This window comes from Theobroma cacao, chromosome 8 (genome assembly GCF_053813885.1).
Source record: "Theobroma cacao isolate CCN51 chromosome 8, ASM5381388v1, whole genome shotgun sequence".
Lineage (NCBI taxonomy): Eukaryota > Viridiplantae > Streptophyta > Magnoliopsida > Malvales > Malvaceae > Theobroma > Theobroma cacao.
This window is the reverse complement of record NC_142646.1, coordinates 8,543,390-8,615,478: the sequence shown is the minus strand read 5'-3', so window position 1 is coordinate 8,615,478 and position 72,089 is coordinate 8,543,390. Positions and strand designations below refer to the sequence as shown.

General features: G+C 34.0%; 1 protein-coding gene and 2 long non-coding RNA genes across 3 annotated transcripts; all 3 read right to left on the bottom strand.

Moving 5' to 3' along the window:
• Positions 1–13,428: 13,428 nt before the first annotated feature.
• LOC18592508 (chalcone synthase-like) lies at positions 13,429–14,981 on the bottom strand. The gene is made up of 2 exons (XM_018125403.2): positions 14,782–14,981; positions 13,429–14,659 (listed from the first exon to the last, which is right to left on the bottom strand). Exons 1-2 carry the CDS (start codon positions 14,954–14,956, stop codon positions 13,653–13,655), a joined length of 1,182 nt encoding a protein of 393 aa, XP_017980892.2. The 5' UTR covers positions 14,957–14,981; the 3' UTR covers positions 13,429–13,652.
• A 27,881-nt stretch (positions 14,982–42,862) lies between these two features.
• LOC148761157 (uncharacterized) lies at positions 42,863–44,699 on the bottom strand. The gene is made up of 3 exons (XR_016028085.1): positions 44,572–44,699; positions 43,839–43,922; positions 42,863–43,002 (listed from the first exon to the last, which is right to left on the bottom strand). It is a non-coding gene; the product is annotated as an uncharacterized LOC148761157 (long non-coding RNA).
• A 5,453-nt stretch (positions 44,700–50,152) lies between these two features.
• Positions 50,153–52,707, bottom strand: LOC148761156 (uncharacterized). Its single transcript, XR_016028015.1, has 4 exons — positions 52,611–52,707; positions 51,878–51,961; positions 50,976–51,041; positions 50,153–50,236 (listed from the first exon to the last, which is right to left on the bottom strand). It is a non-coding gene; the product is annotated as an uncharacterized LOC148761156 (long non-coding RNA).
• Positions 52,708–72,089: the final 19,382 nt, after the last annotated feature.

The following is a 72,089-nucleotide window of genomic DNA, read 5'->3' as shown; positions in this document are numbered from 1 at the left end:
TAGGGGTCTAGGAAAAACTTAGGAACCTGAAACCTAAAATACAAGAGTGGCAGAAGCAAAATTTTGGAAACACTGATAAACGAATCAACCAGATTGAAAAAGAGTTGAGTAGTCTGAACCAGGGTGTTATGGACAATCAGAATGAAGTGAATTTCAGAAAGAACATTGTAGCTAAGAAAGCAGAACTTTGGAACCTTTATAGGGTCCAAGAAAGGGAATGGAAACAGAAGTCTAGAGTGAAATGGGTTAACGAAGGAGACAGGAACACCAAGTTTTTTCATGGTATGTCATTGACCAGGAGGAGGAAAAATTATATTGATAAAGTTAAGGTCGGCAAGGGGTTTATTGAAAATCCAGATGGGGTCAAGACAGCAATTGCTACCCATTTTGAAAAGTTATACAAGTCCGATGGGGTGTTTGAACTTGCTGATTTGAATTGTGGGCTGAGATAAATAAGTCAAAGAGCAGCAGAGGAGATTATAAGACTAGTGACTGAAGATGAGGTCTGGGAAATTGTTAATGGTTGTGAGGGGGGTAAGGCCCTAGGGCCAGATGGGTATAATATGAATTTCTATAAGAAACAATGGAGAGTTATTAAAGGGAAAGTGATGGAGTTTGTCAGCTCCTTCTTTTCAACGTGCAAATTTGATACCAGTGTCAACAATTCCTTCATCACACTTATCCCAAAGGTTAGGAACCCAGTGGAAATGAAGGATTATAGACCTATCAGCCTTGTCGATAGTCTTTATAAAATCGTGGCAAAAATTCTGGCTAATCGAATCAAATGGGTGATTGGAGATGTTGTGGGAAATAATCAGTTTGCCTTTGTCAAAGGGAGGCAGCTGACTGATGCTGTTCTGATTGCCAATGAGTTAATCAACCTGATCAGAAAGGAAAGAACTGGTGGGATGATTATGAAAGTGGATTTCGAGAAGGCATATGACTGCATTGACTAGGGGTTCCTCAACTTCATCATGTCAAAGATGGGGTTTCCTGAAAAATGGCGGAGGTGGATTAATGAGTGTATTTCCACTGCTCAATTATCAATTCTTGTAAATGGATCACCTTCAAATAATTTTTGCATGCAGCGGGGTCTTCCACAATGATGCCCGTTGTCCACTTTTTTGTTTAACTTAGTGGCTGAAGGTTTTAGTTGTTTGCTGAAAATAGCTGAAGGAAAAGGTTTTTGTAGAGGAATTTAAGTGGGCAGAAACGGGCTTTCGATGATGCACCTGCAGTTTGCAGATGACACTATGATTTTCTACTATCCGGACCTTGAAGAAATGAAGAACATTAAAAGGGTTCTAAAAATCTTCCAATCGATGTCGAGTCTCAAGATTAATTTTGCTAAAAGCAGCCTTATGGGGATTAACATGGATCCAAAAATTGTTGAGGAGTGGGCGAATGTGATTGGATGTAGATATGACGCCCTCCCGAACACTTATTTAGGACTTCCTCTTAGGGCTAATCAAAGATCCAAACAAGTGTGGAGACTAGTCATCCAAAGAGTCCAAAATAGACTTGCTGGTTGGCAATCCAAATTACTGTCAATGGGGGGACAAATTACGATGATCAGGTCAGTGCTCTCCAATTTGCCTATTTTCCAAATGTCTATCTTTCTTATGCCTTCTAGAGTGTGTAATGTAATTGAAAAGATTCAACGGAGATTCCTCTGGGGTGGGTGTGAGAGTAGGAAAAAGATTCATTATATAGGGTGGGATAAGGTGTGCAAACTGAAAACAGAAGGTAAGTTGGGTATAGTTGATCTTCATACTAAGAACAAGGCCTTGTTAAGTAAGTGGGTCTGGAGGTATGGAAGAGAAAGATAGAGTTTTTGGAGAAAGGTGGTAAGTGAGAAGAATGAGGAAGATGCCAAGGACCTCCTTCCGCAAGTGCTGATTGGAAGAAGAGTGTCTTCAGTGTGGAAAAATATTACAAAACCCCTTTCCCCCACAAACTCTTTTCATATGCAGGTTCAACCTTTTTTTGGTTTTGTTCTTGGCAATGGAGAGAACATTAGATTTTGGTCGGAGAAGTGGATTGATGATTTCTGCCTTAAAGAACACTTCCCAAGAATCTATGCGTTGGCAAATAATAAATGCGGCACTATCAAAGAGTTTGGCACATGGGAAAATGGGATTTGAGAGTGGAAAGTTAAGCTTAGAAGGCAAGTGTTTGGTTGGGAACATAAGCAATATGATTCCTTCAATGATACTATTAATGAGTTCTTCCTTTGCGAGAATATGAAGGATGAGCTGGTTTGGAAGAAAACAGCCAATGGTGAGTTCACTGTCAAATCCTTTTGTCTGAATTATGTCGAGCTGAGAAGGGAGAATCAAAGAGAATGGAAATGGGTTTGGGGGGGTTATGCCCCTCACAAAACGGAGACGCTTGTTTGGCAACTCATGCACGAGAAGGCAGCTGTCAAAGGTGAACTGGTTAAAAGGGGAATCATAAGCGCAACAGAAGTGCTATGCCCCCTGTGTAAGGACTCCATTGAAACTGTTGACCATCTGTTTGTGGGATGTATAAGTGTCAAGAGTTTATGGTATGCATGGTGTAAAGAATGGGGATTCGCATGGGTTATGCCAACTAGATTTAAGGAGCTGATGACTATGTGGAATGCCATAAATGTGAAAGCCAGTTGTGATAAGATTTGGAGAATGGCAGTTTTTGCTATAACGTGGACTATTTGGATTGGCAGGAATGAGGTTGTTTTCCACAACAAAGTATGGGATAAAGAGCTAATATGGGAGCTTATAAAACTTAGAGTCGCTACTTGGGCTGATGCTCGATGGCAAAGTAACTCAAGATCTATCCTCGATCTCTATAGGTATCCAGTGGAGAGTTACAATCAGCAAAAGGATAGGGGACAAAGACCCCAAACAGTTTGGGAGAGACCAGAGGAGGGGATGATTAAATTCAATGTTGACGGAGCTGCAATTGGATGTCCAGGGGATGCGGGTATTGGTGGGTTACTTAAGAATGAAAAGGGGGAAACTTTGATTAAATTCTCTAAAGCCATTAGTAGGGGAGACTCAAATCTGGCTGAGTATTTGGGCATTAAGGAAGCTTTTATTCTCTTTTCTAATTCCATTTGGGCTAACAACTATTTTCTTGTTATTGAAAGTGACTCAAGGAATGCCATTAAATGGATAAATGATCCCCAGAAAACCCCATGGAGGCTTAGGAAATGGATGCTTCATATCGAAGTTCTCAAGAAAAGAGTGAAGGGATGGAAGGCAAGACATACGTTAAGAGAAGGGAATTGTGAAGCTGATCAGCTTGCAAAGGAGAAAGTAGGTAGAGAAATTGATTTGCTTGAATTTTTTCACCCAATGTAAGTTTTTCTTTCTATCCTCAGGGGGAATGGATCCTTGTGTTTTTATGTTCTTGGATTATGCCCAAGGGGACTGCGTCCCTGTGTTCTCCTGTTTCTTGATTTCTATCCAGTTATAGGATGTTTTGTTCATGATGAGTTTTTTGTTTTGTGCTGGTGATGGGGTTCCTTTTCTGAAGTACAGCGTCTGTTTCCAATATTGCTGTGCCCTAGGACGTTTTCTCTTTCTCTCAAACCTTCTATGAGATTTGTTGGATGGGGACTTCTTTATGTCTGCTATGTTTTAGGGGATTTGGATTTTGGGCTTTGTGTCGTGAACTGATGTGATTTTTTTGGTGCTCCTCTTTAGGGTAGACGATTGTTACAAGTGCTATTTTTTCTGTTTATTTCTTGTGGTTTTTCATGGCTTGAGATTGAAGGGGTGGTTTGGTCCACTTGAGCTGAATTCATAGTAGAAGTCAAGCTTGCTGCAATGTTAGGATGAGGCTTTTCTCATGATTTTTGGATGCTGTCAAGAGCCTATCCTCTTTCTTTTCGTTTTGAACGAGAATATTGGGGTTGTATACTTGTATTGACTAAGCATACATACCAATATACTTGTTTTTTGGCCTGGCATATCACCTGGTTTTTGTAAAGGGGAAATTTTTCCCAACTGCTTAATGAATTTCTTTCTTACCTTTCAAAAAAAAATGCATTAAGAACATGAGAGAGAAAATAACTCAATAGTATCTAAAGAATCTAGATTTGAAGATGTCTAGATACAATCATTGATACACAATAGATTCCAGCTAATCATGTTAAGTCTCACCTTGCTAGAATCTCAATTTTCTCAACTATATTAAGATGACAGATAGTTAGTAGCGTAGCGTTCCACCACCACTGAATATGAAAAGAGTTTGCTTCCCGTATAATTTTATCAGTGCTACACACTATCCTTCTAGCCCCACTAAAATTGGATTAGAGATTTTCAATCCCATCCAAATATATCATTCCACACCAACCTAATCAAATCGAATTGCTCAAAAGTCCTCTTCCGTCGAAATTCTGAATTACAGCCTTTAAGTCAATCAAAACACCATGTTCAAGCATCTATAAGAATTTGCTGCGTATATTTCATCATCACGTCAACCTTCCAGCTAATTTACTTGGTAATTAATCTTACTACTATTTGGCCTATCAAACATAGTTAACCACCACTATCAACATTAAAAACGCCATCTACGATCATGACTTCTCCAGTTCCGCCCACTCATTATCACTATTCAATTAATTACCACAATTGCAATTAAGCAAATTAATTGAACACTTGTAGCAACTCAACAGCACTTTACAACACACCCTCATTTGCAAGCACGTCAACATCAATATTAGTTTCTCATAAAACATGAGTTATTTCCCATTGTCTTACTGTGTGTTGTAAATTTTCCATAAGCACTAACCATTTTCTTAATCTCCAAGGGGCCTCTTCGGGGTTGTTCGTCCATATAACTATATCCTTCGAGTCATTTTCAGTCCACACATTAAACAATTGATACTCATAGAATTTGTAAAAAGTATAAAAGGCCTCTCTAATTGTCAACAGTTCTGCTGAACTAGAATCTCCTAACCTAATTGACTTCGACAACATAACTTTAATTAACCCATTGTTATCATGTAAAATTTCTCCAATTCTAGCCTCCCTTGTACTTATAAACGAAGCTCCGTCCACATTAAATTTCATCTAACCTTTTGGTGGAGCCATCCACTTAGCTTTCGGTTTTATAGTTTTAACTTGTTGTATATGATGCACATTGGTCAGACATCTAAATATTTCCTCTGTCGTATGAACCAGATTAGGTCACTTAGTTTTTGTCTATACATCAATACGTAATTTAATAAGATCATAAACTTGAGACACATCCCAAACTATGCCATTAAACATTATCTCATTATGAAATAGCCAAAACACCCATGAAATTTCATAGCAAGTTAGTAGCCAAACATTTTGTTTTCCATTACTAAACTACGCTAATCTCTAGAATAGGAAAAAGGATTGAGGATTATTTGGTGAAACCCATGAAACATTCCATTATGCACACCATAAATTATAAACCTTCCATGCTTCGCCATAAGTGAAGAATAAATGTCTCATTTTTTTCCAACCCTGTTTGCACAACACACACACTATTTGTTCATCACCAATTAGTCTCATTTATGCAAGCTCATCCTTTACCGCAAACTTTTCCCACATAAATTGTTGCACAAAAACTTCCACTCTTAAGGAGTAAAACCCAACCAAACCTTTCTCCATAGTTCCTTATTATCACTTTGTGAGTTTAGTGCAATTTTACAAAATGAATTTGAGGTATACATACCAGTGGTTGTAATTTTCCAAATCACCCCATCTTGCAAGTCTTCACTGAAGGTATGTTCTTGAAGATAATTCCACAGCCTCATCTATTGTTGAAACTCCCATCCAAATAATTGACGGTGTAGCTTGATCTTCCATTGCCACCTTTTGTTAACCCATTCCCCATAATCACATATTGTACCATTATTGTTTACTAAAAGGGTAAATATTCGTGGAAATTCCCTTTTGAGGTCCATCCAACCAATCATCATGGCAAAAAGAAATTGACTTCCTGTCACCTACAATAACTCTAAAATTAATTGAAACTTACAAAAGAATTTATTAGTAGGCGTAAGTGGAGATATAATTTTTTTCCAAATCTTCGCGCATCTAGCTTTAGGTAATAAGGCACGCAGATCATAACCATTTTTTACAAGCAAGATCTCCCTCCATAGATTATCATGTTCATTCCCCAACCACCACAACCATTTAGTGAGAAAGACTTTATTTTTAATTTCTTGATCAATTAAACCCATATCTTTGTAAGTGAATACACTATCTCATTTAATGTAATGAACACCTCCATTCTAGTTTTTCCCAGTCCAAAAAAACTTTCTTTGAATTTTATCCAATTCATTTTTAATTCCCTAAAACATTATGAATAATGACATAAAGAAAATGGGCAAATTGCTCAACATTGATTTTAACAAAGTAACTCAATCTCCAAGTGACAGCATATTGATTTCCAACTTGTAAACTTGGCAATTCGTGTTTCTGTGTCTTAATCATGTCGACACAATTAAGACAAAAAACACGATAGGACTAAACATGAACATAACATGGACAATTATTCGTGTCAACATCTAAAACATGTACACGGATATATTTATTAATCGTGTAACATTACACGATACGACTAACACATTTATTAAATGTGTCAAGATTTTTTTATGCAACACAACACGATTGCTAAACATAATTAAATGATTAACATAAGTTTTTCCTAAGACGATTAAAACATTTAATACAATTAACTTAAAATATTTACAATTTAGAATAATTTTATCATTCAAATTTAAAATCAATAATGATAAAAATAATTATAATAAAATAACAATAACATCAAATAAAGTAAAATTTAACATAAATAACATATATAAAATTCATTATCATACTAATAAAATCCATCATTAACATTAAATGTGTCACTTGTACACGTTTAAACACGATAAATTAAACATATTTTAAACGTATTAACCATGTCTAACATGGTTAAGACACGAAATTTTTGTGTTTTAACTGTGTCGACACGATCAAGATATGAAATATGATAAGGTTAAATCTAAACCTATTTAACTCCGTGTCTTCTCGTGTCATGTCCAAAACTACCAAGTTTACCAACTTGCCAATTTCACCTCAAAATGCTCCACGATTGGTTTTCAAATTTTCAACGAAGGCTGATTAGCTTTGAGAGGTAATCCTAAATGTGTATATGGTAAAACACCCACTTTACAATTGATTTTAGTAGCCCATTCATCCAAATCAACCAAATTAACCCACTAAGATTGCTTTTTTGAAAATTTATTTTCAATGTCGAAACAATTTGAAAACATCGCAAAACTCTTTTCATATTGAACAAACACTTTACATTTGATTGGTAGAATAATAAAGTATCATCTGCATATTGCAAATAGGATACAAACAAACCTCTTTCACCAATGGGGAACCCACTACAAATATGCTCCTATCTTGCTTTCTCCTTTAAACAACTAAAGATTTCTGCCACCATATTAAACAAGCATGGTGATAAAGGGCACTCTTGCCTTAACCTTCTTGGTAGTTTTATTGGTTTGGTAGGTGACCCATTGACAAGAACTACTATCAAAGCTGTCGGCATACACTCCATAATCCAACTACTCCATCTTTTCTCAAAACCCATTTACTCATCATCAAATCAATAAAACCCCAATTCACACCACCGTATACTTTCTCAAAATCCACATTTAAAAGTAATCCTTTAGAATTGTTTCTACACATCAAATCAATCATTTTATTAGCGATCAAAGCATAATTCAATAGCCATCTTCCTTTCACAAAAGCAACTTGATATTCACCCACTACCTCATCAATTACTTTCTTTAGTTGATTGACTAAGACCTGTTGGAATCTATATTCGAAAAGATAAAAAAGAATAGACAAAAAAAAGCAAATACTTAACAATTAACAATAAAAGAAATAAGAAAGAGTTTTGAATGTGAAAACTGATTCGAGGCACGTTATGGAAGGCACTGACTTCAAAGTAGATTTTTGTCGCTACCCTGGTGCAAATAGCAACCAATGACCTCCTACTCCCAAGATACAAGGAACCATTCAAAGATATTCTAATGTACACTCAAATAGAAAATCTGAAAAACTCGTAAATCTCTCAACTGCTCTTAAAGGAATTTTAGAATGAAGAAGAATAGAGTTTTTGGAAATATGGAATGCTTTGAATGAATTTTTCAGAAAGTAGGGTTGGGTATTTATAGATAGTGAACTATCATCAACATGCCTCTCCTTTCAAACACACCTTTTCAAAGTGAACAAATGTGTTCTTCTATAGGCACATACCTTTCTACAATCAAAAAGTCATACCTTTTCAATAGACACATTAAATTTTGAATCACTAAAAATAAAATAAAAATTTAAATAAAATGCCAACAATCCCCCACATGATTCAAAATTTAAGGAATACAAAAGCAATCTTTTACAATGCATTTAGTGAAGGTGTCTTGTGGACTTGAACCTTATTTATTATGAGAAAATCCATTTGGAAGAACTGTAGTGAACTTGTGTCTTGAACTAGGATCTTTTAGCCCGAACTTAAATTCATCATACACATCAATGAGATTTTATTGAGTTCTAGAGCATCATACACATCGTACAAGATTTGGCTCACTTATTATTGATCTTCAATTCAATTCATCATACAGTGCCACAAATGATTGCCACAACGCCAACGAACCATGGCCATGTAGCCATAATACTTTCTAAAAATAAAAATTTTGATGAAAATAAGGAAATTAGGCTAACTTGAACCTATAAAAAGGACTTTTTTAGAGCATTGAAGAAAGAGGCAGCAAGCAATTTCTCTAGAAAGAAAAAGCCAAAAACAAAACAAGAAAGTAAGACAATTTGAGGGAGAATCAAGGTCACAAAGCTTCAACTATTAATTTTCTCTCTCTACTTTGGTATTTTTCTTATTTTCTTTGACTTCGATTAATGGCTAATTTTCTTTGGATATAGTTTTTATTAGATATTATGAGCTAAACTATATTCTAGAATTGTGGTGGATTTCAATATGCAGTCTAAATATTAGTTTCTCTTTTATTTATTGTGAATAGGTATAGTTTTGCTTATTCAAATATGTTCTTAATGCTTTTAATTATATGGCCAACAATTAACTGATTTGTGAATCTAATTGAGACTCGACAAAGAGAGTTTAGATTGGACTAAGGTTGGAATAATGTATGTTCACGTCACTTAGAATATCTGCTTCGCGATTCTAGTAGACATACGCCAAATGCCATACATAGCCAAATCAGGACACTAGTTTGATGAACTTAATTTAATTGATTCTTATAAACATATAGTAAACTAATTAAGTTAGGTATTTGTGCAAGCATCTCGACAGAGACTTGTACATAGATTTGGATCCTAGGTTAGTAAAACTAACCAAGAAGGTAAATAATTAGAGAAGTTGGTATCAGATGAAGTGTTGAAAAAACCCATAATTCTAGGTCATTAGTTTATTGTCTTTCTCAGGTATATTTAATTTCTGTTAGTTAATTTAATGTTTATTGTAATTTCATTTTAACTCATTTTTATAAATTTCAATTACTTAAATAAGATTAATTTGTTATAGATTTTTAATACTTAGTAAAAATTTAGGAACAAATCCCTGTGGGAACGATACTTTACTTATTTCTATAGTACTTGTTTGTGATAATGTACACTTGCGTGAAAATTCAACAATAATATGGAGTTAAAAATCCCTCTCTATTTGTATATCTAGCATCACGTAAATAGTAAAAACCTATGATACAACAAATTTTTTGGATTAAAAATAAAATATATCAAGCTAGCACTAAAATCTTATAATTATTAATTTAACACACATTATCCCCTTACCTTTGGCGAATTTCAAATCATTTCTTCTAAATATTGCATCTCGAAGAACCCTAGAGTGTACAGTAGAACCTTCCCATCCAGGTAAGATATATATGAATTGCATATCTTGTGAACATATCCCTAAGACATTGTAGCAATCTCATTTTTCCTTGTTCTATATCTAGGCTTATCATTTTCCAATGCATTAACTTTAACATATGTCCCATCTAAAGCACCTAAACAATTCTATTGTTTCAAATAAAATGGTGACACAAATATATATCTTATTAGATTCAAATTAATAAAATTTTATATTTAAATTATAAAGAGAACCCAATTTAAGTTTACCTTAAACCATGTCCATCGTAGGTCAGTTGAATTCTCGGTTATAGGCTCTGAATTATTCAATAATATTGCTTGTAATCTCAACACAGAATTTAAAACAATCCCAAATTGCCTACTTATTATCTCGCCACTTCTAACAAACTCTCTTTTTATTATCCTATTCTTTGCATGATAAGTAATGATATACAAATAGATAGCGACCATTTCTTCAACATTCGTGTGTGTTGTTGGGTTAAGCTTACCATTGGTTTCAAGCATATGGCATAATTTATAGAAGGCATTCCTATCCATTCGAGTATGTTCAATACATGTTATATCATAATTAAACACCATTCTTCTAAAGTTCAATTGCCCAATGATATGCCTCTCATAACTAGTACCATTATCTGACCTCTTACGTTTTTTTTTTCTTCAAGCGAATGAAATAATATTGATTAAGCAAAGTAACAATCATCACTACTATTGTATATAACTGTAATGCCAATGCAATAGTAGATGCAATCATTGCAGTTTGCTATTTAGAATATCTACTCATTATGTGAACTATAATAAATAAAGTAGCATTAATAAGCGTAATGCAACAATTAGTAGTCAAATTGCATAACACATTGTATATCAAAAAAATTTCTCTAAATAGTAAGACAATCCACTTTAAACATGTAGCTCTCTTAGGATTAATACAATAAAGAATGAAACAAGAAGTACAAGTACATGAATGAAACAAGGTTTAATTAACAACCAGCTGAAATACATTGTATATAGCATTTAATCCATATTTGTGAAGACAAGAAAAAAAGAGTGCTCGAATTCAACTTTAATACATTTTTTTTGGTTTAGACACTATATAATGTCTTTTGCTATTGATATTATTATCAACATTATATAAACACTACTATTGAAAAACATAGCGGAAACACTATAAAAACATTGCTACTAATATTATTATCAACATAAAATCCTATTGCCAACCTCACCAACCATCACAATATATATATATATATATATATATATATATATATATATATATATATCTTGGACCAACCATGTAACATAAGGTATTATCCAACCAAAACTATTATTCTAAATCTAACAAGAAAGTGACAATTCTCCCTCTTGTCTTGTCTTTTTCTTTCCTTTTTTTCCTAAACTTGCATCCCCTTCTACTCTCTTTATCTCCCAAATGTTAGTATTTCTACAGTAATTGAGCCCTACTAGAACTCTTTAAGCAAGCTTTAATTGTTTCCTCCAATTGCCTAAACTCAATAAACCTTCCACATTGTAACAAAACTAGGCCTTAGACATCGGAGCTTATGAAACACACTCAAGTTGAAAACCCTTAATTTTAAAAAATATTACACTTGTTCAAATATTTAAAAAATCACTAATTTACTTAAGCTAAAAAGCCCTAATTTCTAAAAAAAAAATGAATGCTTAACATTGTAATATTTTCTAGAAAATACTTAAGTAGAAAAAGAAGCGACGGATTTGGTGTAGGTGACTTGTTAGCCTTCCTATGGGCGGTGAGGAGAAGAAGAAGAAAAAAAAAGCAGGATATGATCGAAATGTGTGGGTGAGTAAGAAGAAGAAAAAGAAGCGTAGAAAATGAAGAGGAGTGTCGGGGTTAATATGGAGAATTTTTTTTTTTTTACTTTCCCTTTGCTAACGGAAAGTAACTTTTCCTCGATAAGCTAAGGGAATGACATTTCCTTAGCTCCTTGTAATAAGCTTCCCTTGCAAACACATTCTTCTCCACTTTCTCTCAACCAAACAGTGTACAATGATTGTAGTGATATAAATTGCAAGAATTGTGTTTCACTTCCCCTGAACCAAACGCACCCCAAAGATGCGACTAACTCATGGATGCATGTAGGCTTTTCTTTATTGAGTATAGTCATATATTTCTTACCCATACCTAAATCACAGTAAGTAAATAATAGAAATTGATTTTTTATTTGAATTTAGTGAATAGTTATGATTTGTTTGGATAATACTTTTTGTTATTTATTTTTTTGCCTTTTCTTTTTTATTGTTTTTTTTTTTGTAAAAACTAAAAATAAAGGTATCAACTAAAAAAACCCTAAAATTATAGTAATTTTAGTCTATATATTTTTATCAAATTCTCAATATTTACATATTTATTTGAATTTATTTTTCAATCAGATCATATGCTCACTTTTAGTAACTTGAAAATTGAAATCATGATAATTTATTTGGTAAAATTAAGCACTTGGGTGGATTTATGTGTTTATATAATTTGAATTAGTATATGATAGTGGTAACTTTTACTCCTTAGCGGGTTATAAAGAATTTAATCCTTTTCTTAATAGGTAAGAAGAAGTTTGCTGAAATTAATATAAAGTGATCCAAATTTAAGACAACTCAAATCTTAATAACGTTAATAGTTCTTCCCATTCAATTCTCACATGTGGATCAGTGCATGTGCTCATGTACTCTTGGTTGGTGCAGGGATTTCGTAGGCCTTTGGTTGTTGGGCTCGCAGCCGTAAATATAACACTCCAGGTTTAGAACTCTTTGGCAAGCTCGCAGGGTTTGGGCTGTCAGCATTGTTGAGCTTGTATCAAGCAGCATACTTTTGCTAGTTCAGCTACTTTGTCTTTCTTTTATGCTTCAACATCAGCTGTTTTGAAGAAATTTGACATTACAATTTTCTGTGAAAAATCTCATCATTGGTGGTTTTCATTTAGTTGGGCAATTAATATTGTAAATGCATGCGGTGATGCAACATAAAATAAAACTAACGAGGAAGCAATTTTGTTAAAAACATTAATCATTCCTTTTTTATTGTTTTCATTAACATCTTTTTTAATGTTTATTTCCATTTTTAAAAATTTATGATTATATGAAATTAATTCATATATTGAAATAAAAAGACATCTCCCAACACTTTGATGAAACCAACTATATATATTATTCCTCAAGTTAGGAAGATTTTTTTAAAAATGTCACTTCAAATCCTAAAAAGATTCTATAATAAGGTACTTTTTCAAATAATCTTTTTTTTTATTAATAACTTTATTTAACTAGATTTTTATTTATATTATTAACCAATTATTACTAGTTTGAATTACACATAATAAATAAATAAATAAATAAGCAAAAACAAAATGGACAAGGGATTACAGTATTTGCAATTTTGCATTTTTCTGTATTTTTTACAATTATATATACTTGTAACTATATCATAATTTCAATGCAAAGACATTATAAAATAATTAAAAATAGTTTATATAATACTTAATTCTTGTAAAGAAGTTAAAACCATAAAGTTTGATTTCAGATGAAAAGAGTACATAACTTATAATAATACTTCTTAATAGAATATCAATCTTTTTATTCAAAAAAAAAAAAAAGGAAACCGTTGAAACACAATGTTGGCTTCCCACCCATATTCAAAAGCTTGCTCCGTCCCTGGTACCAGTCGATATCGAAATTTGAACTGATGATATATGGGCCATGGCTGGCTTGCAACTAGCGACATGAATTTAAAGCAAAGCTACGAAGCACCACGGTTTCCACAGTGAGACCCGGCCCAAAGCCGAAAAGGACGTCCCACTCTAAGCCATCACCGGAGGAGGCTTTGCCTTCCAAGATTGACATTTTCCTCATCTCATCCAGAATGAAGAGCACGCTCGGACTCCACATATTTCCATATTCACTGAGCACATGCCAACTCGCTTTGAGCTTCTCCCTGCCCAAACCAAGTTTTTCTTCAACTCCTCTAAGAACAGCTGGGCCACCAGGATGGACTATGTAAAACAATGTCTTCCAATCGCCAATGCCGAATGGGATCAACGCTTCAATCAAGCATTGCTCGATGTTGTTAGCAATGCACTTAGGCAAATCTCTAGACAGGTAATACTCCATTCCCATTTCACGTATTTTCGCTACGATAATATCAGCAGAGTCGGGGATAATTGTCTGATGCGCTGACACAATTTGAAACGAAGGGCGCTCGTTGATGGTGGCATCAGGATTAGCACCAACAATAGCAGCTGCAGCCCCATCAGAAAAAAGTGCAGAGCCCACCAGTATGTCTAAGTGGGTCTCTGAGGGTGGTTGGAAACACTCAACCATGAGCTCGGAGCAAACAATAAGTACTCGAGCACCAGCATTGTTCTTTGCCAAATCCTTGGAAAGGCGAAGGGCAGTCCCAGCAGCAAAGCAACCTTGTTGATAAATCATGAATTTCTGAACAGAAGGTTCTAGGCCAATGAGCCTAGCAAGTTGGTGGTCCGCACTGGGCATGTTTATCCCTGATGATGTACAAAATATAAGGTGTGTGATCTTTGATATGGGTTGTCCCCATTCTTTGATGGCTTTTAATGCTGCTTCCTGACCAAGCTTGGGTACTTCTGTGACAAGAATATCTTGACGAGCATCAAATGATGGAGCCTTGTAGATTATTAAGTTTGGGTTCTCTTTGATAATATCTTCAGTAAGATGCATGTAGCGTTTCTTTATTGAGGATCTCTCACCTGTCACCAAAATCACAATCAGATAAATCAGAAGTACTGAAAATTTTGACCCACAAAATGAAATCTCTAGCAATTCCATTCCATCTATATATATGTTTGATGAAAACTCTCTTGATATTTACATATTCGTTTGAATTTGTCTTTCAATTCTATCTTGTGCTCGCTTTTGGTAACTCTAAAGTAGAAATCAGGGTAGTCTGCTTGGTAGAAGCAGTGGGGTGGATTTGCTGTGCCAATAGCTAGAATAGTGACTTGCTCCTCAGCTTGCTGAGTCTCCAAGTTTTTTTCTGATGCCATACCTAGAGCTGTTTGCTTTGCTACTTTAGTTAATGTTCTCAAAATTGGGTTTATATAGAATTGATTTGAAAAACTATAGTCTATACATTGCAGGTAGAGGTATTAGGTTTCGATGTTCATGGAGGTTTTTGGTTTGGTAGGTTAATTAGATTTTTAGTATTCATCGAGTGTTTGACAAATAGCATTTTAGGCATGTTTAAGTTCTGAATTGTAAAAGTTATCATAATTGAATTCATGCGTATAAACCTAATTTCAGAATCAGTCGAAGTTTTCCGTCTAAATGCATGAAATATAATGATTAATGTCTTACTTTGAAACGTTTTGCTTTTTGGAATCCTGATTTTTTTATTACAATTTGATTTTTAATACTGATGGTAATCATAATTTAAATTGACTTAACTGTTTTCTAGTTTTTTTTTTTAAATGACTAGTAATTTGCCATGATTTTGTTGATTGAAATTCCTTTTATACTTTACACTTAGTCATCATCAAATTGATTGTATCAATGCATCAAATTCATGGTATCAAATCTTCCTTCTTGATGGAATTTGATCTCCATCTCTCCCACTTTCTCATTCTTAACGACAACTATAATTAGATCCAATAAAAGATGAATAAATAAAGATTCACCTAAAATTTTTAAGATTGTTTTCTCCTTCACATAAAGAAAGTACACTTAAAAAACGAAAATTAAACTTGTTTGAAGGATAATTTCATATGCTAAATCATGGTTAAGTTATACAATTAACCCTTGTATTTTGATAAGTGATGGATTTAGTCTTTATATAATAATTTATAAAAATTAAATCCATATACTTTTTAAAATTGACACTGTTAGTTCAAAGTGTTAAAAAATTTTCTATTTTATGTTGGTATGATATTTTTTTATTGATATGGCATTGAATATGATGATGTGATTTTTTATTACCGACAATGGTGGATCCAGGATTTTGTATGAGGGGTCGCGAGTAATCATACAACGTCATGGATCAGGTTAATGATTCGATTCAAAATAAAAAATTAATCATTTTTAAAATAAAATTAAATTATAATATAAAATTTTCAGATTCACCAATATAAATGGACATAAAATAGAAATAAAAAATTAATATTAGATTTCATATTAGGCATCGTAAACTATGCTCGATGTGCTTTCATACTTTCAAATTCATTTATGACTAAATCCGAGTCAATGATCTTGACAATCTTTTTCTCAAAGTAAAAAATAAGTGAATTAGCAAGAAAATCATCTTTCGTCTTATTATGCAATTTTGTCTTTACAATTTTTGAATGCACCTTATGTAGTTATTATAAAAATTGGAAAAGTTAAGATAAGTCGAATCAATCCATCTAAAAAAGGATATAAAGTTGATTTGTTTTGTTTTTAACATTAATTGGCATAGCTTTGAGAGAGTTGAAACACTTTGCAAATATGAATCTTCCCTAATATTTAGTTCAAAATGCTCCAATTCATATTTCATATGCAATTAAATAATCTAGGAGAAAATATACAACTGATTTTTTTGACCTCTAACATTAATTAACATATAGCCCTGAGAAAGTTGAAACACTTTGCAAACATGAGTCTTGCAGAATATCAAGTTTAATGTCATCAATCTTGAATAATTAAATTCATCTTTAAGATCAAGAAATGAGTTAGGGAAAAAATTAAAAAAAACAAAGAAAAATAATTTCAAATTTTGGGTCTAGATGAGCTAAGGAAAAAACAAAAAAAAAAGAAAAATAATTTCAAATTTTGAACTAAGGAGAGAAAGAAAAAAAATAAACATGGATATCGTATAATATCAAATTCAATGTCATCAATTTTGAATAATTAAATCCATCTTTAAGATCAAAAGATGAGTTAAGGAAATAAAGAAAAATAACTTCAAAATTTGAGCTAAGCAAAAAAAGAAAAAAAATAGTTTCAAATTTTGAACTTGAAAGAGATTGAACTTAAGCATTCAAATTTTAAATTAAATTTCTTACTATTATTCCAAATCAAACTGTTTTAATTTATTTAGAGGTGACAAAATTATATTTTTTTAGCTTTATATATATAAAATAAAAAAATTAAACCTTCCATCACCCGTCTTTCTCCGCCTCTGATTACCAACAAATGTATTTGTATAGATTATATTTATACTACTAGAAGTCTGCGAAGAGTATTAAAAGCTGACTCAGTAAGTCATAACAGTAAATTAAAAAACTAATTAACTAATAACCAGTTTAGTTATTAGTTTCTACAATAGTAAAACAGTAAAAATAACTTTTACAATAAATAATGCAAACATCAGGCTTCAGCCTTCACTTCACTTCATTATTGATTTTCAGTCTAATAAAGTAAGATTTAGGTCCCCTCAGTGCTTTAAGGGTGCAGCTGAGCATCACTGTGGTACTTTTGGCCTGCTGTGCTTCTTGAACGTGAAAACGGCTGTTTGTTTTGGAACAATGATTGATTGAAATGGCTTCCGACAGGCCGTCGCTCCAAAGTGAATGACGGACACGCCCTTTTGCTTCTCTTGGTCACAGACGGGCACGCTCACTTTGCAACATGATTGAAGGCGTACAATAATTAATCAGGAATGCTTCCTCCACATATCCGTCCTTCCGACGAGCACGGACCACTTTGTTTTCCCAGTATCATTCAATAATTAATCAAAAATGCTTCCATCACTCCATATAGGAAAGACCAACGGTTAACTTTTTTTTTTGTCCGGTTAACAATTTTTTTTTTGCAGGAACAAGTCATAACTATTAAAATATTAAAAAAAGAAAATGTGAAAAAATGATAAAATTATATTTAAAAGAAAAATAAATTATAATAAAATACTGGAAACTATTAAAATATGCAAAACAGAACGTGGAGTGGGCTTTTTATTATGAAAAAGTAAATATCTCATTACACTTTAAAAAATCTCGTCAGAAAGGCTCTAAAGATGCAGGAACTTCCCATCAAGTGACCAAAAAGCCCAAAGATACGGCTAGCTCGTAGAAGCGTGTAGGTCCTATTGAATAGTTTGTAATAAATAAGAGTCTTGTATTACTAGGTAATTATTTAAGATGTGATTGTTTATATTTAAATATAATTTTTTAAATAAATAAAAATATTTTTAACAAATATAATTATTAAAAATTATTCAGTTTGTTAAAATTTAACAAGACATATTTGTTGAAACACAACAAACGTATCTGTTAAAATAACAATAGATACAACTTTTTAGTATTCATAAAAGTAACATACTTTCGAAACATGTTGCATCCTTCAAAAAGCATTTTGTAATAGGCTTGTTGCATCTTGGAGAGTCATTGTCTACAAATCCCTATAGTAAGTAACAACGAAAGTGTGTTACAGCACACCTCAAGCCTACTTTCTCTTCTTTTCTTATACTATTTTTCTAACAATTTTAAAGAATTGTTCTCAATTGAGTTTAATCCAAATTTGAGATTTCAAATCATGAATAAAAAATTCATCAAACTTGACTAGTTTGATGGAACCAATTTCATCTGTTAGAAGGATCAAATGGTGTTTTTACTCATAGCCTTGAAAGTTTATTATGTTATGAATCCAAGTCTTATTGCACTTCCAAAATCAAACTAATGAAATTTCTGATGCACAAAGGCAAAGAGGAAAAAGCATAAAGAAGATGAATTGATATGCTGTGGACATATCCTAAATATTTTGATAGATCGTGCATATAATATCTACTCAAATCTGAAATTTCCAAAAGAAATTTGGGTAGCTTTGGAGACTATCTATAAGAATGAAAAATAAGGTACTGACAAATTTTTAAGTGCCTTATGGATTAAGTACATGAACTATAAGTTTTAGTTTTAAAACTAAAAGACCTTGAAGTTAAGGTTCTTGATGCGCTACAAATAGGTGCAATTCTTTTCGAACTAACTCAATATTGGAATAATTACAGAAAGAAGGTTCTATATTTTATTGATTCGTTATTAGTAGAACAATTCATGGCTTAGATGCAAATAGAATGTGAAGCATGTATACGTGATGCACTATTTCAGTCCTTTGATTCCAATGTGAATTTTGTGAGTCAGAATTTCAATAATTTTGAAAAGAATCAAAACTCTAACAATTCTATGAAATGCAAGTCATTTGCACTAGAATAATTACAGAAAGAAGTTTCTATATTTTATTGATTCTCTATTAGTAGAATAATTCATGGCTTAAATGCAAATAGAATGTGAAGCATGTATACGAGATGCATTATTTTAGTCCTCATATTCTAATGTGAATTTTGTGAGTCAGAATTTCAATAATTTTGAAAAGAATCAAAACTCTAACAATTCTAAGAAATCCAAGTCATTTGCATTGAAATTTACAAGATAGGGTTTTAAGAAAAAAGATGCAAAAAACATAAATTTTTTCTACTGCGAAAAGAAAGACAATATGATTAGTGAGTGCAAATAAAGGAAGGCAGGAAAGAATTTTGGTTCTAAAAATCTTGAAAAAGCAAATGTAGTAAAAGAGGATATCAAGGAATTGATTGCCATGATTTCTACAATAAATATTGGAATGATAACAAAATTGAATATTACTATTGGTTCTAATACAAGAAAAGATTGATGGTTGGATTCTGATTCTATAATTCATGTATGCAATGATAGAAATTTGTGTCAAGACTTACAATGAAGTTAATAAACCAGAAGATATTTTGATAAGAGATCATGTTACTTTCAAAGTTGAAAGAAAAGGAACTGTCGAGTTGAATTTCACTTTTGAACAGTAGTTGACATTACTCAATGTATTCCATGTTCTTAAAATTCGAAAGAATTTAGTTTCTACTAGTTTGCTTGCAAAGAAAGGATTTAAAATTGTAATAGAATTGTCGTAATGTGCAGGTTCGGGAACCCGACTGCCAGACGTGAGTGAAAACTCTAAAAATCTAGGAGTCGCCACCAATCTTTTTTTACTAGGTGTGATTGGCCACCTATTGACTCGATTCTAATCGATGAAGCCTTAAATTAATTTTAAGCCCACCGAAAAAAGAACCCTAAACTTGTCTACATTTTTCTAGATCTAAGTTCGAGAGTACGGTTACGCTCGGGGAAAGATTAGTACCCCCGGGACGCCTGTTCCATGAACGGTACCATTTTTAGATTATCCTATTAGGCTTTAATTTTTAATTTCACTATATTTCTTTAGTTATTATTCTCTTATTTTATCTCCTATTTAACCTAAAAAGAAATGGAAATGTGAGGCAAGATGAGATGCATGGCGTGAGATAAAAATGTCGGACGAATAACCTTTTATTGAGGACGTTCTCCCGAATCCGCCCATCATACTGGTGGGATCTGGGATGTTCTCTCACCTAGGGAATTATTCAATAAATTCACCTTCGTAAATTCGACGAATAAATCTCGTCATCGGGGTCATCGTACGTTTTCTTTTAAAATAATATTTTCGTGCATAATGAACCTAATTTGGGCAAAAGCTTTTTATTAAAGATGTTTCTCGAGCCCTCCCATCATACTAGTGGGACCCGAGGACATCTTTTCACCTAGGAAACTTCTCGAGAAATACCCACATTCGCAAGATTCTCGGAAGATCCCATCATTGGGGCTTAACTCATAAACAAAAATATTTATATGCAATGATATGCAATATATATATGCTATGCTAATGCAGTTAACTATTTTTAGTATTATTATTATTTTATTTTTACTTTATATATTTTTATTATTATATTTTCTATTTTTATTTCTTATTATTATTTTTTATATTTTATATTTTTTATTCTAAGTTTCTCTTATATTTTCCTTTTATAATTAGATAAATTGTTTATGATCCCATGTTATTTTAGTGAACAAAAATTTTATTTTTTTTTACTATTTTTTATATTTTATATTTTTTATTATTATTTTATTTTGTAAGCAATCTTTTATTCAAACCTAATGCCTAAGATCTTATTTTATATATCTATATTTAATTCCATTTTTTTTCTTATCTTTGTCTTCACACATTTTTTTTATAATATTTATTAATTCATAGTTTGTGCCACTTGATATCTAATGCTTAATTTTATATTAGTTGTTGTTTTAGATTTTTTATTATTTATTTATTTTTTTATTTATTTAATGTCATGTATATTGTATTTTCACAAATTAATTATTTACTATATATTCGAATTATTATTATTATTTTTATCATCATTTTTTCTTATCTATTCTAATCTCTCTCTTTTCTTCACATTTTTACCCTTTTAGACATCCTTATTATTGTTTTTTTTATATATATTTTTATATTTTAATTTTTTAATGATTTTCTTTCCTAATATATTTTAAAATTCATTCTACAACATTAATTTACCTCATTACATTATTTTACTACCCTTAACATAAAGCTGCATTTAAAAAATAAAATTTTAACTTAAACAATCAACACAAATACCACAATCATAACCCAATAATCATAACCCAATAAGTAATCCAAAACTTACCCTAAAACTTTAGCCTAACCTGGCTTAAAGTGGATCGGATTGGCCTAAAAAAGCTTGTAAGCCTGCGTCAAGACTTCAGCCTCCCTTTCTCTCCAAAACGACCTCGTTTCGGGCTTCTTGGGTTGCTTGAGCTTTTCTACCAAACGGCGCCATTTGGTCTATAAACCTAGCTATAAAAGGTCTTTTTTTCACCTTCTTTCCATTTTCTCCCTTCAATTTCTCTCTCTAGAACCAAACACTCTGACTTCTCTCTAAAAAAATCTCACCTTTCCCTTCCTCACTACTCGCCAGCGGCTAATGGAGCTTTCTGCCGTCGTCGATGAAGGGACCCAGATGGTCGGGTCTGCCTCCTCCTTCTCTCTCTTTGGCACCGACCGACTCTCCGTTAGCTCGATCAGTTCTCTTTCTCTATGTGTACCGTCGGCCGACACTAACCCCAGATCTATTCTCCCTGCAGCCGCTCGACGTCACCGGTAGCTAGTACCCAAGCCTTGGTTCCCTCTACAACCGGCGACACAACAACCTAAATCTTTTCCTTCTAAATCTCTTCCCTTCGTTGGAGGCAAGACAGGGCCGATTACCCAAAATCCCTCCAAAGACTCTTTAAAAAAACCCGCCTTTAAACAAACTGATTAAAAAGAACCTCGAGAACACAACTCTCTTTCCCCACCATTGTGTATTTTTCTATATATTTTTTGATTTTTTTGTATTTTTTGATTGAGAATTTGTGGTTACTCTCGGTTGCTAGAAAGCTAGGGTTTTTTATTTCAATTTTTGGCTTGCAGGTTGTGTCCCTTCCCGTTTGCAACAGTGCCCCCTTTATAATGGGTTGAAGGGGGCACGCTCCCACTACCCTTCCAGAAGCGAATTTTTCACGTTTGGCAGTGTGAAGGTGGTGGCTGGTAAGGTGCATCCACACCCTGCCAGTCATACCTCTATCTCCTTTTTTCCTCTTCTTTTTTTTTGGTTTATTTTTCATTTATTTTTAATTAATTATGATTTTTTTTACAGTGTCTATAGCTGCCCCTCTTTGCGTATTTCGAAAATCTGAAATAGTGCAAAGACGTAGACACTTTATTTGACTAATTCTTTAATTCTCTTACCAAGTTTAGTTTTTATTATTATTATTATTATTTTTTTATTTTTTTACTTTTTTTTTTGTTTTTTTGTTGTTTTTTGTTTTGTTTTGTTGTTTTGTCTTTTTTTTTTTAAATGAACTTCTCAAGATTAAGGTAATGACACTTTTAAGAATAAACTCCTCAAAATTGAGGTAATGAAACTTTAAAAATGAACTCCTCAAGGTTGAGGTAACGGAACTTTAAAAAATGAACTCTTCAAAGCTGAGGCAACGAAACTTCTTTAAACGAACTCCTCAAAGCTGAGGCAGCGAGACTTTTAAAAATGAACTCCTTATAGCTGAGGCAACAAAACTTTTAAAAATTAACTCCTCAAAGCTGAGGCAACGAGACTTTTAAAAATGAACTCCTCAAAGCTGATGCAACGAAACTTTTAAAATGAACACCTTAAAGCTGAGGCAACGAAACTTTTAAAATGAACTCCTCAAAGCTGAGGCAATGAAACTTTAAAAATGAACTCCTCAAAACTGAGGTAACGAAACCTTTTTTTCTTTTTTGATGTGGTAAAAAATAAATCAATTTCTCATCTGAGGCTCTACGACTTTAAAGATGAATTTCCCTCTTTTTAGTTGTTTTAAAACTTTGAACATGGCAACTTAAATATCCTAATCATTTTCATCAGTTTGTTTTTATTATTATTTTTTGGTATTTTAGAGTCTTTTCTTTGATCAATGGGGTATGAACCGATCATACTTTCGATCTCTCGTCTTCCCCGATTTATTGCTCACAACTGTTTTCTTCCTCTATCATATGCATGGTCCAATCATTCTTCACATTTTTTACTATTCTTCATTATGTTGCTATTTCCATTTCTTTCTCTCTTTTCTTAGTCTTTTCTCTTTCTTTTTTACATTACCAGACTCCATTTCATTCCCCGTCAATTACGATCCTTTTTCAAAATATTGTAAATATTTCTTACTTTATTATGTTCTTTATTAAATATCATTCCAATTTCATGACAAATGCAGTGCAATGTACTCATATATCCTCTCTTGGTAGAATGGAAATAATGACAATGTTGGGAGCAGAAAGGCTATTTTTCATTAGAAAAAGGGAAGTTTCTACAATCAAGCATAATGACAAGGAACAAGGGAAAACCAATTAATACAAAAGGGATACAGTTCTTTCTTAATAACTATTTCGATAGATATTGACAGTAGCCTCGACATTTTATCTCAAAGTAGGCACAAGTGCCAGCTCCCTTGTCTTTTGTCTGAACATCTCGGATCATGATTTTCATCCTTTCTGTGTTAAGCCCTTGTAGTACTTGGACCTCCTTTGTGTCTAAACCACCCTTTCGAGTTTTCGCCCTAAACACATCTCCTATACTCAAGCCGCCTTTTCAGGTTTTCAACTTGAAAATTTTTCTTTCTTTCCCTTTTTTTTGTTTCTTTTTTAATTTTTTTTATTGATTTTTTATTATGCAAAATATCTCTTGACAACATCGGCATTCACTAGGTTGGAAAACTCCCTTCCGTCCATCTCTACCAAAATTAATGCTCCTTTTGAAAAAGCTTTCTTCACCATAAATGGTCATTCCCAATTTGGCATCCATTTCCCACGAGGATCCTACTAGTTCGGAAGAATTCTTTTCAATACTAACTCTCCCTCTTGGAACTGACGAGGATGTACCTTCTTGCCATATGCCCTCATCATTCTCTTTTGATATTACTGCCCATGGCAAAGTGCCGTCAACCTTTTTTCTTCTATGAGATTCAATTGCTTATAACGAGCGTTAACCCATTCGGCTTCTTCCAACTGTACTTCTTTAAAGACCCTTAGGGAAGGGATTTCTACTTCAATTGGCAAAACTGCTTCCACCCCATATACTAAAGAGAACGACGTAGCTATCGTGGAAGTTCAGATTGTTGTGCGATAAACATGCAAAGCAAATGGTAACTTCTCATGCCAATCTTTGTATACATCTGTCATCTTTTCAATTATCCTTTTGATGTTCTTGTTGGCTGCTTCTACTACTCCATTCATCTTTGGGCGATAAGGAACTGAATTGTGATGCTTGATCTTGAACTTGGCATAAATCTCTTTCATCATTGAACCATTAAGGTTACTAGCATTATCTGTGATGATCTTTTTCGGGAGACCATAACGGCATATTATTTCTTTTTGGATGAACTTACATACCACTTTCTGGGTCACATTGGCATAAGATGCTGCTTCTACCCACTTAGTGAAGTAGTCAATCGCCACCAGAATAAACTGATGCCCATTTGATGCCTTCGGGGTTATTAACCCAATCACATCTATGCCCCATATTGAGAATGGCCACGGTGATGTCAATACATTCAGTGAATTTGCAAGAGTGTGGATTCTATCTGTGTATATCTGACACTTGTGATATTTTTGAGCGAAATCTATACAATCCGTTTCCAATGTGAGCTAGTAATACCCTACTCTCATGACCTGTCTTGCCAACATATGCCCACTTGCATGTGCCTCACAAATTCCTTCATGGACTTCCTCAACTATTCTCCAAGCTTCGGCTGAATCCACACATCTCAAAAGCATTTGATCCCTACTTCTTTTGTATAAGATGTCCCCATCCAAGAAGAAATTCATTGCCAACCTTCTAATGGTTTTCTTATCATTTTTTGAGCTTTGTTCCGGATATTGCTGAAACTTGAGATAATGTACAATATCATGGTACCACGGTTTCCCGTCTACTTCTTCCTCTACACTAGAGCAGTGTGCAGGGCACTCTCAAAGATTAATCATGATGGGTTGAATCTTGACATCGGTACCAACTTTGAACATTGCTGCTAGCGTGGCTAATGCATCAGCCATTTGGTTCTCCCCTCGGGGCAAATGGGTGAAGCAAATCTTATCAAAATTTTCAATCAGCTTTGAAATAAACTTATGATACCGGACTAACTTCGAGTCGCGTGTCTCCCATTCTCCTCGTAACTGATAAATAACCAAAGCAGAATCCCCATACACTTCTAAAACGTGAATTTTTCTCTCGATTATGCCTGAAGACCCATGACACAAGCTTCATATTCAGCCACATTATTGGTGCAATAGAAATTGAGCTTGGCTATGATGGGATAATGACCTTCTTCTGGTGATACTAACACAACCCCTATGCCATGCCCCAAAGCATTCGAAGCTCCATCGAAAAACATCTTCCAACTCTCTTTCTCCTCTGATTCCTTTTGATTTGTTTGACAAATCGACATCAAGTCTTCATCGGGGAACTCAAACTCCATTGGTTCATAATCCTCTCCACCCTTTTCGCCAAAAAATCTACGATTGCACTTCCTTTGATAGCTTTTTGGGACACATATACAATATCATATTCAAACAACAACATTTGCCATCTTGCCACTCTACCTGATAAGGATGGTTTCTTGAAGATGTATTTAATAGGATCCAACTTTGCAACGAGCCAAGTGGTATGATATAGCATGTACTGCCTGAGTCGATGCGCCGTCCATGCTAAAGCACAACACATTTTTTTCAACGAGGAATACTTGGACTCGTACTCAGTGAACTTTTTACTCGAGTAGTAAACTGCTCTTTCTTTCTTACTAGTCTCATCATGCTATCCCAACACACATCCCATGGATCCTTTATTTACTGTCAGGTACAAAAGGAGGGGTCTCTCGACCATAAATGGTACCAACACTGACAGACTCAACAGATATTCTTTAACCTTGTCAAAAGCAACTTGGCACTCCTTGTTCCATGCCCCAAGATTGTGTTTGCGAAGGAACTTGAAGATTGGGTCACATTTGAGTGTGAGTTGTGATATGAACCGGGCTATATAATTCAACCTTCCCAAGAATCCTCTAACTTCTTTCTGCGTTTTGGGAGGAGGCAAATCACTGATTGCTTAAACTTATCCGGGTCAACTTCTATTCCTCTTTCACTGACGACGAAACCAAGTAACTTTCCTAAAGTGACTCTAAAAGTGCACTTTGCCGGATTTAATCTGAGCTGAAACTTCTGTAACCTCTTAAATAACCTTTCAAGATTGGTCGCATGGTCCTTTGTTTTGCGAGCTTTTACAATCATATCATCCACATACACCTCAACCTTTCTGTGCATCATGTCATGGAAAAGAGTCACCATGGCTCGTTGATAAGTTGCCCCAACATTCTTCAAACCAAATGGCATTACCTTATAACAAAAGGTTCCCCACATAGTTATGAAGGTAGTTTTTTCTTTGTCCTCTGGTGCCATCTTAATTTGGTTATACCCTGAAAAACCATCCATAAAGGAAAATATGGAATGGCGAGCAGTATTGTCAACGAGGGTGTCGATGTGGGGCAGAGGAAAATTATCTTTTGGGCTTACTCTATTCAAATCTCGATAGTTCACACAGATTCTTACTTTCCCATCTTTCTTAGGCATTGGGACAATATTTGCAACCCATTCGGGGTACTTAGCTACTTCCAAGAATCCTGCATCGAACTACTTTTTCACCTCTTCTTTAATTTTCAACAACATTTTAGGTTTCATTCTTCTCAACTTTTGCTTAATTTGTTTGCATTCGGGTTTCAAAGGCAGTTTATGGGCTACCATGTATGTATTGAGTCTTGGCATATCTTGATAGGACCATGCAAACACATCTACATATTCATAAAGTAGCTTTATTAGTTTTTCTTTTTTAGTCGGCACCAACATCGTACCAATTCTAACTTCTTTCTTATTTTCTTCATTTCCCAAATTAATCGTTTCAAGTGTCTCTTGATGTGGGACAATTTGTCTCCCCTCCTGTTCTACTAGTATTAACAAGTCTGGAGTTAAATCATAATCTTCCACGTTTTCTGTATCGTCAAGTTCACTGACACTTGTACCTTTTTCAAAATTAACCTCAAAACCACTGTCATTATCATCTTCGCATTCATTATTTGGAATCTTGAAAGGTAAAGGGAATTGAAAGATGTAGAGCTATTGTATAGATAAACAGTTAAAATAAAGGGATGAGATGACAATAATGGAAATGTGAATCATGAAAGGAGATATGAGAAATGCATTACGCATGTCAATTTATTAGAATGATAAATGATAGAAAGCCCGATGCATAAAATTTCCAATGCTCTTGGGCATAAGCACGGATGTTTAGTTTGCATTACTTTGAAATTGAATCACAAGTGACTGGTAAACTCATGGTGGTCCAGCTGTTCAACTTCAGCTCAGGTGGTCCGAGGTATGTAGTAGGGATCCCCTCCACATTTCCTAACTGCTCTTCATCTTCCTCCGTTACACATATTGATAAATCAGAAAAGGCTTCCCCTAATGCTGACACTGATTTTCGGCTCCCAACGGTGAGTGATTCAGGAAAGATGCAGCCTCCAAACTAAAATGTCTCGTAGAGATGAGGATATATCATTCTATGATTTTTCAACCCATGCCCCTTAAAGCGAGCCAACCTCTCCCTTCTTCTTTCGGTTATCATTTCTTCTCTTTCCTTCTTAGTCGGCTTATATCCTAGGCCAAACCTTTCTTCATTTTTGGTAGCACGTATTGGCCTTTTAATGCCTTGCAGCTCTTTTCTCAATCCTGCCCCCGCTCGATATCCTTTCTCTACTATCTGATTGACAACCATCTTGGTGGTTTTGGAAAGCCTCGGAAAGGGTGGTGTGGTTCCTTCTTCAACATACGTGGTGTTAACAAACTCGAAGGATCGAAAGGAACATTCAAGCACTTCTTCCGCCGCTTCCACGTAGGGAGTATCCGCTGGCTTGGTTATGAGTAAGTCCTCTTCCCCGTTAACACATACAATCTTCCCATCCACGATGAACTTGACTTTTTGGTGAAGCAATGAAGGTATGACCCTAGCCAAGTGGATCCAAGGTCTTCCCAACAAATAATTGAATGAAGGAGTGATATCCATAACTTGAAATTCAGTGGTAAAGGTACACGGGGCCGATTTCTATCGGTATCTCAATGTCCCCTACTACTTCTCTCCTCGTCCCATCAAAGGCTCTCACAATCATCTGGCTCTTTCTCATGTAAGACATGTCAATGGGTAAACGGGCCAAGGTCCTCATGGGTATCACATTCAAGGACAATCCGTTATCAAGCAGCATTTTTGCGACGATACAACCTTTGCACTTGGTAGTGATATGCAAGGCTTTGTAGTTTCCCCTACCTCCAAAAGGGATTTCTTCATCACTAAAGGATATTATATTACCCACTGAAATGTTCTCAATGATGTAGTCCAAATTTTCAACTGAAATATCGTGATCCACATATGCTTGGTTCAGAATCCTCATCAAAGAATTCCTATGTGGTTATGAGCTGAGGAGTAATGATAACAGTGAGATACGAGCAGGCAGCCTATTCAATTGCTCGACCACATTATACTCACTGCGTTTGATGAACTTGAGGAACTCTGCAGCTTCTTTTTTCGTCACTAGTGCCTTTGAGCTATCTGTCGATTCTTGAAATTGCATTTTTTTTTCTCTCAGATTTTGCTCTTTTTCTTTTCCCTTCTCCTTCTTGAGATTCTCCAATGCTTCTGGTGTATAGCGACGTCCACTGTGGGTAATCCCCCCAACACCAGTTATATTTGCAGCATTATATTGAGATTCGACCATCCATTTCCCCGCCTTTGAAACTTGTACATTGCAATTATAGTTCCACAGGACAGCTTTATCATCTTTGTAGGGGAAAGGTTTAGGGACTTCGATGGTCATTTGGACATGGGTTCTGTCTTCCACAGACTCTCCTCTTGGTTCATAGAAAATGGTTAAAGGTTTTATCTTCATTAAGTGAGTGGAATCTTTGGCCATCATGTTTACTGCTGGCCTTGAGGCTTCCACTTAGAATTCAATCCTTGATTCGTCCATCATCCTTTGCACTTCCTTTCGGAAAGAACTACAATCTTGAATCAAATGCCCCACAATTCTTTTGTGATATAAGCAATATGGTCCTTGGATATCTCCCAAATCATTCACATTAGAACATTCCGGCTAAACCTCGAGCATATCGGCCTTTACCAAGGCTTCAAACACTTTCTCCATGGGGGTTTCCACTTCTCGAATGTTTCTTTTAACATACACCTCTCATTCGATTGCATTTACCCCTACCCCAACATGATTTGGCAGTGGGTTATTGTTAACATTCTGTTCCGACTTCTTTTCAAAATTCAAGATTTCTGCCTTGATCAACCCTTGCACCTTATGTTTGAATACTGTACAATTCTCGATTAAGTGACCTTCGATTTCATAATGATAATCACAATGGGCGGAAGCCTTGTACCATCTCGAGAATGGAGGTTTTAATGGCTCTATGCATAAAGGTGCCACTAGATGGTTGCAACTAACTGAGTGAAGAGTTCAGCATATGGGATTGGGATTGGATCAAACTGCACTTTCTCTTGCTTGTTTCGCCATCCTCTTGATTCACCGACAGTGTGGTTATTTGAAGGTGTTGTTTGTTGTGTGGTTGAAGCTGTAACGGGTGTGGAAGTAGGTGGGTGTATATTTGTGGGGTAAGGTGTCCATTGGATAGGAGCATATGGGTATAGGTTAGAAAAGGCATTTGGCATGGGTGGATATAGGTATGGGCTTTGTGAAGCGTTATTCACAATTGGGTAATAGGGGTATGGTGGATATGGCTGGTAAGGGTTGTAGCTTCCTCCTTAGGGTTGTCCCGAAGTGATGGCTTGGGCTTCTCCTTCCTTCTTCTTAAAAGTTCTCCTTTTTTTGGTGTATGCCGCATCACCTCTTTCATCTTCCCTTACTTAATGGCAGTCTTTATCATCTCTCCTAAAATCACCATATCAGCGAAGTTTTTCGTGGCATTACCGATCAATCATTCATAGTAAGGGGCCCACAAGGTGTTAACGAACATCAAGGTGGTCTCTTTCTCAATCATTGGTGGCTAAACTTGAGAAGCCATATTCTTCCATCTTTGAGCATATTATTTGAAGCTTTCAGTGGGTTTATTCTCCATGTTTTGTAAAGAAAGGCGATTCGGAGCCATATCTGTAACATGCTTATACTGAGCTATAAACGCTAGAGTGAGGTCCTTCCATGTGTGGATTCGATTGCGGTCCAGTTAGATGTACCACTTTGCTGCAGCACCAGTGAGGCTATCTTGGAAGCAATGTATCAAGAGCTTGTCATCATGGGCATATGTAGCCATCCTTCTGCAATACATGGTGATGTGTGTGACCGGGCACTTGGTTCCATCATACTTTTTAAAGTCTAGAACTTTGAATTTTGGGGGTATAACCACATCTGGAACGAGATAGAGTTCGATTGCATCCATAGAGCAATACATTCCCATTCCTTCTATCATGTGTAGTCTCTCCTTAAAAAGGTCAAATTTTTGGTGGGTATCAAGATTGTCCTTTAATTCAACGGATCCACACTTGAGCTTCTCTTGTTCCTTCAGATCGTCCAGATCAGGTACAGAGATGGGGTTTGAAGGACTTGCCCCTCCAATTGGCCTCTGTTGGGCATAAGTCGGTGGTGGCCCTGTAGGCACTGGCATCCCAAAGAACGGATATTGTCTTATCGATGGCATAGGGATAGATGCATTTCTTGCTGGTGGTGGTGTGAATCCTGGTGGATATACGGGGTCTGTATTAACTTTTGTCTGTTGAACATCTTCTGTCACACCAGAACTCCCCGCCACTCTCTTCCCTTTATCTGTCGACATCAACTCCAAAATCTTTGACAACTAACCCATGATCTCTTCTTGCTTCTTTTGGATCTTGTCCATTCTCTCCGAGTGTTCGTCCCTTATGATCTTAGAGCGAGCTCTTGTGTTGTATCTGTGTAGGGTTCGTTTCTTTGGAATTTTGTTCTTTGTGGGCCAAATGGATAAGTTAGAATTTTATGTTGATGAATGCATTGTCATTTGTTATTATTTATATGAATCATGCAACTATGATGCAAGTGAAATGTGTTTGAAAAGAAAAGAAAAATAGGAAAAATATTGAACATCCAACATTTACCATAAGAAAATCCACATCCATAGAACTGAAATATCCGATTACATCATTGTCTAAAACCATTACATAACTACCAAAAGGAAAAACCAACTTTCTCATATTTGTCCCTAACCATCTTGAGGTGATTGATCAACCGCTCACTCAATTCATCCCTTGAAAGAATCTCTCGCCTGTGTTCTTCAGTCTTGTCTTTAATTACTCGCGCTTTAAATGCCACTTCTCTCATCTGTCTCAGTATCCATCGCATTTCAGCTTCTTTCCTTTGAAGGCTTTGTGTGCACGAATCATTTCTTTCCCTCATTTGAAAATACTCTTGCCTTACTGCTTCATACTGTGCCTTGTAGCCCTCCATGGCAGTTTCCAACAAGCCGCAGTCATTTCTCAACTCTTGGATAGTTTGTTCTTGTCTTCGTACCTCGTGCTGTAAAGCATTGTTGGCACTTTGAAGTTCTTGCATTCTGGCTACCAGAGAAGAATTTACCACGTTCACTTCCTTAAACTTGCTTTGCCACTCATCCCGCTTTTCCAAAGCCATCCATACCTTTCTTGCCATCTTTTTTTTCACTTCTTCTAGCTCATCCTCATGTCTCTGCTTCATATTCATCATCTCCTTTTCAAGTCTCTTTCTTGTTAACTCGCTCTCTAGCAGGACATCTTGAGGTTCTGGGTTTATGGGATGTTTTGATGGATTTTTCGGGGGGCATACGACATCTTTCACCCTTTGGTCGTGCCAAGTATGATATCCTGTGGTGACTTCATCGGTAACCCTCCCTTGATCCACTCGGCACGTTTTCTTTCAGTCTTGTGCAATTTTCTCAATTTTCTTTAGCGTTTCTGACTCTCTTTATGTAAACTCTAACTGGTTGAGCGGTGAGTCATGGGCACGAATTGCTCAGATCTGAACTGTCTCTGTACCATTATCGATGCATAGCTAATGGCTCCCCATGGTCCCATCAGCGGCACCCACAGCTTGTCTCTGTATTTATACATCACTTGCATTCGCGGTATCTATGGAGCTCTCCTAGTTACTTCAACGCTCATTAACCTCTAAGTTTCTCTTATATTTTCCTTTTATAATTAGATAAATTGTTTATGATCCCATGTTATTTTAGTGAACAAAAATTTTATTTTTCTTTTACTATTTTTTATATTTTATATTTTTTATTATTATTATATTTTGTAAGCAATCTTTTATTCAAACCTAATGCCTAAGATCTTATTTTATATATCTATATTTAATTCTATTTTTTTTCTTATCTTTGTCTTCACATTTTTTTCATAATATTTATTAATTCATAGTTTGTGCCACTTGATATTTAATGCTTAATTTTATATTAGTTGTTGTTTTAGATTTTTTTATTATTATTATTTTTTATTTATTTAATGTCATGTATATTGTATTTTCACAAATTAATTATTTACTATATATTCGAATTATTATTATTATTTTTATCATCATTTTTTCTTATCTATTCTAATCTCTTTCTTTTCTTCACATTTTTACCCTTTTAGACATCCTTATTATTGTTTTTTTTATATTTTATTTTTTTAATGATTTTCTTTCCTAATATATTTTAAAATTCATTCTACAACATTAATTTACCTTATTACATTATTTTACTACCCTTAACATAAAGCTGCATTTAAAAGATAAAATTTTAACTTAAACAATCAACACAAATACCACAATCATAACTCAATAATCATAATCCAATAAGTAATCCAAAACTTACCCCAAAACTTTAGCCCAACCCGGCTCAAAGTGGATCGGACTAGCCCAAAAAAGCTTGTAAGCCTGCGTCAAGACTTCAGTCTCCATTTCTCTCTAAAACGACCTCGTTTCGGGCTTCTTGGGTTGCCTGAGCTTTTCTACCAAACGGTGTCGTTTGGTCTATAAAACTAGCTATAAAAGGTCTCTTTTTCACCTTCTTTCCATTTTCTCCCTTTAATTTCTCTCTCTAGAACCAAACACTCTAACTTCTCTCTAAAAAAATCTCACTTTTCCCTCCCTCATTACTCGTCGGCGGCTAGTGGAGCTTTTTGTCGTCGCCAACGAAAGGACCCAGATGGCCGAGTTTGCCTCCTCATTCTCTCTCTTCGACACCGACCGACTCTCCTTTAGCCCGATCAGTTCTCTCTTTCTATGTGTACCGTTGATCAACACTTACCCCAGATCTATTCTCCCTACAGCCGCTCGACGTCACTGGTAGCTAGTACCCAAGCCCCGTTTCCCTCTATAACCGACGACACAACAACCTAAATCTTCTCCCTCTAAATCTCTTCCCTTTGCCGGCGGCAAGACCCAGATTTTCGGGGGCCGGTTACCCAAAATCCCTCCAAAGACTCCCAAAAAAATCCGCCTTCAAACAAACTGATTAAAAAGAACCTTGAGAACACAACTCTCTTTCCCCACCATTGTGTATTTTTCTATATATTTTTTGATTTTTTTATTTTTTCTGATTGAGAATTTGTGGTTGCTCTCGGTTGCTAGAAAGCTAGGGTTTTTGGTTTCAATTTTTAGCTTGTAGGTTGTGTCTCCTCCCGGTTGCTACAGTGCCCCCTTTATACTGGGTTGAAGGGGGCACGCTCCCACTACCCTGCCAGACGCGAATTTTTCACGTCTGGCAGGGTGAGGGTGGTGGCTAGCAGGGTGCGTCCGTACCTTGCCAATCGTACCTCTCTCTCTTTTTTTCCTTTTCTTTTTTTTTGTTTATTTTTCATTTATTTTTAATTAATTATGATTTTTCTTTTTTTTTTACAGTGTCTACAAGAATCAAACAATGTAATAATATTTAAGGGTGACCTATTTGTAGAAAAATGATACTTTTGTGATGGCATGTACAATTTCAGCATTAATGATATAAATATGGTATCTACTTACACTATTAAGTCTAATTCTTTATTGTGGAGTCTAGACTAAGGCATTTCAGTTTTGATTCATGAGATTTATGTCTAAAAATTTGAGCACTTAGAAAAATATGAAATATGCATACAAGTAAAAATGACAAAGAAACCTTTTCATAGTGTGGAAGGAAATTCACAATTATTAGATATTGTGCATTTTGATATATATATCAATTAAATGAAAAATTAACTAGAGGAGGAAAGAGATATTTTATAACTTTCATAGATGAATATTATAGGTTCACTTATGTCTATTTAATTAAAACAAAAGATAAAGCTTTTTAGAAACTTAAAGAATAAAAATCTGTTGTGGAAAATAAAAAAGGTAGGAAAATCAAAATTCTAAGAAGTGATAGAGGAGGAGAACATTTCCTTACAAAATTTGATAATTCCTATGAAAAACTTTGTTTGATACATAAAAAAAGTGCTTCTTATTCATCACAACAAAATGGATTGGCTGAAAAAAAAAATAGAACTTTGGTTGACAAGACAAATTCAATGTTATTGAATGCACATTTATCGCACAATTTATGAGGTGAGGCTTTATTAACAACATGTCATATAGGGAATAAAGTTCCTTCCAAGAGTATTAAGGTTTCACCTTATAAATTTTGGAATTGAAGAAAGCCAAACTTGAAATATCTAAAAGTATAGGGTACTTGGCTTTTTATAAAGTTCCTGAACCATAGAGAACAAAGCTTCGACCTAAAGTAATGAAAGGCATTTTTGTTGGCTATGCCCAACGTTCTAAAAGATATGGAATTTTAGATTTACAATCAAATGTTATTATAGAGTCTATACATGTTGAGTTTATTGAAAATAAATTTCAATATAACTCTAATAATAAATTTGATTGTGAACTAAATGTCTTAAATCCAAGTCGTGACCAAAGTGATATGACTTCTCATAATACATCCAATAAAAGGAAAAGGGATGATACTCAAATTGAGCTTTGAAGAAGTCAAAAAGCCAAAAAAAGAAAGTATTTAGATCCAGATTTTATTGACTTGCACGTATTAGCATTCCTTGTGGAATGAAGTAGAAACAAAGTCTATAAAAGGATACATATTTTATTAAATGTTGAAGATGATCCAAAAACATTCAAAGAAGCTATGTCTTCAAAAGATGTAGCGTTTTGGAAAGAAGTAATAAATGATGAAGTGGATTCAATCTTGTCAAACAGAACATGGGTTTTGATTGATCTTCCTCCTTGATCAAAATCCATAGGCTGTAAGTTGGTATTTAGAAAGAAATATAACATAGATGGTTTAGTACAAACCATAAAGGCTATACTAGTTGCCAAAAGTTTCACGTAGAAAGAAGGCATTAATTATTTTGATACTTATACTCCGATAGTAAGAATAACATTCATAAGAGTGCTTTTGGCTTTGGCGTCTATTTATAAATTACATGTACATCAAATGGATGTTAAAATAGCTTTCTTAAATGGAGATTTTAATGAAAAAATATATATGGACCAACCGAAAGGTTTTATACTTCTTGGAAACAAGAGGAAGGTTTGTAAACTAATCAAATCTCTTCTTGGACTAAAACAAGCTTCAAAGTAATGGCATGAAAAGTTTGATATTACTATACTTTCAAATGGATTTGTACATAATAATGCAGATAAATTCATTTATTCTAAATTTACAAAAAACTATAGTGTAATCATATGTTTTTATGTAGATGATTTGTTGATCTTTGGTACAAATATGCTTGGAAATGTAGCAAGCAAAAAATATTTGACTTCAGTTTTCAAAATGAAAAATCTCAATGAAGTTGATACAATATTTGGAATTAAAGTCAAAAGAGATACAAATGTGATTTCATTGAATCAATTACATTACATAAAGAAACTTCTTCACAAATTTAGTCATTTGGAAATTAAAGAGTTTAAATTCCTTAGAATTCTAGTATACAATTGACTAAAAATTATGAAAGAGTTATGGTACAATTAGAATATGTAAGTGTTATAGGTGGCATAATGTATGTTGCAAATTGTATCAGACTGGATATAGTCGTTGTTGTTTGCAAACTTTCAAGGTTTACAAGTAAACTTAGCAATGATCATTGGAAGATTATTACTAGAGTACTTGGATATTTAAAGAAAATTAAAAATTTGAAAATTTTTTACAATGATTTTCCTAGTACTTTAGAAGGATTTTCTGATGCTAGTTGGATAACTATTATTGATGACAATAAATCCACATCAGGATGGATTTTTACCTTAGGAGATGGTGCTAATAGTTGGACATCTAAGAAGCATATTTTTAGTACACATTCCACAATGGAATTTGAATTTTAGCATTAGTAGATGGAAATGAAGCGAAGTGGTTAATAAATATGTTATTAGATATAAAGTTGTGGCTACAACAGATACGAACCATTTCCATATATTGTAATAGTGAGGTTACAATGTGTGTAGTCCACAATAAGATTTATAATAGAAAGTCTAGAAAAATAAGTCCATGACATACCTGCATAAGAGAATTAATCTCAAATAGCGTTGTAACAATAGTTTATGTTAAATCTTGTAAGAATTTGGCTAATCCACTTATCAAAGCTTTGCCAAGAGAGGTTGCAAAATTAATATTTAGTGGTATGGGGCTAAACCCTTTAGCTTAAAAGCATTAATAATGGAAACCCAACTTTGAGTTAGCAAAACTAACAATAAAAGTTCAATGGGAAATATCAAGTTACCATGTGTTATTATCATGCATTGAATTTTCATATTAAATAGCCTCATTCTAGAATATTTATATAGCTTCATTCTAGAATATTCAATGCAACTGTTGTCAAACCCTGTTCTATAAAATAATTACGACGTCATTTACATACTCAATAGAATGTTTGCATATTTAGGAAGTTCGAGAAATCGTTAAAAGACGATATTGCCCTAATAGTACCATTAAGTCGATTAAGCCTCGAACTAGTTCAAATAGGAATTTTAAGGTGAAATTAAGAGTTTCACAATCCAGGGATGACTCAAAATGGTAATTCAGAGTTCGAGGATTAATTGGGAGTCAAATCGGAATTTTCACTATCTAAGGGCAAAATGGTCATTTGCCACCTGGGGACAAAATGGAAATTTTTAGAAAAGATTTTTTTGGCCCCATTTGACTTATTGGAGTATGATTTGAGGTTTAGAAGTGAAAAATTTTAATTTTGGTGTAATTTAGAGTATAAGGGCGAAATGGTAATTTTACCACCCTAGGGGCAAAATAGTAATTTTGCACCCCCAGAGCATTTTTCCAGCACAAGGTCTTCACCCATCATCATTTTTTACCCTTGAATAATGTGTGGTGGAGATTTAAAGCTTAAAAGATAAGAATTTAAAAAAAACATGGACCAATCATGGAATGCCATGTGGCAAGTTTAAATTATTATTTATTTAACTATAAAAATCAGCCCACACCACCATTTTTCTCTCATAAGGGTTGGCTTTGGCAAGAAAACAAAGGGGAAAAGAAGAACAAACCCTAGGTGGAAAGAAATTCAAGAGAAAAGTGTGGATTTTCAAGGAAATCAAGTGAAAAAAGGTAAAATTTCTTGTTTTTAGTTTATGAACTATTTTTCCTATGCATTTTCCCTTAATTTCCATGGTTGAAAAGCATGCTTTCATGGTGAATTCATGGCTGGTCAAAATGGGTATGGAGAGAGAATGATCTTGGATTGGTTTGATTTTTAGGTATGTTAGTGTTTTTAGGTGATTAATGATGTGTAGCATAAAAATAAGTGAAGAAAACCACCAAAGGTTTGGTGTCCATCAATAGCCGAATTCTCTAAGTGAATAATGAGGAAGAATGGGATGTTATTCTAGGTGATTTGATTAAGAAATAATAGTTTTTGGTGTAGGAATTAATGAATTATGGAGAGAAAATTAAGTAGGAAAAATCACGGAGTTAGTGTACCATTGTTGGCCGAAAGTTCCAAGAAGAAAAGTGAAGATAAATTTTACCTAATTGTGTGTTAATTAATTTGTGTTTGGTGAATTGAGGGATTGGAAAAGAAATGGAGCAAGTTTGAGTGAAATTGGACGCATTGGCCAATTTATTGAATGAAAAATCAACTTAGGTCAATACCGGGTCTAGATGGCTACCCATGCATTTTTTTCATTTTATATCATGCATATATATATCGAGACTGAAATAGCTTATGACTGTTAGACACAATTTAATTGGAATATGTGTCATGGATTATGGCTAGGTGGTGAGCCATTAGATACGGGTAAAGGACTGTACTCACGGACTGAAAATAGGAGTATTTCTACTCCTAATACTGTGAGTGGACAATTTATCATCTTAAATATCTAGAGAAATTATACTTGTTTGATGCTTTTATTGAATGGTGAGTTTAAATTATAAAATATTATGTTTTCCAATTAAAATATTTTTTTTTATAAAAATGAGATTTATACTAGTTTTGAAATCAAATATTGTTTTGAAAAAATTGAGTATATGGAGACTGTGTTGAATTTATGATTTTATATGTTATTGAAATTGTGGCTTATGACACTATGGTAGCATTATGGCTAAATTTTTGGGGTTGGCATGAAATATATGAACAGTTTTGGATTGGTCTCGGTAGACTGGATTAAATTTTATTCTCCATATTATGTTACTGAAAATTTTATGGGTCTGGTGGTATATTAAACAGTCACTGCAGTGGTGGAGGTTTTCGTGGACTGCCTATGAGAAGGGCACGGTAACCCAATTATATACCTACCTTCGAGGGGAGATGTTGGATGAAGTATCTCCTGAGGTAAGATTTGAGTGCACCTCACGTTCGGGCCACCATGTGAAAGTGAGACTCAGCCAACGCCAAAGAACGGTTGTGTGTCAGATGAGAAAACATATTTATGGGTAGGGGACATTTAACAGCCTTGGCGGTCTTAGTGGGATACCTTGACGAAGGTACCCACGAGAATGATTTTGGCAGGGGCCAAGTTTAAGAAATTCATAAGTCGGGAAATTTTGATGAAAAGAAATTATTTGGTATAGATTGAAATGAATTTTGTGTTATGAACATTATTGAAATATAACGTTTTTATATTGTCTCCATCTACTCGGCTTTAGATGCTTTTGATGGTAATTGTTTACTCACTGGGATTATGTAATCTCACCCCTCTTCCTATCCATTTTTCAGGTTAATGACAGTTTGTTGATAGTTGATTAAGACGAGAATTAATCTCGGAGTTGCATCATAGAAAGTAAGGGTTCGTAGCCCTACACCTTTTTGGTCAATTGGGGGCCCACATATCACTGTAAACGAAATTTCATACTTTAATTATCTTTATTACTATATGAATAAATTTATTTTACTCTTACGCTACAAAAGTTATTTTAGGAAGATTTTGAAAATATTGTGTTTTAAGAAAATAGAATATTTTATTTAATGTTTTTATTATATTCAAATAGCTATAATTTTACTTTAAACGAATGTTTTAGACTTAAAAATTTAATTTAAATCATGAAATATGTGTTTCCACTTACATATTACATTTTTTATGGATTTCAAAATTTTCGCAAAAAAATGACTAAAATACCCCTTAGAGACAGAAATAAATTTTCATTGTTTTTGGATGGAAAAATGGTCCATATCATTTCAAAACACGATTTTAGTTACTGTTGATTACAAGGGAGGTAAGAAAACTGATACGAAAGCCTTGCGATGTTTCGGTCAGCATTCTGGGTAAAGAATGTCTGACGAGACTTCGCAGTGGTTGTCACGGGCTCGATGGGAGTTTCAGGTTGTGACAACTATTATGAGGAGAAGATGAACAAAAGGCTCTTAATAGAAATATTGTTAAATACTTGAAGCAATAGGGGCATAATGACAAATTTCACCTATATGAATATTCAAGTGGTGTCGGTTCAAATAAGAGTGTAAAAGGGTTTACTCTTGCAAATATTCATGAAACCAGGATTTGCACAAGGCCATATAAGTGCAAAAGTAGTTGATAAAATCTTAAAGCTAATAAATAATGTTATGTGTGTGATATTTTTGGTTATGACATAAAGAGTTGTGGTTCAATCCATGTTATATCAATAACTTCGTCTTAACTTTAACATTTTTACAATAATAGAAAGTTGAAATCTTAAAGATATTTTCTGCTATACATAGTATTATTAATATTACAAACTAGTGGGAGATTTTTGATAGTTAGCAATAATTGAGAGTCTCGCATTGAAGGTAACTATTTAAGATATGACTGTTCAGAGTAAAACATAATTTTTTGAATAAGCATTTGCATTCTCAACAAACAAAATTATTAAAAATTGTTCAATAGACACGTCTTTTAAAACTTAATAGGACATATATGTTGAAATAACAACAAACACAACTTTTTAGTGTGTATAAAAAGAACGTACTTCCAAGATGGACTTTATCTTTTTAAGAAATATTTTGCAATAGGCTTCTTGTATCCTAAAGAGTCTTTATTTGTAAATCCCTATAGTAGGCAACAGCTCTTTAATAAAAGTGTGTCACAGCACGCCTCAAGCCTACTTTCTCCTATTTGCTTATATTATTTTTCTAACAAACCTTTTTTTGTTTAGTAAAGTTATAACTTTCTCACCCCATACCAAAATCACAGTGAAAGTTATAATAGAAATAAATTTTTATTCAAATTTAGTGAATAGTTATGATTCGTTTGGATAATTTTTTTTGTTATTTTAACCTTTTCTTTTTTATTGATTTTTCGTAAAAATTAAGAATAAAGGTATCAATTGAAAAAAACTTTAAAATATAGTAATTTTATTCTATATATTTTTATCAAATTCTCAATATTTACATATTTATATGAATTTATTTTCCAATCATATCATGTGCGCACTTTTAATAACTTCAAAATTGAAATCATGATAATTTATTTGGTAAAATTAAGCAGTTGGGTGGATTTGTGGTGTCCATAGCTAGAATACTGGCTAGTTCCTCAGCTTGGTGAGTCTCCAAGTTATTTTCTGGTGTCATATCTAGAGTTGTTTGGATTGATAGTTATTTTCTTAATGAATATTTTTTTTTACATGGACCTTCATAGCCCTTGTATTCTTTCCTTTTTTTTTTTTTTTTCTGTTCTTCCTTCTCTTACTTTTTGCATTGCAACATGGTGATTGGACCTTCATAGCCCTTTTTGGATCTAGTCACATGGAGATTAAATCTAGGGTTTCTGAAACCATATTTCACCTCATGAGGTTATATCTGGTGGGTATGTCAGTATAATCTTTTGGAGGCTCGATTTGACGTTGATTAGGTTGTAAATGAACTCTCAAAAAATATCTGGCCTCCTAAGTTTTGAACCAACCTTTTGAAGTTAGGTTCGTGTCACGACCCGGAACACCCCATCGAGCCCGTGACAACCGCCGCGAAGCCTCGACAAACATTCTTCACCCCGAATGTCGATCGAAACCTCGCAAGGCTCTCGTATCAGCTTTAGCACTTCCCCGGTGAGCAATAGTTATCAAATAATCAAAATACGAAGGATTACAAATCATTTCCAAATCATAACATAACATATTTTTTTTTGGCTCACAGGGGCATTTTCGTCATTTTTGTTGAAAACCTCGAAACTTGCTAAAAATGTAGTAGGTAAGCCGAAAATATATATTTAATGATTTAAAAAAATTAAGTATTTAAAACGTTCATTTGAAGTGAAAATTTGACCATTTGAATATAATAAAAATATTCAATAAAATAAACTATTTTCTTGCAAAATAATTTTCATAAAACTATCGGTACATAATTCTTATAGCGTAAAAGATAATTATATTCATATATACTATAAAGCAAATAACCAAAGCATAAAATTTCTTTTACAGTGACACGTGGGCCCACCTCTAACCAAAATACATCAAAAGTTGGAAACCTACAGCTTTTACCGATTCGAGTCCAAATGAAAGTCCCTGTCAAAGTTAGCTAACTATGGAATTCTCCGAGCCTGAAATGTGAAGAAATGAGGGTGGTGAGATTATAAAATCCCAGTGAGTAAACAAATTGTCACGACCCGGTACTCCCCTCGAGCCCGTGACAACCGCCGCGGTATCCCGGTAGACACTTATTGCCCGGAATGTCAACCCGAAACCCCGCAAGGCTTTACTATCAGTTTCTCTGTTCCCTTGTGAGCAACCATTGTCAAATATCGTGTTCTAAAATATTTTAAGCTGTTTCCAACTTTAAACAAATAAAATATTAATTTTTCGTCTCACAAGGGTATTTTGGTCATTTTTCTCAAAAATTTTAAAACTGGCTAAAACGTAATATACAAGTACAAAACACACAATTCATATTCAAAATGAGTTTAAAAGTCTAAAATCTTCATTTAAAACGAAATTATGGTTATTTGAATATAATAAGAAAATAAAAGAAATATTAAGTAAAATATTCTATTTTCTTATAAAACAATATTTATAGAGTTATACGTGAATAATTTTTATAACGTAAAAGTTAAATAAATTTATACATACTTAAATACAGTAAGCCAAAATATTAATTTAATTTACAATAACAAGAGTGCCCCCGAATAAACAAAAGTAAAGAGGACTATGAACTTACGGTTTGGAAAATGCAGATCCCACTGTAGTCCTCGATGAGATCAGCTATCTACAGTCTATACTGAACCTGAAATGGGTGGAAAGGAGGGTGGTGAGATTATAAAATCCCAATGAGTAAACAAACATCATCATAAACATCTAGAGTTGAGTACATGGAGACAATAAAGTAAATCATCATAAACTGGGTTATAGCATTAGAACACATTTTGTTCAAAACACGTAAAGAGGCTTATGAATCTCATAAAAATCTAGGCTTGTGCCATAAATCCATTCTCGGGGACACCTTGGCCGAGGCATCCTACCGAGACCGCCAAGGCTATTAAAATTCACATTTCACATAAATCATGTTTTCGTTTTGAAAACATAGCCGTTCCTTGGCGTTGGCTGAGTTCCCCCTCACGTGGTGGTTTAGCGTGAAGTGAACCCTAAACTTTACCCCAGGAGATACCCTACGCGCCTCTCCGTTCGAGGTAAGAATATAATGGGGTTTACGGTTCCCCTCTAAAAGGCTGGTCCACATAAACCCCCTACTGCAGTGATTAATTAATATATAATCCACCATATAATAAAACTCAATAACATGATATGGCAATTTTGTAATTCGTAGTTTTTCAAGGTAACCAAACAATTCGCATTTCAATACAATTGCCAACTAGCCAATCATGCTCGATTTATCATAAGCCAGTTAATTTAAACAATCAAATTGCCACAATTAACAGTCTCCGTGTACTCTATTTTTCAAAATCACTATTAATTTCAAAACAATTTATAATTTAATTTCATTAAAACTCATTTATTCATAAAACATGAAAATTTATCTTTTTAAATTCCTTTTTCCATAGAATTCATGAAAGCATTTAAAAAACCACCCTAGATAATTAAAATGACAGTAAGTTTACTCACTATGTCTAGAATGCAGACTTTCGAAGCACTCTGTCTACTGGTCCTCGGATGCAATTTCCTTGCCTTTATCGGAGGACTCACCACCTTGACACAATACAAAATCGAGAGTTTCACCAAGTTGGTACTAAATCAAAATTAAAATAATTTAGATTACCAATGCATGATATGGAATGCAAAAATGCACTGGTAACTATTTAAACCCGGTATTGGCCTAATTCGTCTTATCACCCGATTAAATTCCTAACGGGTCCGTTTAAACTCCAATTTAATTCTTTTCAGTTTCTATACCTTAATTGCACCCAAATTAACTTAATGTCCCTCAGTGTGGTGCAAATTATCAGTCCCAACAGTAAATTACGAAAATACCCCTAGTGGGTAAAAATTCGTATTTTTGCTCCGAAAATTCCCATTATTTTTCTAGGCTCATAATTCATCATTCCTTAACCAATTCTCCTAGAATAAAATCAAACTCAACCTCACTCACTACATGGTAAATTCAGCCATTAATGGTTGTGGGAGAAAATAAATTCTTTTCTTGTTGTTTTGTTTCTAAATATGCTAAACTAACTAAAAACACTAACATAAATTAAAATCAAATAAATCCAACAACTTTCTCTCTCCTAACTCATTTTTTTCAGAATTGAATTCATCATGAAAACATGTAATTTAATCATGGAAAATAAAGAGAAATGCTTGGGAATAAGAAAACTCAAGCTTAATAGAAAAAACTCACCTTTTTCACTTAATTTCCTTGAAAATTCACACTTTTTCTTTGATTTTCTCTCTCTAGGGTTTTGCTTTTGTTTTCTCTCTCTTCTTGCTGGTTTGGCCGGCCATGGGGTGGAAGATGGGCTGATTTTGTGCCTTTTAAAAAGGAAAATAATAAATTAATAAAGGCATGACACATGGCATCATGTCATTGGCCCGTTTTTAAAATTTTAAAAATTTAAACATTTTATCTCCACCACATGTTTAGTCAAGGGTCAAAGATGAAGACAAAGGAAGACCATGTGCTGGAAAAAATATCCTGGTGGTGGAAAATTACAATTTTGCCCCTGAGGTGGCAAAATTACCATTTTACCCCTATACTCCAAATTATACCGAAATTAAAATTTTTCACTTCTAAACCTCAAATCATACTTCAATAAGTCAAATTATACTCTAATAAGTCAAATGGGGTCAAAAAAATCTTTTCTAAAATTCCCATTTTGTCCCCAGGTGGCAAATGACCATTTTGCCCCTAGTTAGTGAAAATTTCGATTTGACTCCAAATTGATCCTCAAACTCCAAATTACAATTTTAAGTCATCCATGAACTGTGAAACTCTTAATCTCACCTTAAAATTCCTATTTGATCTAGTTCGAGGATTAAATAAACTTTGTTGTACCTCTAGGTACAATACCGACTTTTGTAAATTTTTCGGGACTCTCCTAGCATGAAATCATGCTATCATCTCATGTATGTCATGAATAGTATTTTATAAGGTCGGGCTTTACAGCACTACCCCCCTTAAAATAAAATTTTGACCTCAAAATTTCACTTACCTGATTAGAATAAAAGATATGGATATTGGTTTCTCATCTGGCTCTCGACTTCCCACGTCATCTCCTCCATTCGAGCATTCTTCCACAATACTTTCACCATTGGAATGCTCTTGTTCCTTAGCACTCGATCCTTTCGATCTAGAATACGTACAGGCTGCACCTCGAACTTCAAATCCTCATGCAACTCAATGGGAGGTGTCTCTAAAATGTGAGAGGGATCGGGAACATACTTTTCCAACATCGAGACATGGAAGACATTATGAATTCGATCTAACTCTGAGGGTAATTCAAGTCTGTAAGCCACTGGCCCAATCCTTTCAATGATACGAAAAGGTCCAATGTATCTTGGATTGAGCTTTCCCCTCTTCGCGAATCGAATCACACTTTTCATCATCCAATAAATACCACAAATTATCACAATAGTATAATCAAGTAAGATTTAATACTTGGAAATTTCAAATTATTACCTTTCCAAGGAGAAACCTTAAGAAAAACTTTATCGTCGACTTCAAACTCCAAATCTTTCCTTCGTTTATCCGAATAATTCTTCTGCCTATCTTGAGCTATCTTTAATCGCTCTCGGATAACTTTGACCTTATCGTTTGTCAAATCAATCAATTCCACATTCACCAATTTCCTCTCACCTACTTCATCCCAACAGAGCGGAGTTCGGCATTTCCTTTCATACAAAGCCTCGTATGGTGCCATCCCAATACTAGACTGAAAACTGTTATTATAAGCAAACTCCACCAATGGCAAGTGTCTGTCCCAACTCCCGATAAAGTCAATGACACAAGCCCGTAACATATCCTCCAAGGTTTGAATAGTTCTCTCAGATTGACCATCTGTCTGTGGATGAAAGGCAGTACTAAATCTCAATTTAGTTCCAAGAGCTTCCTGAAATTTCGGCCAAAATCGAGAAGTAAATCGAGGGTCTCGATCTGACACAATAGAAACTGGGACTCCGTGTAATCTCACAATCTCATCTATATAAAGTCTTGCTAGCCTCTCAATAGAATACGTGCTATGGATAGCCAAGAAATGGGCGGACTTAGTCAATCTATCCACAATCACCCAAATAGCATCCTTCCCACTTTGTGTCCGCGGCAAACCCAATACAAAGTCCATAGTCACATGCTCCCACTTCCATTCAGGAATCGATAAAGGTTGAAGAGTACCTGACGGTTTTTGATGCTCCGCCTTGATCTGTTGGCATGTGAGACATTTCGCTACAAACTCTGCTATGTCTCGTTTCATACCCGGCCACCAATAACTTTCTTTAATAGTCCGATACATCTTGGTGCTTCCGGGATGTAAAGCGTAGGCGGAAGAATGAGCTTCCTCCAAAATAGCTCGTCTCAACTGATCATCCTTAGGGACACAAATTCGGTCTCTAAGCATCAAAGTACCATCATCGCTGAGTCTAAACTCACTAGCTTTTCCATCTTGCAGCTTTTGAACTTCCTGTTTCAACCAATCATCAGATTTCTGCAATTCTCTGATCTGATTCAACAATGAAGGTCTCACGACGAAACTAGCAAGTAGGGTTCCATCCTCACCATTATTCAACTGGATCCCTAGAGATTTCATCTCAAGTAACATCAGAAAATAAGAACTCCGAAGTGTTGCTAACGACGATGAGGATTTACGACTTAAAGCATCTGCTACAACATTTGCTTTTCCCGGATGATAATCAATCACTAAGTCATAATCCTTAATCAACTCCAACCATCGTCTCTGTCTCAAGTTAAGCTCTTTCTGGGTGAGCAAATACTTCAAACTTTTATGATCAGAAAAAATCCGACAACGCTCACCATATAAATAATGTCTCCAAATCTTCAATGCGAATACTACTGCTGCTAACTCCAAGTCATGAGTAGGGTAATTCGTCTCGTGCTTCTTCAACTGTCGGGAAGCATAAGCTATTACTTTCTCATCCTGCATCAACACACACCCTAATCCCAACTTAGATGCATCGCTGTATACCACAAATTCTTTTCCACTAACAGGAAGTGTTAAAACGGGAGCGGAGGTTAACCGGTTCTTTAGCTCCTGAAATCGATTCTCACAAACATCATCCCACTCATACTTAACTCCTTTACGAGTCAAACGAGTCAGAGGAGCTGCTATCAAAGAAAATCCCTGAACAAATCTTCGGTAATAACCGGCTAAGCCAAGGAAACTACGAATCTCAGTTACCGTTCTCGGTTGCTCCCATTGCAAGATTGCCTCAATCTTCTTGGGATCGACATAAATTCCAACTCCGGACACCACATGTCCCAAGAAAACCACTTCCTTCAACCAGAATTCACATTTAGAGAACTTGGCATAGAGTTGTCTCTCGCGCAAAGTTTGCAACACAATGCGCAAATGGGCAGCATGTTCATCATCATTCTTCGAATAAACCAGGATGTCATCGATGAATACTATCACAAACTTATCCAAGTATGAATGGAACACCCTGTTCATAAGATCCATAAAAACTGCCGGGGCATTAGTCAAACCAAACGGCATCACCAGAAACTCATAATGCCCATAACGCGTCCTGAAGGCAGTCTTAGGTACATCCTGCTCCTTAATCCTCAACTGATAGTACCCAGATCTCAAATCAATCTTAGAGAATACCATAGCACCTCGTAATTGATCAAAAAGATCATCTATCTGGGGTAAAGGGTATTTATTCTTGATGGTCACTCGGTTCAGCTGACGGTAATCAACACACAATCGAAGAGTGCCATCTTTCTTCTTTACAAATAGGACTGGTGCTCGCCAAGGAGAAATGCTAGGGCGAATGAAACCTTTATCCACCAAATCTTGCAACTGGGCTTTCAGTTCCTTCAACTCTGTTGGAGCCATTCTATATGGAGGAATAGAAATAGGTGCGGTACCCGGAAGTAAATCAATAGGGAACTCAAGCTCTCGATTAGGAGGTATTCTCGGTAAATCATCAGGAAATACATCAGGAAACTCACTTACTATTGGGACATCCTCTAACTTAGGTTCCCCCTTTGAAGTATCGATCACGTATGCCAAATAAGTCGGATACCTTTTTTGCACTAATTTTGAAGCTTTGATGGCCGAGATTACACAAGATGGTAATACTCGACGTTCCCCTACAAACACAATCTCTGCTCCCTCCGAATTTCGAAGAACAACTTCTTTTCGGAAACAATCCACGTTCGCCCGATGTGCAGTTAACCAGTCCATACCTAATATTAAATCAAAATCCAAGATCTCTAGAGGAATTAAGTCACCCCTAAATTCTTCCTCACCTACCCTTACCCCACAGTCTCTATAACAAGTATTTCTAATCAACTGTTCTCCTAGAGGGGTATGCACTACAATTTCTTCCTCTAATGGTGACAGGTTTCTATCAGTAATTGATGCAAATGTCGTACTCACATAAGATCTATCTGAGCCAGAATCTATCAAAACATAAGCATCTTTATCAAATAAAGACATAGTACCTTTCACTGCTCCAGGTCGGACTCGTGCCTCATCTTCTGTCACAGCAAAAACTCTTGTCGCGGTACGAGTCTGTGGTCTCGAAGGTGGATGTGACGGGTTATTACTCTCCACACCAGACCGTATGGCTACTCCCTGTCTCTGTGGTAACCCAGAAGAATCTCTCCTCTGTATATCTGTGCGAGCTGGTGGAGATGATGCAGCTACAGTGGCTCGTCCTAACTGTGGGCAATTACTCCTAATGTGACCTGTCTGTCCACATTGGAAACATCTTGTTGGCCCTCTACATAGCCCACTATGATAATTCCCACAATTTCTGTATCTGTCAGAACCTCCGAGACTCTTCCCAGAACCAGTCATAGCAGATCTGCTAAACCTCGAAGGTCTCTGCTGTGATGGTGGAAATGGAGGTCGAGGAGATGTCACGGAAACAGAAGTAGTGCTCCCTGAAGTCGCTGAGTCCTTGCCTCTTTTTACTGGCTGACTAGAAGACATACCAGGATTCCTCCTTTTTGCAAACTCAGTCCGAATCCTTCTATTCTCAGTCGCGAGCTTCTCAGCCCGTAAAGCCATCTGTACCACCTCCTTATGTGGCTCCCTACCAATCACTGTCATTCGCTCTCTGATCTCATTACGGAGCCCTTCCTCGAAATAGCTGGCCTGATCCTGCTCAGATTTCATCAGATCCGGCACATATAACATCAACTCGTTAAAACGAGTCTCGTACTCCTCTACAGTTAGATTTCCCTGTTTCAAACTCAGAAATTCTCTCTTCTTTTCTTTTTGATGGAAATAAGTGAAATATTGACCATCGAATTCCTTGAGAAAATCGGACCATGTCTGAGGAGTAGTGGAACGGGACTTCACCGAATTCCACCAAGTACGAGCCCTCTTCTCTAATAATCTCGTAGCCACCATCAACTTCATGTCATCATCTAATCCCATATTAGAAAGAGTCTCGGACACCTGATTAATCCAATCCTTTGCCACAGTGGCATCCAACTCACCAGTGAAAGATACACAACCCAATTGCCTAGCCTCCTTCAGCTTCTTGGAAATGGATACATCCTGTATTGGTGGTGGAACTAAAGGAGTAGCTGGAGGCACTACAGGTGAAACTTGACCAGTCTGAGCTTGACCAGCTATTGCTGCAAAGAAAGCTGCCAATGCTTGTGCTGCCTCAGTAGGCATGGCGGGAATACCAGTAGGTGGCTGAGGAGATGGAGGATGTGGAGGACTATCGGCTTGCTCAGCAGCAGGTGCTGCCCGAATGGTAGATGCAGCTGATTCCTCCTCTACTGTATCTGGCTGATGACGTTGGGAACGACCTCTTCCCCTCCCAACCGATCTAGTGAGAGGTGGACGTCCGCGTCGAGGAGGCATTATAATCTATAAAAAAAATACGAGCAAGTTTAGGTAACCTTAGGCTCTATATGCAAATGCATGCATTCTATTCAACCTAACCTAACTTAACTTAATCCGGAGCCACACTGATATTGTAAATATTTAAAACAACTTTAAAACTAAAAACTTTGATCTTGAAAACCAAAAGCTCTGATACCAATCGAATTGTCACGACTCGGTACTCCCCTCGAGCCCGTGACAACCGCCGCAGTGTCCCGGTAGACACTTATTGCCCGGAATGTCAACCCGAAACCCCGCAAGGCTTTACTATCAGTTTCTCTGTTCCCTTGTGAGCAACCATTGTCAAATATCGTGTTCTAAAATATTTTAAGCTGTTTCCAACTTTAAACAAATAAAATATTAATTTTTCGTCTCACAAGGGTATTTTGGTCATTTTTCTCAAAAATTTTAAAACTGGCTAAAACGTAATATATAAGTACAAAACACACAATTCATATTCAAAATGAGTTTAAAAGTCTAAAATCTTCATTTAAAACGAAATTATGGTTATTTGAATATAATAAGAAAATAAAAGAAATATTAAGTAAAATATTCTATTTTCTTATAAAACAATATTTATAGAGTTATACGTGAATAATTTTTATAACGTAAAAGTTAAATAAATTTATACATACTTAAATACAGTAAGCCAAAATATTTAATTTAATTTACAATAACAAGAGTGCACCCGAATAAACAAAAGTAAAGAGGACTGTGAACCTACGGTTTGGAAAATGCAGATCCCACTATAGTCCTCGATGAGATCAGCTATCTACAGTCTATACTGAACCTGAAATGGGTGGAAAGGAGGGTGGTGAGATTATAAAATCCCAATGAGTAAACAAACATCATCATAAACATCTAGAGTTGAGTACATGGAGACAATAAAGTAAATCATCATAAACTGGGTTATAGTATTAGAACACATTTTGTTCAAAACACGTAAAGAGGCTTATGAATCTCATAAAAATCTAGGCTTGTGCCATAAATCCATTCTCGGGGACACCTTGGCCGAGGCATACTACCGAGACCGCCAAGGCTATTAAAATTCACATTTCACATAAATCATGTTTTCGTTTTGAAAACATAGCCGTTCCTTGGCGTTGGCTGAGTTCCCCCTCACGTGATGGTTTAGAGTGAAGTGAACCCTAAACTTTACCCCAGGAGATACCCTACGCGCCTCTCCGTTCGAGGTAAGAATATAATGGGGTTTACCGTGCCCCTCTAAAAGGCTGGTCCACAGAAACCCCCTACTGCAGTGATTAATTAATATATAATCCACCATATAATAAAACTCAATAACATGATATGGCAATTTTGTAATTCGTAGTTTTTCAAGGTAACCAAACAATTCGCATTTCAATACAATTGCCAACTAGCCAATCATGCTCGATTTATCATAAGCCAGTTAATTTAAATAATCAAATTGCCACAATTAACAGTCTCCGTGTACTCTATTTTTCAAAATCACTATTAATTTCAAAACAATTTATAATTTAATTTCATTAAAACTCATTTATTCATAAAACATGAAAATTTATCTTTTTAAATTCCTTTTTCCATAGAATTCATGAAAGCATTTAAAAAACCACCCCAGATAATTAAAATGACAGTAAGTTTACTCACTATGTCTAGAATGCAGACTTTCGAAGCACTCTGTCTACTGGTCTTCGGATGCAATTTCCTTGCCTTTATCGGAGGACTCACCACCTTGACACAATACAAAATCGAGAGTTTCACCAAGTTGGTACTAAATCAAAATTAAAATAATTTAGATTACCAATGCATGATATGGAATGCAAAAATGCACTGGTAACTATTTAAACCCGGTATTGGCCTAATTCGTCTTATCACCCGATTAAATTCCTAACGGGTCCGTTTAAACTCCAATTTAATTCTTTTCAGTTTCTATACCTTAATTGCACCCAAATTAACTTAATGTCCCTCAGTGTGGTGCAAATTATCAGTCTCAACAGCAAATTACGAAAATACCCCTAGTGGGTAAAAATTCGTATTTTTGCTCCGAAAATTCCCATTATTTTTCTAGGCTCATAATTCATCATTCCTTAACCAATTCTCCTAGAATAAAATCAAACTCATCCTCACTCACTACATGGTAAATTCAGCCATTAATGGTTGGGGGAGAAAATAAATTCTTTTCTTGTTGTTTTGTTTCTAAATATGCTAAACTAACTAAAAACACTAACATAAATTAAAATCAAATAAATCCAACAACTTTCTCTCTCCTAACCCATTTTTTTCAGAATTGAATTCATCATGAAAACATGTAATTTAATCATGGAAAATAAAGAGAAATGCTTGGGAATAAGAAAACTCAAGCTTAATAGAAAAAACTCACCTTTTTCACTTAATTTCCTTGAAAATTCACACTTTTTCTTTGATTTTCTCTCTCTAGGGTTTTGCTTTTATTTTCTCTCTCTTCTTGCTGTTTTGGCCGGCCATGGGGTGGAAGATGGGCTGATTTTGTGCCTTTTAAAAAGGAAAATAATAAATTAATAAAGGCATGACACATGGCATCATGTCATTGGCCCGTTTTTAAAATTTTAAAAATTTAAACATTTTATCTCCACCACATGTTTAGTCAAGGGTCAAAGATGAAGACAAAGGAAGACCATGTGCTGGAAAAAATATCCTGGTGGTGGAAAATTACAATTTTGCCCCTGAGGTGGCAAAATTACCATTTTACCCCTATACTCCAAATTATACCGAAATTAAAATTTTTCACTTCTAAACCTCAAATCATACTTCAATAAGTCAAATTATACTCTAATAAGTCAAATGGGGTCAAAAAAATCTTTTCTAAAATTCCCATTTTGTCCTCAGGTGGCAAATGACCATTTTGCCCCTAGTTAGTGAAAATTTCGATTTGACTCCAAATTGATCCTCAAACTCCAAATTACCATTTTAAGTCATCCATGAACTGTGAAACTCTTAATCTCACCTTAAAATTCCTATTTGATCTAGTTCGATGATTAAATAAACTTTGTTGTACCTCTAGGTACAATACCGACTTTTGTAAATTTTTCGGGACTCTCCTAGCATGAAATCATGCTATCATCACATGTATGTCATGAATAGTATTTTATAAGGTCAGGCTTTACACAAATACCATCTAAAGTATCTAAAACCGAGTAAATGGAGACAATTAAAATAAGTCATCATACTGTGATTTCATTACCTTTCAGTTCATTTCAACCAAATAAAATCAATCCATATAAATCGAGTAATCAACTTGGCTTATGAATTTCTTATAACTTTGGCTCGTGCCAAAACTCATACTCGGTGATACCTTGCGCAGGGCATCCAACCGAGTCCGCCAAGGCTGTTAAAATTTTGTATACACTTAAAATATATTTTTAGTTTGAGAAAAATACAGCCGTTCCTTGGCATTGGCTGAGTTCTCCTTCACGTGGTGGTTTAGCGTGAAGTGAACCCTAAGCTTTACCCTAGGAGATACCCTACGCGCTTCTCCGTTCGAGGTAATAATATAATGGAGTTTACCGTGCCTCTCTAATAGGCTGGTCCACGGAACCCCCTCTGCAGTAAATAATTAATATATAATCCACCAATCAATAAAATTCATTCTAGCATGACATGGCAATTTATTGCAACCTAGCCTCTCAAGGCTGAATACACATTATAAATAATTCTAACACCAAAATCAGTTTAGCCATTCATGCTCATTTATTATCATAAGCCATTTAATTCAAAACCATAAATTTGCAACACAAACTAGCAGTCTCCAATTACTCTATTTTCAAAACCAATATTCGATTTTCCAGAAAATTTATAAAATCATTTTACAAAATTACAATTTCTCTTAAAACATAGCAATTTACCATTTAAACCCATTTTTCATAAAATCACACAATTGTATAAAACTACTCTAGATAATTAAGACGATAATAAGTTCACTCACTGTTCTAGGAGTCGATGTACTCCTAATCCTAGTCTCCAAGTACAATCTCTGTACTTTTACCAGTGTACTTTGCTCCCCACCTATCCACAATGGAAAATACATAATTCATCACATCAATGCTTGACCATTATAAAATCAATTCAGGCTCGGTATATATGCATGATAGGATATATAACTTATCCGACTACAACTTAAATGCGATGTTGACCTAATTCGGCCTATTATCTCCAATTTAACTCCAAATCAATTCTTCTTACTTTCTACACTCCAATTATAACTAAATTATCTCCATGACTGTGAATGAGATTCAATTTATCAGTCTCGGTAGCAAATTACGAAAATACCCCTAGTGGGTAAAAATCGTATTTTTGCTCCGAAAATTTCCATTATTTTTCTAGGCTCATAATTCATCATTTCTTAACCAATTCTCCTAAAATGAAAATCAAATTTATCCTCACTCAACACATGATAAATTTGGCCATTAATGATTGTGGGAGAAAATAAGTTCTTTTCTTGTTGTTTTGTTTCTAAATATGCTAAATTAACTTAAAACACTAACATAACTTAAAATCAAATTAATCTAACAAGTTTCTCTCTCCTAACCCGCTTTTTCAGAATTAAATTCATCATGAAAACATGTAATTTAATCATGGAAAATAAAGAGAAATGCTTGGGAATAAGAAAACTCAAGCTTAATAGAAAAAATCTCACCTTTTTCACTTAATTTCCTTGAAAATTCACACTTTTTCTTTGATTTTCTCTCTCTAGGGTTTTTTTTGTATTTTCTCTCTCTTCTTGCTGGTTTGGCTGGCCATAGGGTGGAAGATGGGCTGATTTTGTGCCTTTTAAAAAGGAAAATAATAAATTAATAAAGGCATGACACGTGGCATCATGTCATTGGCCCGTTTTTAAAACTTTAAAAATTTTAATCCTTTTTATCTCCACCACACAATTAGTCAATGGTCAAAATGAGGATAAAGGAAGACCATGTGCTGGAAAAATGTCCTGGTGGTGGAAAATTATAATTTTGCCCCTGAGGTGGCAAAATTACCATTTTACCCTTTTACTCCAAATTATACCGAAATTAAAATTTTTCACTTCTAAACCTCAAATCTTACTCCAATAAGTCAAATTATACTCCAATAAGTCAAATGGGGCCAAAAAAATCTTTTCTAAAATTCTCATTTTGTCCCCAGGTGACAAATGATCATTTTGCCCATAGATAGCGAAAATTCCGGTTTGACTACAAATTGATCCTCGAACTCCGAATCATCATATTAAACCATTCTGGGACTTTAAAATTCTTAATTTCATCATAAATTCTCCATTTGATCTAGTTCGAGGTTTAAATCAAGTTTATTGTATCTCTAGGTACAATACCGACTTTTGTAAATTTTTCGGGACTCTCCTAGCATGCAAACATGCTATCCATCACATGTATGTCATGATAAATATTTTTATAGAGTCAGGCTTGTCATCTTCTCCCCCACTTGGATCAACCATATGATCCTTCATCTTGATTGACTTCGACATCAGGCTAACTATTAATATTTTAATATTATTTCATTAATAAAATATTATTTTATTTTAAAATTTTTATCTTGTCTCCTTGGTACCTGAAATACCTTATTATGCCTCACTTGACTTCTGAATTGCCTTTTATCTCACAAATTCTCCTCTGATAAAATTATTATTATTTTATTATTATTTTCTCACTTGCGAAATATTTTATCCTAAACTACTCCTTTCGTATCTTATCACTTTTAAACATTTTAATTGACCTCAATTTGCATTCGCTCAATTTTATTTATCACCATATCAAAGTATGGGGTATTTCAGTTCGACTTGTTAAGGTTGATGTTGCTTCGTTAATGATGGCTGCATGAACCCAATACTCATGGACATCTTGCCCTTTAAAAAAAAAAAAACCTCAAATAATAGATTAAAATTTTGAAAATATGAAAAAAATAGTACTTCTAATCTCCCACTTTTTATTTTATTATATTTTTTTACTTCCAATCTCCCACTTAACAATAATCAATTTTTTATTTCCTTCTCATTAAATATTTTTTACTATAGTAGCTGACTCAAATTATTTATGTTCCATTGTCCCATTTTGTAATTCCCAGAGAATTGATTCACCCTTCTCCTTTTAAGACCGTGTGCTGGTCCTTAATTTTAAAAGTAGACAAAAAAATTGATGTGCATGTGATAGATGGATGGACAGGGGCATAGCCACATTTGGAGTGGGGTCACGGGTCACCCCACTTAACTATAAAAGGTTAATTTTATAAATTCTAGAGTGGTGCCCTGCTTCATGTGGGTGTTGAATTTTTTATTAAAAATAATTTTAAATTCAATAATATTATAAATAATAATAATAATAATTTTAAATTTAAAAATATTATAAAAATAGTAATAATAATAAATTAAAAATAATTATTTAAAAAAATTAATATTTTTAAAATATTTTCTCATATCTTACTAAACAAAATTTTTTATTTAAATAATTTTGTTTAAAACATTTGATTTTTTATATCTTAATATATGCTAATGTTGACATAATCATATTTTGTTAATTACATGATTCTAATAGCGAAATCAAATTCATATTGAGAAAATGTAATATATTAAAAGTAATTATTGATAAGTTACATAATTTATATAATAAAATTATTAAAACAAAATGAATATTTTTTGAAAGTCAAAATAAAAAGAATATTAATTACACTTATTAAAATTTTTTTAATTTAATGATGAAATTTTCTAAATTATCTTCAATTTCAAATACTTCTTTTTTATCTTATGCTTTTATAATTATTTAGAATTAATCCACTTTGTGAAAATAATTTTAGGATCCTTCAATAATTTTGGTAAGTAATTATTAACTTTATTCAATTAATTGTTATTTATCAAAAGACTTTTATATTCTGTAATTTCTTTAAGTATTAATAGACAATGTGGTAAATCTATCAATTCTGGACTCTATCATTTTTCAAAAATCATTTTCATTAGATGAATTTTCTGGCGTAGTTGCCACGGTAATGATGATGTTTTCTTCTTTCTTTTTATTTACAATTGAAAGCTTCCATTTAATAGAACTTGGTGTGGCCTCCCTTTTAAGCAAAATGAGAGATTTCAAACCCCCTTTGTTAAAGCCTGAGCATCATTGACAAAGGTCTAAAACTCCTATCTTGAAAACATGCCTTGATTGACCCATGGGCAAAACAGATTTCAATTTGACTCATGGGCAAACGTGGCTTGACTAACTCTGTTGCAAAGTTTGGCTGACTCATGGGTTGGGAGACTAAAAACGTGGGCAATGATTTAGTTGACATGTAGTTGAATGAAGAAGCCCCTTTGGTATATAATAGACATTTCATGGTAAAAGTTTTACAATTTCTTAATTTTCTTCATTAAAATTATTAAAAATCTTAAAAGAGAACTGGTCAAGTAAATACATTTTTTATTCTTTTTATTATAATAATAAGTATATTTGTTGTTTTTAATTTTTTTATTTTTCTATACTTGTATTATAGGTATAACCATACATATGTTGATAAGCACATTTGATTAAAATGAGAAATATGCCATACATTGAAATATAATTATTCTATATAAAAGTAAAATAAATTATTTTTTTATTTATATAAAGATTATGTTATAGTTCTTAGTTATTTAAAAAAGAATATATAACTCATCCTTTCCTAATTATTACGAATACTTAGCCCTTTACTTGGGATGAAATATAATATATCATGTTATAATGCTAGCAACTACATATAAATAGTGTACTTTGTTTCATTGAACTCAAGACTTGACATTATACCATACTTTGAGTCGAGTTTCCACCATGGGTGACTTTCAATTTATGAACTTGAGCTCCATCCCCTTTGATGTCTTAATTACAATATTTATAGCAAGACTTTTTGTTAAAAGATCCACCAAGTTTTCACTAGACCTCAAAAAAGTTGTAATGATAAGTTTATTAGAAATTAACTATCAGACATAGCTATGTCTTAATCTAATATGTCTAGACTTTCTATTATACACTTGACTATATATTTTTGCTAAAGTTGCTTCATTATCACAACAAATTGAAATTGAAGAAACTGGTTTAGGGCATAAAGGCACACCATAAAGTAAATTTCTTAGCCATTCGACTTCCTTGGTGGCAGTTGCCAATGTAATAAATTCAGTTGCCATGGTAGAATCCGTTATACACATTTTTTTCTTAGATCCCCAAAAAATGGCACCCCCACCAAGCATGAAGATCTACCTGCTTGTGGAAGCAGATCTTCTAAACTTGTAATCCAACTAGAATATGAATATTCTTTTTATGCTGATGGATATCCATTATAGCAAAGTCCATAATTGACTGTTTTCTTTAAGTGCCTTAATATTCTATTTATGGTTTGCTAATTCAAAATTCTCAAAATACTTACATACTTACTTATCTTTCCAACAGACAATGCTATATTTGGCCTTGTACATGTCGTTGCATACATTAAGCAACCAATCACTCTTGCATATTATAATTGATTAATAGCCCTACCAGCATTAGGTAATAATTTAATTTAAGGATTCGTGGGTGTGGATGCTGGTATATAGTTACTAAGATCAAATTTTTTAAGCACTTTTTCAATGTAGTGCGATTGTGATAAAGTTATGCTATTTTCATCTCGAAATATTTTAATTACTAAGATAACATCCGCTACGCCCGTATCTTTCAATGCAAAGTTATTTGACAAAACTTCTTTGTCTCCTTGTCTTGTTCCAAATTTGTACAAAAAAATAAGTACATCATCCACATATAAGCAAATTATAACACCTTTCTATTTTGGAATTTGCCATTTATGCACTTGTCAGATTCATTTATATTGTAGCCATTGGCTAAAATGAATTCATCAAATTTTTGATGCCATTGTTTTGGTGCTTGTGTAAGCCCATACAATAATTTGACAAGTTTACAAACTTTATGCGCTTGTCTTAAAACGACAAACCTTTCAGGTTGTTCCATGTAGATTTCATCTTCTAATTCACCATTTAAAAATGTTGTTTTGATATCCATTTGGTGAATTTCCAACTTATAAATTGATGCAAGGGAGATTAGAAGTTCAATTGTAGCAATTCTTGCTATTGGAGCATAAGTATCAAAGTAGTCAATTCCTTTATTTTGTGTAAAGCCTTTGGTTAGTAATCTTGCTTTGAACTTGTCTATGGTTCTATCCACCTTCATTTTCTTTTTGAAAATCAAATTTACAACATATTGAGTCCATCTTTGCTTCCTTCCAAAATGTAGAATCTTAAGACCTTATTGCCTCATCATGTGTAATAGGGTTCGATTCCGAATTAAACAATAAAGAATTTTATTGTCAATATTTTATCTTGTTCCTTCTAAAAGGAACATATAAACGTTTGGACCAAAATCTTTTCCTTTTCTAGTCCTTGTGCTTTTTCTTATTTTTGGACTAGTTTCGTCATTAATTTCATTTTGTTTCAATGGAATGTCATTTGATTGAATTGATTGTAGTGGTTGTAGTTGTCTTGAAACATATTTGAATCTATTTTCATCAAATATTACATCTCTTGATTCAATAAGAGTGTTGATTGGAATTGAATCATTTGGTTCAATTACCATGAACCTATGTCAAGCCCAACCTTATAAAATACTTTCCATGTCATTCATATGATTGACAATATGCTTGCATACTTGGAAAGCCTCGAAAGAAAAATCATTAAAAGACGACAATGTACCAAATGGTACAATTAAGTTAATTTAAGCCTCAAACTAGATCAAATAGAGAATTTAAAATGAAATTAAGAATATTAAAGTCCCAGAATGGTTTAATATGGTGATTTGGAGTTCGAGGATCAATTTGGAGTCAAACCGAAATTTTTACTATCTAGGGGTAAAATGGTCATTTGCCACCTAGGGACACAATGGGAATTTCTAGAAAAGAATTTTTTTTTGGCCCCATTTGACTTATTGGAGTATAATTTGAGGGTTTGGCAGTGAAAAAAATTTAATTCCAGTGATTTCTAGAGTGTAGGGGTAAAATCGTAATTTTACCACCCGCGAACAAAATTTGAGATTTTGAGAGAATTTAGATCAAATTTGACAAATTGGAGAATGGTATGAGTATAAGGGATGAAAAATATGTCTATGGGCAATTTTTCAATTTTTGGAGTAAAAATGTAATTTTTGACTTTTACGAGGGCAAAAGTGTAAATTTTAAAAATTACTCCACCAAGACTTTGGATAAGTCTGAAAATTTTATCTAAGCTATGGATATGTGGGACAAGTGTATGGTGAAAATTTGGAAACAAATGGATGGCTAGAATTTAAGGAATTAATAAAACATTAAAAAAATGAATAAAATAATATTATATTATTTTAGCCTTTAAAAAGGTAAAAATTCCAGAATTCTCATCTTCTTCAGCTGTCCAAACCAGGGGAGAAAAGGGAGAAAAAAACAAATAAGAACCTTACCTGAAAATTTGGGGAAAATCAAGAGAAATCAAGAAATCAAGCATTGAAAATGTAAATTTCATTGATTTTCCTTGTGATTTTCACTACCCATGCATTTTTTTCTCATTTCCATGCAAAATTAGAAAGTGGGTATGGACACCCATGCTGGCCAAACCTCCATGGATGAGTTTTGAGCTTGATTTTTGGTTGATTATAATTGAATTAAGTGATTTAATTAAGTTATATTGAAATATAGCAAAAATAAGCTAGAGATATAATTTTCTCCCATTGAAACCCATTATGCTGAATTTTCGAGGGGAATATTGGCTGCTGATCTTGATGTTTATTTGAGGAATTATGATGAATAATGATGAATTATGAGCCTAGAAAAATAATGAGAATTTTCGGAGTAAAAATATAAATTTTTACCCACTAGGGGTATTTTTGTAATTTGCTATTGAGACTGATAATTTACACCACACTGAGGGACATTAAGTCAATTTGGGTGCAATTGAGGTATAGAAAATGAAAAAATTAATTTGGAGTTTAAAAGGACACGTATATCGATTTATCAGGTAAAAGACCAAAATAGGCTAACACCGCATTTAGGCAAAAATTTAGACATTTTGGCATTCCATATCAAGCATTAGTAGTCTAAATTAGTTTAATTTCAATTTAGTACCAATGTGGTGAATTTCTCGATTTTGTACTGTGTCAAGGTGGTGAGTCCTCCAATAAAGGCAAGAGAATTGCACCCGAGGACCAGTAGTTTGAGTATTTCGAAAATCTCCACTCTAGACACGGTGAGTAACCTTACCATCATTTTAATTATCTAAAGTATGTTTTTATTCGGTTTTGGTGAATTTTATGAAAATGAGTTCAAATGGTAAATTTTTATGTTTTGTAAACAAAATGAGTTTGAATGAAAATATTTTATAAATTGTCTTAAAACGAAATAACGAGTTTGAAAATAGAGTAATTGGAGACCACTGATATGTTGTAAATTTAAAATTGAATTAATGGCTTATGTTATTATATTGGCATGGCTGGCTGGGCTGTGTTTTTTATGAATTGTATGAATTGCTTTATTTTACCTTTGCAGGCTGGGTAGTAATATATTAGCCCTGTCATGCTGTCAAAATTTTATTGTATGGTGGGTTTGACCGCTGCACTGGGCTGGATTCTGTGGACTAGCCTATTAGAGAGGCACGGAATCCTGTTATATTTTTACCTTGGTTGGAGAGGCAAGTAGGGTAACTCCCGAGGTATAACTTTTAAAGTTCACTTCACGCCAAACCACCACGTGAAGGGGAACTCGGCCAACGCCAAGGAATGGCTATATTTTCAAAATAAAAACATGACTTTCTAATAGCCTTGGCGGACTCAGTTGGGATAGCCCTCGGCCAAGGTATCCCAGATAATTAAGTATGATAATAATTTTTGGCATGAGCCAAGCTTTTTAAGAAATTCATAAGCCATACTGATTACTTGCTTTCAATAAATTGATTTCATTTGGTTGAAATAAGTTGAAAGATGATAAATCACAGTTTGATGAAATGTTTTAATAATCTCCTTTTACTCGACTTTAGATATTTTGAGTGATGTTTGATTACTCACTGAGATTTTATAATCTCACCACCCTCATTTCCACCCATTTCAGGCTCAGAATAAATTGTAGATAACTGATATCGGCGAGGATTACAGTTGAACTTGCCACATCCAAAGACTGTACGTTCATTTTTTTTGATACTTTTGGTCATTCGTGGGCCCACGTGTAACTATAAATTAAATTCTATACTTTGGTTATCTGTATTACGGTATGTAAGAATTTATTTTGCTTTTACGCTATAAAAATTATTTATGCAGTGTTCTTAAAATATCTTTTTATGTGAAAATTGAATATTTTATTTAATATTTTTATTTTATTATAACAGTCATAATTCCATTTTAAACGAATGTTTTAGACATCCAAATTATTTTTGATTATGAAATATGTGTTTTCCACTTACATACTATATTTTTAGATGATTTTGAGATTTTTGGGATAAATGACCAAAATACCCCTGTGAGATGGAAATTATTATTTTATTTGTTTAAGTTGAAAACAGTTTAAAATCTTTTAGAATGTGGTATTTGGAAACAGTTACCTACAGGGGAAATGAGAAGCTGATATTAAAGCCTTGCGGGGTTTCGGTTGACATTCCGGGTAATGAATGTCGATCGAGACATCGCGACGGTTGTCACGGGCTCGATGGGAGTTCCGGGTCGTGACAACCTATATGTTTTACTATGTTGTGCATATCCTATGCATATGCATTCTATTCCTCTTTCACCAAATTTCTTTCTTTTGTGTTCCAAAACTTTTACTATAGCTTTACACCCCCAAACTTTCAAATAACTAAGGTTTGGTCTCGTTTTCTGCCATTTCTCATATGGAGTTATCTTAGTTTCCTTTTTAGGAACTTTATTTAATATGTGACAAGTTGTTAATAAATCTTCTCCTCAAAAACATTTTTTAAGACCTGAGTATGATATTATAGCATTTACCATTTCAATCAAAACTTTATTTTTCCTTTCTACCACACCATTATGTTGTGGTGTGTAAGGTATTGAAATATAATGGATTATTCCGATGGAGGCAAATAACTTGGACTATAATATTCTCCACCTCTATCCGATCTTAAACACTTGATAACAGATTCACATTGTAATTCAATTTTGTTTTATAGACCTTAAATTTATTAAGCACTTCATCTTTATAATGCAACAAATATACATAGTAATATCTAGTGAAATCATCAATGAATGTGACAAAATATTTCTTTCCAGCTAATATAGGTGTACTATGCATATCACAAGCATCATTATATATTAGTTCAAGTAATTTTGTATTTCTTTTAACTTTAGAAAAAGGATTTCTAGTTTTTTTTTTGTTAGCATTATTGCATTTATCAATTTTTTGATTAAATTCTAGAACTAAACCCATTTTATACATATCATCCAATCTTTTGTAATTTAAATGTTCTAATTTGTAATGCCATAAATAAGAAAATTCAACCATATAAGCAGAAACAACTGTTTTATTATTATTATTATTATTATTATTGTTGTTGTTATTATTATTATTTAATTTGAACATTCCGTCACACATGTAACCTTTCCCAACAGATATTCCCCCTTTGGAAAAAATAAATTTATCTGCCTCAAATACAAGCTTGAAATCAAACTTGTTTAATAGACTTATAGACGTTAAATTTTTCCTAACTTTTGGAGCATAGTTTACATCTTCAAAGTTAAGTTTTTCCAAAAGTAAACTCAAGTTCAACAGTTCCTTTGCCTTTAATTATTGCTATAGAAGAATTTCCCATGCATAGGAAATTTCCACACTCACTTGATGCAAAATTCTTGAAAAGACTTTTATCATTGCACACATGCTTTGTTGCTCCTGAAGCAGGCCCTTAGGCACCATTTTCTTCAAGCACATTGATTTCAGAAAATATGGCTATAAAATTCTTAGAAGCAATTATTCTTGAAAAATCATTTTTCTTCTTCACTAATTGACATTTTTTCTTAAAATGTCCTGGTTTTGCATAATGGAGGCATGTGTCTTTGTTTTGTCTTTTGGATTTTGGACCATTGACAATATATTTGAACTTCTTTTTAGCAGGTTTAGTGGTTTATCCTTTCTCCAACACATGTACTTTGGCTTCACCAAAAAAAACAACTCTTTTTGTTTCTTGTATTCCTCTTCAATTCGAAGATGATTTACCAAAGTCTCAAGAGTTATTTCTTTTTTCTTGTGTTTCAAACTTCTTTAAAAGTCTTTCCATGATAAAAGAAGTTTGTCAATAATGGAGGATGCAACTATAGTTTCATCCATGTTCATTTTATATTGTTTATACTGATTAAGTATCCTTTCAATTTCTCGCAGTTGTTCTATAATAGAACGTTCATTGACCATTTGATAATTATTAAAGTGATTGACAAGAAATTTCTTACTTATTGCATCTTCTATCATGTACTTGGTTTCCAATGTGTCCCATAATTCTTTTATAATAGCCTCATTCTGGTACTGTGAAATAAGCCATCAGCCAAACCATTCAAGATATGACCCTTGCACATATAATCGACATTGTCCCATTTTTGCTCTTATTTGGTTCCAGCAACAGAATCATTTTTGCCCTCTTCTAATCTAGTTGTAGTTAGACATAGTCAACTTTCAACGTTAACTGTAGGAAATGCAAATTCTTCTACTATCTTAAAAAGTTGCCACCATCAAATTGATTCAATTTCACAAAATCAGAAGTCAATTCTCTTAATGTTCCATTTGAGGTAGCCATTGTTGAAACAAATAAAACCTTAAGGTTGTTAGAACACTGAATTAAAAAATATCAAAAAGGCTTCAAGGCATGTATCAATGCCATTGTCCTTAAGGTTTTATTCTCTCCCACTTGTAGTGTGCAAAAGAGTTAACAATGTATAAACGTTGAAGATACAATGAGTGTTTTGCACTAACAAAATCAATCTGTTGAGCACTTTTCGGAGTATGATAAGATTACCAAACTTATATAAGATTTTTCTACAACAAAATGATATAGAAGAAAATTTAGATAATGTTGAAAAGGGAATGAGAGATTGTTGTTATTGTTTTCTATTGTATGTTTTGTTGTTTAAAGGAGGGTCTTTTTTATAAGCTTAGATGCTTATTCTCAATAGACACAATTGTGTTTGTTTCAAACAGTCATAACTATTAGTCTTTTTCAATAGACGCAACTCTTTCTTTATTTTCTTATTTTCAACAAACATGACCCTTCTTTTATTTTCTAATTTCCTATCGACATAACTTTTTCTTTTCTTGCAACATGGGATTGTGTCCCATACTTGAAAATGTCCTAGAAAACTTGCGATCTAAGCCACGTCCATAGGGGCTATTTAAAAAGATTTGTTTACTTTCGTATCTTTTATACATCTATTTGTTTTTTGCTATGAAAAGTAAAAGGCAAATTACATAAGTAATATTCAAATGATATATAAATAAATTAATTTTAAAATTTTATGAAAAATTATATTATAGGCATGATTCCATAAAATAATATTTAATTGTAATAAATTTTTTATTAAAATACTTGGCTAATATGTAAATATTTTTGAATATTTTAAAAAAATTTAGATTAAATGCAAAATTTTCTTTAAAAATTCAACATATAAAAATATATGTTTATATAATTGGAATTAGTATGTGATAGTGGGAACTTTTGCTTGTTAATGGGTTATAAAGAATTTAATAATTTTTTAATAATTAAGAAGAATTTTGTTGAAATTAATATGAAGTGATCCAAATATAAAACAACTCAAATCTTACTAACGTTAATAGTTCTTCCCATTCAATTCTCACATGTGCATCAGTGGTGCATCAGTGCATGTGCTCATGTACTCTTGGTTGGTGAAGGGAGCTTGTAGTCTTAAATATAAAACACCAAGTTTCAAAAACCTTACGATAAACTCGCAATGTTTGGGCTGTCATTAGTGTTGAGCTTGTATCAAGAAATTTTTTCAGCATGCATGAGGTGTTTTTAGGGTAATTCTATATAATATAAACTTCTTGTGATATGATATTTTCTCAAATAACATTCTGAGTTTTTTTTCCCAAAATAAAACCTTGTGTTTACTATTATTCCCACAAGAAGTAATAATATTATTAAATTTTCAATTAAATTTTACTAGAAAACAATAAGAACCTTATATTTAAAAGCTTTTTTCTTTCATTTAACGTTAAACTTTATTCACACACTAAGATCTTATCCTAGCAAACAAAGGCCTCACCAATACCACTCTTAGCTTGTTGATAAGACAACCGAAACACTTATAACTTGCAATAGCGTTGAGATAAGGTCACTGGTGCTTTCTTGTTTCTTCTTTAAGTTAAATATGAGATACCCTTTTAACATGTTTCTCTAGAGCAGCACCGACGACCTGTACACAAATTCCATGATAAGTTCCATGGCTCATTTATGAGAAGTAAGATTACTTAATCTTGCAAAACTCAATAATATTGATAAGACAACAAGTATTCCTAGTAGTAAATTTAAGAATTTGAAATAAAGAGAGATCATAGGAAACAGAACCAACTTTAGAACCATAAAAATTGTTCAATGGCCTAGAAGTGCTGTGGCTACATGGTACTTGATTGTAAATTCATGGATACATACATACACATAACACTTACTGAAAAATAAAATGACTTAAAGAATAAAGTTAGAAAAACCCTTGCTCTTCATTAACAAGATGGAGACACACACACACACACACACATATATATATATACAAGGCTTGCTTGGATTACAAGTAAAGTAAATAGTATAAAAGGAAGTATTCTAATCCTAAACTTCTTTAGAGTGTAAGTAAAGAAAAAAGGCTAACAAGGAAAGATTATATAAACGAATAATCCCCATAAATAAAAACTCCTTTAACATTTCCCCTCAAGTTGGAGCATGAAATGTAGAAATGCCCAATTTGACCAATAGTTTATGAAATCGATTGTACCTAAGTGCTTTAGTGAATATATCAGTCAATTGGTGATGTGAGGAAATAGTTCGAATAACAATAGTTTGTGACTAAATGTGCTGCTAAATGAAATGGCAATCTATTTCTATGTGCTTCGTTCATTCGTGGAAAGCTGAATTGGCTGCAATGTAAATAACAGCTTGATTGTCATAGAATAAGGGAATCGGTGTAGTGTGTGTCACTCTAAGATCTCATAAGAGTCGTATCAGCCAAATGATCTCACTAGTAGTGGTGACCATGGCTCGGTATTTAGCCTTAGCGAAAGAACAAGAAACCACTGTTTGTTTCTTGGATCACCATGAGATGAGAGAAGACCCAAGAAAGATAATATAACCAATAATGGATTTATGTGTCGTTAGACATCTTGCTCAATCTGCATCACAATATGCTTGCAAAGACAATGAACTATTTGAAAGAAATAAAATACCTTGTCTTGGTGTTCTTTTAAGATAACACAACACCCTATGAGCAGCATCAAGATGTGGTTGTCGTGGGGCATGCATAAATTAGCTAAAAATATGCATTGCATAGCTGATATCCGGACGAGTGATGGTGAGATAAAGTAAACGACCTACTAAGCAATATAGTGCTTTGGATCAGTGTAAATTTCTTTAGAGTAGAGTGAAAGCTTATGCTGTTGCTCATTGGCTTATAGCTTGTGAGACCACTTTCAACTAAGATATCAAGTACATACTTACATTGGCTTAGTGCAGTACCTACTAAAGATCGTGTTACTTCAATTATAAGAAAATACTTGAGTTTTCCAAGATCCTTGATGTGAAAGTTTGCGTCCAAATAAAGTTTCAGCTTAGAAATGCGATTAGAATCTGTTCCCATGATGATAACATTGTCAATATATATGAGAACTACAATAAAAGATCCTTTCATATGAGAGAAAGTGAACAAAGAGTGATTCACGTCTAATTGACAAAAACCAATGGCAAGAAGAGAAGTGGTAAACTTGTGATACCAATTTCGAGATGCTTGACAGAGTCTATCCATAGATTTCTGTAATCGACAAAACCGCTGCTCCTCATATTTAGCAAACCTTTGTGGGATCTTCATGTAGATTTCTTCATCCAAGTCACCATGTAAAAAGGCATTGTTCACATCCAGTTGATGTAATACCCAGTGTTTAATCGAAACAAGCACCAACAAACAACGTACAGTGACTAATTTGGCAATGGGAGCAAATGTCTCATGAAAGTCAACACCCTCAATTTGAATGTAACCTTTAGCAACAAGTCGTGCCTTATAGCGCTCAATACTTCCATCTGGTTGATATTTGACTTTGTAAACCCATTTTGAATTGAAAGCTTATTTACTAGGGGTAAGAGTTGCAAAGTCCAAGTATGATTTGCCTTCAAAATAGAAATTTCCTTCACCATGGCTTTCCTCCAATGTGCATGTTTGACTATTTGAAAAAATGATTTCAACTTATCAGTGGATGAGATGGCTGTTAAGAAGGCATTGTGACTGGGAGAAAATTTAGAGTAATAAATAAATTGTGAGAGAATATGTACCATTAAGCTGATCGAAAGAGGAGATGAGAGCGTCGTGATGTTTGGAAGAGCGAAAGAGGGGGTGAAATATAATCATAACCAGATAAGAAGCGTGAAACTTGCCGTTGTTGTTTGCTTGAAATAAAAAGAGCTTCCAAAACAATATTTTTGAACTCATTGAAAAAGTTAAAACCCATTTGGTTAGATGAAGAGGTTGTTGTGGTTGATAAATCGTATCTAATTGACTCAAATCTAGTGTTGGCAAGAGAAAATGACTTATGTGAATTGGTGAATGAAGTGGACTCAGTCGTAGTAGACTCATGTGTTATAGCTGGTGATGTGGGTTTGTCTACTGCAAGCTTATTACTATGAGACACAAGCTTAATTGTGTTTATAGTTGGGTTGACGCTTGTAAATGACTCACTAAGCCCAAGTTCAGTGACCTTGGGCATTGCATGGTTGAACGAACTATCCAATTTAATAGCCTCACCTTAATCAATTGATTGTATAGATTTGTTGTTGAGGAATGTGACACCTAGTACCCCTCGTATTGTGAAACGTCGACCTCTATAAACCCGTAACTAATAGTAGACGCGATAACATGGACCAGGGGTAATTTTGTCATTTCTCATGGTGAGCTCCTGGAAGTAGCTTTCAAATGTTATTAAGGTCTAAATAGACCTAAGGAATAAATGAATGATGGTAAAATAAATGAAGAAGATAGAAATACTGATAATTTTCATGATAGGGGCAAAATGGTCATTTTACATCTCAAGTCGAAATTTTTAAGTTTTCGTGAACTCGAGTATGTCTAGACTATTATGGACTTTGTCTTAGTGTCAAAGAAGTAAAAAGACTGTACAAAGTTAAAGGGAAGACAAAGTGACTTTGGTAAGGGCATTTTGGTAATTTCATGAGAAATTGGATAAACATTAGGCATAAATATCTAAGTTTCTAGCAACTTCTTCTAAATTCCAACAACTTTTTCTTCTTATTCTTCTTCCCTTCTCACGTTTTCTCACCTTCCATGGAAACTTGCTTTGAAACGTCCATAAATTTTCTCAAGTTAACCCCAATTTTAATGCTTTTGTGCACCTTTTTACAAAGTCCTTTGTGCTCTTTTACTCTTTCATCTTAAAACCCTCCAAAGCCTTTTCTTAATACTTTCTCTCACTAGTTGGATGTTCTAGAGAGAGAAAGAAAGATTTTTCACAATAATTTGAAAGCTTTTGAAAAGGAATTCAATTATAAAGCTACCAAGGTGAGTAATGGAATTGAGTTGATTTTTAAATTGTTGAGAAGGGCTAGTGGTTAGATTTGTGAGTGTTTTGTAGTTGAGGTGGTTTATTCATTTTAGTGTGACTAGAATAGTCAAAATAGATAGCCACTTAAGGGTAGTTGGAAGGTAGCTAGGAATAACTAGTAGAACATGATTTAGGAGATAGCTTTTAGAATTATGGTTATGTGAATTGAGTTAATTTGTGATGCTATTATGTGTGATAGGTTCCAACAAGACCCCATATCTTCATTCCGACCATTAGTGGGAATTGGAGTCGATTTAAGAATCAACGAGGATCGGTGAATGAACTTGCATTAAAATGTTTTGGAATAAGTGATTTATATGCTTGATTGAGCTACTTGAAATATTGGTTGGTTTTTCTTTAAAAGTTGCATGGGAACAAGCCCTTGATGAAACGTTTTTATGTTGTGAAATATGAATGTGATGAATTCATTTGTTCCCACATTATGTTGATATGTATGTTATGCATTGAATGATACTATTGTGTGAATATTATGACCTACCTACGTGCGGTGTAGGAGTGCACATGAGCTGATGATGACCCAGCCATGTACAGTGTAGGAGTCCACATGAGATGATGATGACCGATCGCGAACTTGTGATAGAAAGCTAGTTGTGCAAAATTGTGGGTTTCTTGAACATGAAATATATGGAGGTTATTAATATGTAGACATACACTTGGAGTTGTACATCTTGTGATCCCCATGCATCATATGGAAGGAGATATCCCATAGAAGAACTTAGCCTAATTGGTGGTTATATGACTATAAGCTTGGTATGAGATTGAGAATGCCTTAATATGTATGGGGAGTGTGTTGTGAAAGGTCGAAAGTTATTAAGATGAATAATGGTAGAAATCAGTGAGACTATAAGTGACACTTTGAATGGTTAACGTGATTAAGTCAAGGATTGTAAACTTAAGTATGGAGGGAATGATAGAAATGATGCAATAACATTATAAAATGATAATTGGACACAATTATAGCCCATTGGAGGTAAATTATGGAACTTGAGAAAGATGAATTCTTGATTTGATAAAGACCATGAATGTAAAATGTGGGGAACAATGAACTATTTTTATGATCATTTGTACAGAAAGTCAATAACTATTTGAGTTACTAGACAAGAAAGACAATTAATTATGGATGCTGAGAATTGTGGGATGCCATAAATAATGAATAATTATGTGTGTAGTGATATGTATGTTGTGAATTCATTACACCATATGGAAAGGATATCCTAAGGTGGGACTTAGTGATTAATGATAAGAGTTACAAGATAATATGAGTTAAAGGTATCCTCTTGGCCTAGAGCATATGATAAGCAAAATGAAGATATACATGTTGATGGAAACTGTGGCATAGGCTTAAGTGAAAGCCATGCGGTTGAGAATGATTAGTGTAATAGCCTTAAAGGCAAAAGAATCAATTTGATAAGGTAAATTCTAGTAGCTGCAACGTCGTAGTGCTGACTACCCAACGCTGTCACGTTAAGACCCTCTCATGGCTGGAAAACACGAGAAAATGGTGAGTGGCATGAAGATAAAACTTGCAAGTTGAATTATGGCCATTAATCTTAATGTTCAGCTTTGTTATTTGGAGTTTCAAGTGTGTTGGAAAAGTGTTTATACGAGTAAAATGAAAAGTTTCCTTATTTCTTGATATGTTGGCATGTAAGTAAAAAAAAAGTTGTAGAGTTCTTGAGATGGCTATATTAAGGTAAATTACCACGCAAAGTATTAAGATGAATAATATGTTGACTAAAGTCAAATCCTAAGAAATAAAGCAAACAAGAGATTAAGCCTTGTCAAAGGCTAAGGAAAAAGTGAGTGAAAAGTTGGATGAATATATGAGACATTGATAAAAGACGTCAAAACCAAATAATGAAAGCGTGAATGAAGAATTACAAGGGTGACATAGAAAATGAGTTAATGTAAAGTATCGTTATGAGGAATTATAAATCTTGTCCTGATTTAGTTGAATGAAAAGGATTGGAAACAACACAAGGCCAATTATGTGGCATACTAGAAACATATGAGTATAAACTGAGGATTGAATAAA

What these genes read in the sequence shown, in the direction of transcription:
- LOC18592508 (XM_018125403.2), bottom strand. Translation starts at nt 14,956, where the DNA reads ATGGCATCAGAAAAAAACTTGGAGACTCAGCAAGCTGAGGAGCAAGTC. An exon ending in AGACAAATTCAAACGAATAT is followed by an intron (nt 14,660 to 14,781) that starts GTAAATATCAAG and finishes TTTTGGTGACAG; the next exon opens with GTGAGAGATCCTCAATAAAG.